Genomic DNA, 72,089 nt, shown 5'->3' with positions numbered 1-72,089 from the left:
GTAGAATTGAAGAAAACCGGATTGATAGCAATATCAATACGCTCAGCCGAGTGAGAACATCAAAAGATCCTGAAGATCACACAGACTTCAGTCTTTCTCGCATCTCACTGATAATGTCAAATGTGAGAAGTTTCTCATCTTATTGGAGAAACACATACGTTGAATTGCAGGCAATGATCAGTCAGCTCGGAAACCCATGGTGGTTCTTAACTCTGAACTGCAACGACATGAACTGGCCTGAAGTCATGAACCCCTTGATCAGTATGGAATATGAGGAAGACTGTGACAGAGATGTCACAGATTTGACGATAGAAGAAAAAATGCACCTCGCTTAAAAATACCCTGTGCCAATTGTCAGGTATTTCAACGACAAAGTTTGTAAGCTCATGTACATTGTACTCATGAAGACTGATGTCCTTGGAGGAATTTCAGAGTACTTTATAAGATATGAATTCCAGAAAAGAGGAAGTATCCACGCACATATCTTGTTGTGGATTAATGATCCTCCAGTCATTAATTTCATAGAAGGCATCGATTTGATCGAGAGAGTCGTTTCCTGTTCCATTCCGGAAGAAGAGCCGATGCGCTCGAGAGTCCTCGCTCTTCAAACTCATCGATGTAAGCCGAAATGTTTCGTGAAAGGGAACAAGAAATCGACCGAATGCAGATACAAATTCCCTCAACCAGTAACAGGAACAACATCTGTGCTGACAGACGATCAGCTTTTGAGAAGAAGGAACACACGGTTTCTCACATTGAAAAGACAAAAAGGTGAAGAACGGATCAATTACTATAATCCGACAATTCCTGAAATCTTTGACAGCAACATGGACATTCAACCTCTTAGAGGAAGTTCAGCTGCTGTTGCAATTTACTGCGCAAAGTACATCTCGAAAAAAGAAGACGACACTGTAGGGAAACATATTCGAGATGCGATAAAATCTGCTAAATCAAATCCTAAACTGAACAGCCGCAAAGAGTTGCGCCGACTGTGTCAAACAATTGTAAAACACAGAGAAATGTGGCCACAAGAAGCTGCAGTGAATATTTGTCGCCTCCCACTGAAACTGCGAAGTCGAGGTATCGTCTCGATCAATACGTGCTTCCCTGAAGAAAGACTTCGACTCTTTAGGAAACTTGACATTCTTTCTGGGGATGAAGACGACAAACATCATTGATAAATACCAAATGAAACCTGATTCTGTCGCAGAACTTTGCCTTGCAGAGTTTGCTGCTTATTACCGTCTTCTTTCAAATGCTAAGTCTTTGACAGATCGTGATTCAGGAGATGAAGACGATGATGCTGGACCATATGTTGAGAACATCGATAATGTTGACCGGATCGTTCTCCCGAATCGTCAGGTCATGGTGAAGAGGCAGAAACCTGCAATCATCAAAACTTCAATTGGAGAAGAATCCGATGGGGTACTATTACGCCCTCCTCCTTTTATATTGCCCTTTTCGGCAGGAATCTGAGCTCCTGGATGGCTATGGTAGAGAGAAAGTCGATGCTTTCTTGAATAAGCAATCGTCATTCCGAAAACTCGGAAGTGAAGGAGGGACTGAGATTCTTAATCGTTACAAAGAACTTCAGAATGCATTGACCAGATTGAATATTCTGAGAAGTGAAGATCAAAATCTTGCTGTTGAACTTGAAGAGAATCCCGAAGGTGACCCTTGAGAAGTCGAAGTTGAAGAACAGTACGAACGAACCGACAGCTGCGCTTGATGAGGTCTCGATTGAAGTAGATTCTCGAATATATCTTGAGAAAGTCAAAAACATGTCAGCTGAACAGAAAGAGCTGTACAGAATGATCAAACAGCAGATTCTGCAACCGCCTGAATGCCCACTTCGTATATTCATTACTGGTAGAGCTGGTACTGGCAAATCTTATCTGCTCAAATGTTTGGCAGAGCTGATTGTCTTGACATCTAATAACAGGCAGACTCTAAAGCTTTGTGCACCAACAGGAGTTGCTGCCTTGAATATTGGTGGAGTAACAATCCATCGTTTATTCCATTTCAGGTGTGATCAGAAAAATGATCTTTGGGCACCTCCACTTCAGGGCAATATTCTTGTCGACTATGCCGACCTTTGGAGAGATATTCAATGGCTCATCATCGATGAATGCTCCATGATTTCCTATGACATGCTTTCAAAAATAGACAGTCGACTAAAGGAATTCAAAAGGAGTAAAGATTTCTTCGGAGGTATCAACTTGATATTGATGGGGGATCTTTACCAGTTACCTCCGGTCAAACCAAGAGGCTCTGCTGTTTCCAGAATGCCAAAAGGTCTTCCTGGAGACAATTTGTGGCACTTGCTGAATTTCTTCGAGCTGAAAACCAATAAACGACAAGGTGACAATAACCCGTTTGTTGGTCTTCTGAACAGACTCAGAATCGGAGAATGTACATCCGATAATGTCACCGAACTTCTCAGTAGGACTATAAAAAAACCACCGCAAGACAAATTCCATGATTCTCTCCACATTTTCCCGACGACAAAACAAGTCGAAAAATTCAACACGAAAATGATGGAAAAACTGATCCGTGAAACTGGAGCGAGAAAATATCTCCTGCGAGCAGTTGACAGATACAACGAGAATGAGACAAGCGAAGAATGTGGTGAAATTGCAAAAGAAAAACACATTTACAAAGTGACCGACAAAACAGCTAGTCTTCTCTATGTATTAGAGATCGCTGTCGGTGTACGTGTCATGTTAAGACGCACCCTCAACGTCAATGAAGGATTGGTCAACGGCGCTATGGGAACAGTGATTTCCATCGATTGGCCTTTCCTGTATCGTGATCAACTAAAACCTGGTGATCTTCCTGAGGCTGTGACATTCAAATTCGATGGCCAAATCAAGAATCACTTTGATAATACCGTCAGAATTCTCCCGATGACTGCTTTCTATAATGGAAAATTCAAGACCAAAATCGATAGGACTCAGATTCCGCTCATGCTTGTGTGGACTGCAACAGTTCACAAGGTTCAAGGACTCACAATTCCTCGTGGAGTTGTGTGCTTGAGTTACAAAAACTTCGCAAAAGGTCAAGCCGATTCCGTTCTTTTGATTGCTTCAAAATAACCGATGACTTTTGCGAAGACCGAATCTGCTGCTGTCCGCATGATCAAAGAGTGACGAAGGAGTATCAAAGATTGAGAAATCTTGGATTAGCTCAATCATTTGAACCCATCAGAACAACAACAGTTGAAGTTGTGTACGATGAGGAATATGAAGACGAGGAACCTGTCATCCCTCCTCCGCCTCCTACTACAAGCCAACAAGATGAACGATTTGTCATAAGAGGATCAACTCATCAAGCAGATGCAGTTGTTTATCCTGATTTGAACTCTTGCGGCAGGCAGTGCTGTGCAGTGGCTGCTGTTGCATTGTCAGCGGCATTCGTTAACTTCCCATCGAATTGGAACCAAAGGGTTCTTGATAGAATAATGATGTTGGGATATCAATTCCATCAGCACTTGATGAAGAATAATTCTCGAAGAAATCCATTGCTCCTTGCAGAGGACGTGAGCAACACAATTCACAACGTTTTTAATCGAAAAATTGAGATTTTTGTTGCGAAAGCTGGAATCTGGCAGCAGAATTTTGTCGCGATTCCAGATCCAACAGGCGCCAGTCTACAAATTGCACTGAGAACGTGAAATGAAGAGAAAGAATTCGCAACAGAGCAACAGATTAGAAGAGAAAATTTCACTGATTTCCTCATTTGTCATTCAGGGAGGTTATGCGATTGCAATTGTGAAAGAATCAAGAAACAAATTCTTCGGTATAGACAGTCGTGCACGAGATCGACTCGGTTTCAAACCGATGCGAAATTCGAATGACAGTGACTTGAAAGCAATCTGCACTGAAGTTAATTTTGATCAATTGGTTAATCTGCTCCTTGTAAATGCTGTGCCTCGTGAATATTATCAATTCACGCCGATGAAAATTCGGTATATTCAATAAAGAACCAATTCATCGGAGACATCATGGCTATCGAGTCTTGTGACCATAGCAACTCAAGATACCGATTTCGGTCGATGTCGGATCAGTGGCCTGAGAGATGGTCACTTCAGGTCGGTGCTTGAGAGTGGTGGGTGGGACTAGCACGACATCATGTATATCGGGTCTGGTTGCCATAGCGACTCTTCGGAGGAGATCACTGTGAACTTTTGAATCAAGAGAAGAGCGTTTTCTTCCTATCAGAAATGTAACTGGTCTATGTTGTTGGTCCTGAAATTCATTAATATACCAATACTCTGATTCACTGGAGGTAGCGTTTTCTTTGAGTTGTTTTTTATTTGTTTGACGTGGACTGCTACTTGTCTCAAGTCGTCTTTTAGAGTACTGACGTGTAATTTTTCCTTTTCCTATTTCTCTCTCGGAATCAGATGAGGTATCTCGTTGGTGTGTAGGATACTGATGTGTGGTTTTTCTCCTTGGATTACTTCTTTAAGATTCAGAGGAAGTATCGGGTAGTATTCGAAAAGGGGAACGATACTCAATTCGATGTATATGTATGTTTTTTTTATTTTTTTTTTTATGTATGTTCACCGATTACGCCGAGACGGATGGACCAATCGGAACGAAACCTTTTGCATCATGTAGAGTATCTCTCCCACTTGGTCCCGACAGAAAGGCATTTTGCATTTTTTCATTGCTAACGATTTTTTTACAAAGAACGTAATGCTTGATATACATTTTTCCAATCGGATCGAAAATTTTGTATCTTGTAGAGTATATCTCCCGATTGGTCCCGCAAAACAATTTTTATGTTTTTTCATTCCTAACGACTTTTATCGCAAAAAACGTAATACTTCATTTATATCTTCCGATGAAACATTTTACATTTAGTAGGAGGTATATCCGCGATGATCCCAGTTGCAAAAATGTATGGAATTTGTTAATAACTACTGTCATAGCGAAAAATGTATTCTGATGTTACTCTGCAAGGAATGTATCGTTCGCGATGAAACCGTTCATATTTAGTAGGATATACAGGGTGACACGTGACTACCTCGACACCCAAAGAGGGATGATTGCTAAGGTCATTCTAAACAACTTTTTCCTTTGCCAAAATGTTTGTTCGTTTTCGAGTTAATAACAAAAAACACCGACCAATCCGAGCGCGTATAGCGCGCAGTCCCAGGGACTGCACTGACTGGTACGAAAACCGGACCTGACATAGGTCGTGAACGAACGGCTTGGCACCCCGTTGGCATAGCACAATAAAAAAACTTAACTGGTAGAACACCTTTAGTCGTTTAAAATGAATACGGAACCTAATCTCTTGTCGCCTGTCATAATGTAAATGTGGAAATTCTAAGGATTCTAAACAACAAATAAAAATGTTTGAAGTGGAATAATTAATAAACGTTTGAATTAGAGGCTATGCTAATGATGCAAAATTTGAAAACAATTTAAATGAAACTTATCCATTCGTTTCTAAATTAACTTGCTACGCTGCAAGCAAAAACATTATGATAGGCGACAAGAGATTAGATTCCGTATTCATTTTAAACAACGACTACAAATGTTCTACCAGTTCAGTTTCTATATTGTACTATGCCAACGGGGTGCCGAGCCGTTCGTTCGCGACCTACGTCAGGCCCGGTTTTAGCAGCCGACATTGCAGTCCCTGAGCCTGCGCGCTGTACGCGCTCGGATTGGTCGGTGTTTTTTGTTAATATCTCGAAAACGAACCAACATTTTGGCAAAGGAAAAAGTTGTTTAGAATCACCTTAGCAATCATCCCTCTTCGGCTGTCGGGATAGTGACGTGACACCCTGTATATCCGCGATGATCCCACTTACAAAAATTTATGAAATTCGTTGTTTATTAACCATCTAAATTTGGTCAATTTTTGTTCGGTTTATGGTCATTAGCTCAGCAACAGAAACCCAAAATCACCTTACATTATCCTACAAATACTACTTGTTCTCGGCGACGCGACGTGGGCGTCGAGGAGAAGAAGAACGACACAGCTGCGTGGTCACTAATTGTGTATTAATTGTATTGTGTACACAATGAGTCGGAATTAAACACTACGCGAATTACAATTGTGTTTTAATTAAGAATTGCGATTCACTGAATTCGCGGTGCAAAGCACTGAATTTAAATTGAAAATATTCGAAACTCGAAAAAAGGAAGTGTTCGGACGCGGTTTAGAACCTTAGTCGATCGGGGGAGGTTTATGATCTCAATAGGCCCAGCGCGTTCGTCGCCGGGAATAGCCCTTTAATTCGAAGGACGAGTCAAGGCAGGGCCTTTGTCTATCGGTTTTCGCTCGCTTCGGTCCCACGAAAACACGTGCAAGTCATAAATGACCTAACGGTTTCGCTGTCCCTTGTGCGTCATCGATAGAAGGAAGAAAGAAAGAAAGGACATTTTCAAATGCCACCCCTCTTATGCTAGAGTTTTCAGGCGATTTCCGGGTATTTTTTGCTTGCCTTTTTAGTCCACTAGAAGACTTCGTACAGTTCGGATCGCGGTCGTGACATGGTTAGTTCGCGAGTGCAAGAGCCGAATCTCTTTCGAATAATCGAATGTCGTTCGGATGTCGACTACTGCAGTCGCACCGACGACCCGTAGGGTTGGTTACATCACGTAACCACCCTGAATACACATTACTCGGATGTCGTTCGGATGTCGACTACTGCAGTCGCACCGACGACCCGTAGGGTTGGTTACATCACGTAACCACCCTGAATACACATTACTCGGATGTCGTTCGGATGTCGACTATTGCAGTCGCACCGACGACCCGTAGAGTTGGTTACATCACGTAACCACCCTGAATACACATATTATAATCACATACAAGACACCCGCGGTCGTGACGACGACCCGGTAGAGTGGTTACTCCATGTAATCATTCTGACTCGATATTATTGTTCAACACGGAACGACCCGGTAGGGTTGGTTACTCCACGTAACCACCCTAATTACACAATATAAGATACACGCAATCGTACTTATGAGCCGGAAAGCAATGGCTTCACATGTGACTATTCTGATATAAATACGACATAAGGTAATATTACATGCGATCGCTCGCACCTCGCTTCAATTCGTTTTTTTCTTAAATACATTTTAAGAATCAGGGCTTTTTATGCCGTATGGCTTTTCCCCTTCGTTTTTTGAGAGCCAATAAAATCAAACATTTCTGGCTCAATTATTATTAAATTTATTTATTAACCTACCTCATTCCTCATCTTAATCTGAAATACGGGGCTTCTCCATGTTGGAGAGGTTTCGACGCTACAGAAAGCCTTGGTCGTTGGTTGCTGCTGTCGTTTGATAATCGTTCATTGTGAATTGCTTTCGCATTAATACCGTAACGGTTCAAATTCGGAGTTTTAATACTCACGGCGCTCGGATCGGTGATTAGACAGCGCAACAGCGATTACATTTACTCATTAGGTTACGACGGGATTGTCAACCCGGGTTATCGACCGAGATCTATTCGGCTGAGTTTGAAGTGCAAAGCTCGTACACTACTGGTTCCACTAAAAAGTGTAAAATAATTTCTATTTCATTTATACCAATATTCCATAGCTATTAATAATATCTACTTAATCGTTAAATAGGATACCAAATACATTTCAAAGTTTTCGGAGGCGGCGCACAATTACAAACTTTTCTTCTACTAGTAAGTTCCTAGTTCAGGCGTCGGCAACCTATGACAAATGACCCATTTGATAATTTCAAGTAAATAATATTCAACGGGAATCAACATACCCGTTGCGGATGAACTATACTGCAGCTCACGAGAGACCATATTTATCTCGCGAAGCTCACTAGGTCTAGGAACATTTTTAATAACGTGTATGATTCTCCCCTACAGCTTGCTTCTTACTGTACGATCATATAATTTTTTCTTTGAAATGTAATAGGAATTTCATTGTATCGTGAAACTTTATCATATTATCATCAGTTATCAGTTATTCTACGTCATATATTTCTGTCCACCATTTATATGATCGCAAAGTAAGAAGTGAGCTGTAGACCTAGACCTGAAAATGTCCCTAGACCTAGTGAGCTGCGCGAGTTAAGTGTGGTCTCTCGTGAATTGCAGTATACATGTACATCAGAAGTGCTACCAACTTCTGATACAATCGTTACAAATACGAATGTTTTCTGCCGTATCTATAACGTTTCGAATTTTTTTCTTACGACTTATTAATTACCAGGTTTGCCATACCGCAGTCAAATCGTTATTGGCAGCATCGTATATTCGGGTATTTTTAATTTCGCGCCGCCTCCGAAAACTTTGAAATGTATTTGGTATCCTATTTAACGATTAAGTAGATATTATTAATAGCTATGGAATATTGGTATAAATGAAATAGAAATTATTTTATCTTGTATTCAAGAGATCAATGCCCCTGTTAATTTGCTGGACGTTCCTTCATCTTCAACAAGTTACACAAATGGTATTGATGCCATCCATAGTGTAGATGTTGATGACAATTCTTCTTCCTCTTCTTCTTACTCTCCTTCTTCCTCTTCTTCTATAGTGTTGTTTAGTTCTGAAGCATTTCCTTAAACTTCATTTCAGGAAAGTATGGCTTCATATTATGTTAATAACAACATTAATCATGTTCAGGGTAACAATTGGAACCCATAGCTGCTTTAGCCATCTACCCTAGGATATTAGGACTCTTGTAGGTACTCCACGAACTCGTGTTCCAACATATGTTGTAGAACCGGAGGAGTATGTTCATTTAACTATTGAAGCTAAAATTGTGAAGTATATTAGCAATGCTTGTTTTTCACCACATAGGAAATTAGAATTAGATTTCAGCACAGATGGATGTGCTTTAGATAGAGCAGTAGCAATCCATCTGTGGCCGATTCACTGTCTAATTAGGCACATACCTGATGCAAGGCCAATAGTTGTCGGTATTTATAGGGGATTGCAGAAGCCGAGTGATCCTAATAGGTTTTTCAATATGTTCACCATGAACAGAACCCATATTCTTTCCGACGGGGATGTAGATCTTCATGGTACTAAGGTACCAATAAAATTGAGACGTTTTATTGCTGATGCACCAGCAAGAGCTTTCATCATAAACCACCGTGGCCATACATCCAGCCGGCCTTGTTCTAAGTGCAAAGTCTCTGGTACATACAGCGATGGTAGGTATGTCTTCAATGGCATAAATCATCCCCTTAGAACTGACGACCAATATTCTCAATGTGTGGATGAGGACCATCATAAAGAAGATAGCAGTCCCTTATCATCACTACCTTTTGGAATGGTTTCTCAAGTTCCATTTGAATACATGCATTTGGTATTTAAATGTACTTTGCGCCGGACCGTCGAGAGGAGCGTGCCACTGGACGTTTCTCCGACGGTTTCCGTCATTGGACGCGATCGTGTCGTCAACAAAAAAACACACAAATACGTTGGCGACGCCCGAATTCGCTCTCCTGCACGCGCCGCATGGGAGAGTGATGTGGGTATCGAATGATGTGTATTAATAAAGAAAGTAACACCTAAAGATCTAAAGAGTTAGAAATACAACATTTTACGATTACCCTGAACGGTGGATCGCTTGGCTCGTGGGTCGATGAAGAACGCAGCTAATTGCGTGTCACCACGAACCTATCTGGTTATCCAGGATAGGCGGAAAGGGGAATGCTCGCCATACACTTTTCGGAGTGCATGGAGGGTAGGAGTGAAATAGCTCCCGCGGACCAAACACCAAGGGAAGGAAAACCCATTAAAACCTCCCCTGTGACTGTGGGATAGAATACAGACACGGTAACCCCTGCCTGTCGTACAAGGCGACTAAAAGGGGAGCGTGAAGATACAAGACAAGCGAAGAGGACAGACGTGGCTGGGACGACTTCAGAAGTGAAGAGGACGCACTGAAGGGGTAAACCAGAATACCAGTATTCATTTATTTATTTATATATTTAATTATTTATTTTCAAGAATTTTCCTATAGCATGAAATTCAAGCGATACGCGAGACTGTCGCGTCAAGATCACTGGAGAGGGGTACCGCGCGACTCAACGTTTAATGCATTAACGTATTGGGAAATTTGACGGCTTTTTTCTAGGGGAAAGGTTGATTTCCGGCACATGGTTCCTTTCAGACTTTTTATCCCCTCGATGAGCACTATACGATATGCCGATAAAAAAATTTCACCTTGAAATTAGGGGTCAAGGTCAATTTTGCGGTCGCTTTCTTTGACAGATCTCCACCGATCCAGAGGTGTAGAATCACCCCACATGGTTCGTGACATTTAATTTTTTTACACCCTGTACAGGCAGAAAATGTCCTACCGCTTGATCGGAGGTGTAACGGCGTGGATCCTCAATCTATCATGCTTGCATAGCGCATGTCAGATTGAGGGGAGACGAAAGCGCAAATGAAAGCTAGAGAGCTGAAGCGCCGTTGCGGCTATCGTCGGTATTCTTGGGATATCCCAAAGGATGAAAGGGTACCGGCGGCCCACATGAAGGAGAGGTTTTAATGGGTAGTATATCCAGCCACTGGACTGTCCCTTCTGGACTACTCGTTCGAGGTCGCCCCTTCAGGGCGGATATGAGTCTCACACTGCCCGGGCCCCTCTAGCCGAATAGTGCGACAAGGGATAATCCTCTTCTGTTAAACAAAAAAAAAGAAGCTAATTGCCTGTCAACGTGTGAACTGCAGGGCATATGAACATCGACATTTCGAACGGACATTGCGGTCCACGGATACAATTCCTGGACCACGCCTGGCTGAGGGTCGTTTTCTTAACAAAAGACTGCTTGCGTTTGCTTCTTGAAAAAAGATAGTAATTCATTTCTTTTTAAACATCCCGCCGTCGTTCAACGAGAGTTAGAACATTTCGGACCAGGATTATCGAACGAAATTGAAAGAATGAATGATAAACAAAAAAGGGTCGCAACGTACGAGCGATAGTTGGGCAGCTCGTCGGCATTTGTCGTGGAAACGATGTGACGAAAACCCTAAATGCAGGCCGTTAAAGGAGAGAAACAAACTCCGGAATATCTCTTCAAACTAGCGCAAGTGCGTCACGGTGCGCGAGTCATTCGTTAGAATTTATAAACGACCGCCCGTGATCCTGCTGGGGTTATCGGATCTACGCGGTTGTTCACTTGTAGAAGTAATTAATATCGATCCACGCTCCCGACGTTGCCAGAAACGATATTTACGAAAAGTGTGTCAAAATAAACGAAAGAAGTTCTCCTATAAATTTAGGAAAAGCAAACGAGTGAAATGTTTGAGATGATAATTTGCTGAAATCCAAGCTCGAATAGCCCCAGGATTTCGAATGATTCCCCGCGCTTTATATATCTCTCTGTTTCTTTGATGCTGTTCCTTTTTTTGTCTGTCTGTGCGTTTAGCTTCGAAACATGTTAAATGGTTAAAAAGTGTTGAAAAAGCGAATACACACGCGACAATACAAATCTAACGAATAAAGGAACGCTCCGCTCCAAGATAAAAATAGTTGTTTACAATCAATGCAGCGTTTCGGTATACCCCTGATCGTATTCTGAAACTGTGTAACAAAAGAGAGGAACGCGAATGGTGAAGGAACTTCAAACCCTCCGTGGCGTGATTAGACTTGTGATAAAAGTGTGTTTGTAGCAATTATGCATGCTCCCGTTAAAACAGCATTTCAATGTCTCGCGTGGCTTAAAGCTCTAGGAGGTTTCAACATTTATTCTAAATGTATTCTACATACGGACTACTTCGTTTGTTAAAGATAAGCGAAGACCGCGCGACCAGCGCTCGGTCGTCCAGCCCTCGAAAGTTATGTTGCGTTCCAAAGAAGAGATAAAATAATTTTTAACAAAAATAACATCCGACTTCGGAATGCACTAAAAAGTATAAAATAATTTCTATTTCATTTATACTAATATTCCATAGCTATTAATAATATCTACTTAATCGTTAAATAGGATACCAAATACATTTCAAAGTTTTCGGAGGCGGCGCAGAATTAAAAATACCCGAACAAACGATGCTGCCAATAACGATTTGATTGCGGTATAGTAAACTTGGTAATTAATAAATCATAAGAGAAAAAGCGGAACGTTATAGGTCCGGCTGAAAACATTTGTAATTGTAACGATTATATCAGAAACTGGCAGCACTCCTGATGTACATGCACTATATATCAGTTCACGAGAGACCATACTTAACTCGCGCAGCGCACTAGGTCTAGAGAGATTTTTAATAACGTGTGTTATTCCCCTCTACAGCTTGCTTCTTATTATACAATACTTTGCGATCATATAAATGGTGGGCAGAAATATATGACGTGCGATAACTGATAACCGGTGATGATTTTGTAAAGTTTCACGATACAATGAAATTTCTATTATTCGAAAAAAAAATGATGTGATCGCAAAGTAAGAAGTAAGCTGTAAAGGGGAATCACACACGCTATTAAAAATCGTCCTAGACCTAGTGAGCTACGCGAGTTAAGTGCGGTCACTCGTGAACTGCAGTATAGTTAATTCGTAATGGGTATGTTGATTCCCGTTGAACAATGTTTACTTGAAATTATCAAATGGGTCATTTATCATAGGTTGCCGACGCCCGAATTAGGATCTTCATAGTAGAGGAAAAGTTTTTAATTTTGCGCCGCCTCCGAAAACTTTGAAATGTATTTGGTATCCTATTTAACGATTAAGGGGGCAACCTCATGTAAAATGAAATTTTTTCGCATTTTTTTTTTCGCTTAAATCGATAGGAAATTTCCTCGGGAATGCGATAAAGAAAGTTAGAAAGTGGTCAGAGATGTTCTTGTGTGTTATTTTCAAAATAAAGTGAACGGTTGTATTGGGCAACGTAACTCAAAAACTAATTACTCGATCTTTATGAAACTTGGCATATATATTCTATAAACAATTGGCCTTAGCATGACAAGCTCCGATTTTTTTTTTTAAATTTAAAATACTGTCATTGTTACGTTCCGAACAGAAATTTTTACACGTTCACCTCGTGTTTCCCCCCATCGTCGAATTATCCCCTGTACATGCGGGATACAGGTGTCTTTCCGCTTCCTCGTAAATGGTCTCCCTCATTTTGAGACTGCGCTTTGAGGCAGCAATTGTCTAGGCAAAAGCCATGTTGTCTCCCCCCCTTTTTCTGTCATCTTTTTGATGGGCCTGCTCCCATCATCTTGATCCGTCGTACCCTCGACCTTGGTTGCAGGTGCGAACGGAAACCATGAACATCGATAGCTTGTCTTGCATTCCGGACCTCCTCGGATTGAACGCAAAAACGATCCTTGAAATTTCGAGATAGTCTATCTCTTCCAGACATAATTTCGATTGTTAGCGTAACAAGTTCCTTCTTCGAAATCAGCGTGGTCCCACGGCTCAAAATCACGTGTCGTTCTTGGTACTGCATATCGCCGGATGTAAACCCGAAGCATCGTTCGTGTGGTCCGATAATCCTGACCACTCTAGAACGTTCCTTATCGGTTCCGCGAGGATGATCAAAATTCCCTATACATACATTATAATAATCCGAATTTTCTGCTAAATTCACTAAACACTATAATATTGTAATTCCGCCACGCCAGTTAGTCCAAGTTGCGAATTTAAATTTTCATTTAACATTCGTTCAAATTCAGTAATCTGTAATGGTTTCGGAAAACATGTTTCCTTTCTGTAACGTTAAGATCAAAGCAATTTTGTAAAATTTATTATATTTTAATGAATAACGAGGTCTTTAGTATAACAGGAAGAGTAAAGGAATATACGTGAATTAGAAAGAGAAAGATTAAAACATAGAGAGGAGCGCACATATCCCTGCTGCACCACCGATAAGCGAATCCCGCCTCCTTACGCATCGACACCGCCGCGTAATTCGTTAGGCACACAACAACGCAATGTAAACAATTTCGGACGAGGCCCGCTCTGGTCTTCTCCGAGAGGTGCAGATTGCGACACTCTTCGACGTACAATCGCGAGCAGCGTGTCGGCGGGTCCGCGAAGTGGTTCAGAGACGAGTTTTGTTCCAAGTTGTTCGAAAATAGCAAATAGGGCAAAAGACTCTATCTTCGTGTATCCATTTTACTTTCTTTTGTTTTGATTAATATTTTTATTCATTATTTTTATTCTTCAGTTTAATTTTATTTCTTTATAAATACATACATTTTCGTAGTTTTAGTTTAATAGACTGCGTAATAGTTCGCGCGTTATAATTGTGTATCGGTGCAACAGTTCGGGGTGTGTGTTCCACTCTCCTTCCTCCAATAACCAGACAACAGGAAAATAGCAGCAACAGAATTTGGACCATTATACGGAATTTTTCCACATAATCCGGTGAGTCGTTTCCATTACTCTTCCGGTCGTTTCATAAATATATTGCCAAGGAATTTCCAGTAGACTACGTCAATTTTGATTGTAAGAGTCTTCTTCAACTGGAGATTCCTAATTCCAAATCGTATTTGATCGCATGTATTTGTCTATTTCCGGCCAATAATTGTGTGTCTCAAGTTTAAATTGTACGCGTGCTAAATCTGCGTTTTCTTATATTTAATCGCATTGTTATATTTCATTATATTTTATATTTTTATTTTACATCTACCATTATTATATTTCGATACTTTATATATTTCATAATATTTCGACATTTTATATATATTTTATATTATTTCAATATTTTATACATTTTTCATATTTCAATATTTTATATATTTTATACCTTTCACTATTATATGTATCCCATTATATTTTAAACGTTTATACTTTATAATATACCATTTGATTCATTTTAATCAAATCTAATTTTCTTTGACATAACCTTTATTAGCCTCCTTCATAAATCCTATTATATTAGCGATCTGATGGAAGGGCCCGTATGGGACTAGCGTATCTCCGAACCCACAAATATTTAATAAATTTTCTGGCTTTACCATTGCACCATCGTTATTAGGAATTACAATTTATAAAAAATATTTCCGTATACATTATAACGTTAATAAATCACACTTCAAATTTTAAATCAATCTGGGCATTACATTTTCCAAGAAAAATTCTTCAAAAACAGACCATTTACATGAGGTTGCCCCCTTAAGTAGATATTATTAATAGCTATGGAATATTGGTATAAATGAAATAGAAATTATTTGACACTATTTAGTGCATTTCGAAGTCGGATGTTTTTTTTGTTAAAAATTATTTTATTTCACACTTTTTAGCGGAATTAGAGAAACGAACAATATTTGTAGGATGCCGTAAGGTGGTATTTCGTTCTTAATGGTTAAGTAAGGATCAAATACAGGTGATTAATAATAATAAAAAAACAGAACACCGAATATCATTTTTTTTTAAATGACTTTACCTTTTTTATTATTAAACAATAAAAAAATATTAATAAAAACTAAGCTGAACAATATTACCCCTACCCCCCTACCCCTTCTCCCTATTTCCCTACCCCACCTTCCCCTTCCCCCCCGGTATCCCCTCAGGCGCCACGACTGGCCAGCCGCTACCCCTCTCTCTGTAATGTAAAATTGAAATTATTAGATATGTATTTTTATTAAAATATTATTATTATAAATATTTGCCCTTATATTGAACAACAGAGATGTTCTGATAAGGGCAATATTATATTCCTCTGTACGAGGCAAGAATTCATAGTATAATAAAGAATAATTAGTAATACATACTTTGCGGTGGCCTTGCCTCCCCCTCCGTCACCTTCTTCTCCTGCTCCTGAGGGAGGGGCTCCTCCCTCGATTGGTCTCCCTGTCCATGCTGAGGGAGGAGCTCCTCCCTCAGTTGTAGTAATTGTTGTTCCTGTTGTTGCTGCAGCTGTTGCTGCAGCAGCTGCATTTGGCGCTGATGCTGTTCATTTTGCTGCTGCAGCAACAGCTGCACGTCGCGCACCAATTTTTGATCTGAAAGAGAAAAAAAAGAAATATATATATATATATATATTACAGGCATGTTTCTGAATCATGCAATATATGCATTTTCCAGAGTTTATTTTAATTTTTCTTGAACTCTTTTACCATTATTAAAGTTGAAATAACACTTACAATCGTTTTCCGAAGACTCCATTTTTTTTTGTTTATTTTTTAAAAATTATTTTTACGTGTGTGTTCTAAAACAAAGATATATAGATGTAATAGTTGCAACAAAAGATATAAGTAATAACAAGTAATTTATATACAAGGATTTAATAATATAAAAAATTATATTAATAAATAGTAATTTATAAATTTATTATAAATATATATTTATTTATAAATTAATATTTAATTTTTGTAATATATATACATTTATTAATTTTATATAATTATTTATTTAACTTTATTTTAAATAATAAATATACATTTATTTAATTACATTAATATTAATTAATGACTAGTGGTGGAATATTATCGATTACAGTGACATAGTGTTCATGTTGTATAGAACGAAAGTCACTCGAACGGCGACAAGACCGTATATATCGAAACACATCTATACTTTTTAAAGCGTATTAGGATAACTAACATTTAATATGTACTTCTTATATGAATGAGTGAAGTTTATTACGATCCCTTCCGGGTTTCGTGGCGCTTTTGATCGGAGCGGACCCGAACCTTTAACAATTTATTTTACAGCCAAATGTTCATCCTTCCCTCCGTTTCCCTCTTCTCACAATTTTAATATACGTATAAAAATAATAAAAAATAATAAAAATAAAAATAGGAATATATAAAATTAAATAAAATAAAAATGAAGCTAAAGATACAAATAATATACATAAAATAACCTAGACATAATATAAATGCAAATATCATTGGAAATAAAATGAACATCAAAATCAAATAATAATACCAATCAGGTGAAACAACTAAGCTGTAAATAAACTATATCCTTTTGTAACCTTAATCTAACTTATCAACTACTATCAAAACAGAAGAAATAAACTTATAAATCTTGAACTTTAACACTAAACCCTCTATACTGTTCATCTCCCGTAAACCATAGTTCTGACTGGTAATCAAAACTACCATCAAATAAATAACTGTGTCCACTATGCTATAAACTATTAGGAACTTTGACGCGCTTTGTACTGCCAACAAACAAAACCACTTTTGCGCCTATCCTCGCTATATCACTTATTTCCAGCTCTTGTCCTGGTTACTGCCATTTAATTGACTTTCCACCTCCTTTGCGCTCCTCTTCTTCTTCTCTTTTTTCGCCCCTCTTCTTCCCTATAGCGCTTCTCCTTTCCTGTCTGTGCTCCTTGCTTCTGCTCCTTCGTCCTGGCCCACCTTCATGGCTCTCTCGATTCTGTTCTTTAGGTTTTCCCTCTTCCAGACTCTTTCCTCCTCGCTCCATACCAGCTCCTGTCCCTCCACCCATATCCTTCTGTTGTTGTGCACCACCCACCTTCCCTTTATCCTTTCCACCTTCGCTTTTTCTTTTATTAACCACTTCATCCTTCTTTCTTCTTTTGACAAATCTTCATCGACTTCCACCCTCCATCTGTCCCAGATCCCGTTCTTCATCCACACCATCTCTTTTTTCCTTTTCTCCTCCTCCAACTCTGTTATCACTATTTTTCTCCCACCATCCCCTTCTCTTTCTGTGGATCTTACTATATTTACCTTCCTCCCCAGCTCCTTTTCCATTATCTTTTTGATGAAGGTTATATTTTCTTCCATGTTCCCCCCTTCTATCCCCTTCCAAATTAAATTTCTCCTCCTCCTTTCTCTTCTCATCTTTTCCAGCGCTATTTTCTCTTCATCTTCTGTCCCATTATTTTCCTTTTCTTCATCCTTCCTCTTCTGAATTCGCTGGCCCTTTTCTTCTGCGTCTTGCTTTTCTCCCTTCTCTCCACGTGCTCCACGTGTTTCTAACCTCCACCCATATACTTCTTCTCTTAGTTTCTTGATTTCCTCCCTCAGCCTCCTTACTTCCCTCACCAGCTCTCCCAGAGCGTCCATTTCCTTCTACTTATGTAAATTTTCCTTTATCTCGATCTTGACTTTCCTGTCTTTTCGTTTTACCTTTCCTCTTGCTCGCTTTGCTTTCTTATGGTTCTTTGCTTTACCACGTGATTCTAGCTTGCCTGCACCTTTCCCTGTTGCATGCAATTTAGTTGCCTCAGTGTAGCCAACCTCTTTTGTTCTGCCGTTGGCCCCACTCCTCACTGCTTTCATCTTCTTTGTTACCTTTCTTCGTCGGTACTATCACTGCCTCTTTTCCCGGCAGACGTCTCCTCCTTCTTTTCTTCTCTCTTTTTCCACCTCTTTCATCCAGGCTTCGCCTTCCCCACTTTCTCCCTTTTACTTTTTTACTTTTTCTTGCCATCCCTCTTTTCTTTCCTTGTTTAACCCACATCCTTCCAATACGTGCTCCCACGATTCTTGCTCCCACTTACAGATTCTGCAGATCCTTTTCTCTTCGTTTTCCCAGTATCTGGCTTCCTTTACTTCATTTCCCAGTCTGAACCTTGCAATTCTTCTCCATCTTTCTTCCTTCCATCCTTTTTCCAGATACTTTGGTATTCCTCCGCTTTTTATTACTTTGTACCATTTGTTGTATCTCGATGCCCTTTTTCTCGATCAGTTTTCGATGTTGTATCTCGATCAGTTTTCCTCCTCCTGCATCCGCAAATCTGCCTCTTCTATTTCCTTGAAGTTCATTTCTCCTTCTCTCCTTTTTAATTCCAGTTGCTCCGGATCTATTCCCCTTTCCGCGAAGTATTTTTCTCTTTCCTTCTCCCACTTGTTTTTCACTGTGTTTCTTTGCTCCCCCCTTATCATTTCCTCCCAGCATCTTCTTGCCAGCTCCCCACCCTTCCCCTCCCACATCCTCGCTTCGAAGCCCCATGCTAGCTTCCCGGCTTTAACCCTCAGTTTCGCTCTTTGTAGCTCCTCTCTCAGCATGTAACCAGGAGTGCACCAGTCTACACCTAATATCCATCACAGGGACCTCTCCTGCAATTCTTCTATTTCCCTCCACTCTCTCCACCCCCATATTTCTGCGCTGTACGCTATTATTGTCCACACTAGTTTATCCCAGAGCCACACCCTCCTCTTCCAGTCTTTTCCAAATCTTCTTTTCCCAATCCCCCACACTTGTCTCATTATCACACCGGCTCTGCTCACCCTGTCTTTTATGTGTAGTTCGTTTCCCCCATTTCGTTTAAATGTATATCCTAGATACTTTAACGTATCCACCTCTTCCATCTTCTTTCCCTTCCATAGCCAGTCTCTCTTCTTCCATCTTCCTCCCCCCTTTCTAAATCTTATCACCTTTGACTTTTCCCTGTTCAATTCCAGCCTCTTCTTGTCCAGGTACCTTTCTAACTTCTTTAATAATACTGTCATATCTTCTTCCCTCTCCGCCATTAACACCACGTCGTCTGCATAGGCCAGGGTGCATATTTTTTTCTCCCCGATCTTGATCCCTCCTATCCCCCCTTTCCTTATTTCCTCTTCCAGGTCTGCCGTCAGCAGATTATATAAAATTGGGCTCAAGGGGCATCCTTGTCTTAGGCCTCTTGCCGTCCAGAACGGTTCTGTCAACCCTTCGCTCGTCCTTACCCTATTTTTAGTCTCTCTCAATACTTCCCTTACCCTTTCTCTTAGCCCTTTCCTAACCCCTCTTTCCCTTAGCGCTTCCATCAGCACTCCTCTGTCCACTGAATCGAAGGCGGCTTTTAGGTCGACAAAGCACGCCACCACCTTCCCCTTTTCTTTCTTTATCTGCCTATTTACCACATAATTCATTGCATATATATTGTCCATAGTTCCCATTCCCTGCCTAAAGCCCGTCTGGTTGTCTGGTATCATTCCCTTGTCTTCAGCCTCTTTCCTTATTCTCTCCGTTAACACCGCCGCGTAGATCTTGTACAGTGTTGGCATCAGAGTCACTCCCCTGTAGTCACTGGTTTGCTTTCCTTTTCCCTTTTTTCTAATTGGTGCTATTATACCCTCCTTCCATCCCTCTGGCCACCCTTCTCCCCTCCATACTCTGTTGCAGATTTCCCAAGTCCATTTCGATACTTCCTCCCCTCCATACTTTCATACCTCATTTGGGATTCCATCTCCACCCACTGCTTTCCCATCCTTCAGCTTTGCTACCACTCTTCTAATTTCCTCTCTGCTTATTTCTTCTTCTTGCGTCCCCTCTTCTTCCTCCTCCGGCTTCCTCTTCCCACCCATCATCACTTTTTCTTCCGTTCCACCTAGCAGGTTCATAAAGTGGGTTTTCCACTCTTCCTCCTTTATACTTGCGTGAATCTGTTCTCTTTTCTTCCTTTCTCTGTTCACTATTCTCCATACCTCCCTATCTGTTCTGGCTCCCTCCACTTCTTTTACGAACCTCTCGTTTTCCTCTCTCTTTTTATCTTTGCATAAATTGTTGTACTCCCTCTTTGTCTTCCTGTAGCTTTCTCCCTCCGCCCGCTCCTTCCTCCACTCTCTTAATACTCCCCTGAGTTCCTTTTTCCTTTTCTTGCACTCCTCATCCCACCATCCTTTTTTCTTGGACATTTGTCCCTTTTCTCTGCATTTTTCTAACCCTCTTTTAAATTGCTCTATCATTTCTTCCATATCCTCTTCAACTTTGCCACCCCTGCTTTTCGTCCAATTTAGTTCTTCCGTGAACTTTCTCCTCCCCTGCTCCGTCCAGTTTCCTCTCGCTATTGCTCTCCTTTCCTTTTCCACTTTCGTCCTCTGCTTCCCTCCCGCCCTCAGCTTCACTATCACCGGGTGGTGGTCTGAGTCCACATTGTCCCCTACTTCCATGCTTATAATTTTTTCCCTCCCCTCTGCTTCCGCTATCACATAATCAATCACCGTGCCTCCTCTTACCTCTGTGTAGGTGAATTCTCCCTCTTCATCCCCTTCTATGTTTCCATTCACAATTGACCATCCCGTCTCCCTTAAGGTTTCGAGCAATCTTTTTCCCTCCCCGTTGATCTTCTTGTCCTTGGATCTTCTTCTCTCTTCCCCCTCCTCCTCCTCTTCTTTTTCTTGAGCTCCTCCTTCCTCTCCTGTTCTCGCGTTGAAGTCACCACCAATTATCGTCCTTCCTTCCCCCCCAACTTCCTCGAGCCATGGTTTCGATATAAAGATCAAAGCTCTCTTTTGCTTGCGTGTTCTTTCCAAGCTTTCTTCGGCCCCTATATCCCCTTCTCCTCTTCCCCCTTCCTTTGTCCTTCTCCTTGTGAGGCCTTCCACTCCCTCCCCTCCCAGTCTACCAACGCTCCCTTTTCTTCATCCCATCTCCACCATTTCCCCTCTATTCTTATTTTCCCGTGGTCTACCCACACGTATTTTCCTTTCTCTCTTTCTTCTCTTCCGATTTTTCTTAATGTCCATTGCATCTTCCTCTCCGCCCATGTTAGGTTAGGTCCTCTATCCTTTCATCCCGTCCTTTTAGCATCTTTTTGTTTTCCATTATTCTCCTTTTTAGCTCGCTCGACTTTATTTTTACAAGTACCATGCTACCGTCTTTTCCTTTTTCACTTTCTCCCCTCCTACTGCTTTTGCTTCTTCTATTGCATCCTCCACTCCGATTATCTTTAGTATCTCCTCCGCCTTCTCCTTCGCCTCTTCTCTTTTCACTTTCGTACCTCTTATTATTATATTTTTCTTCCTCTCCTCTCTCTCTTTCTTCTCCCATTTCTTTTCCAACTCACTGATCTTTTCACTGACGTTCTCACCTCCTAACTCTTCTTTTCTTTTCTCTATAGACTCCTGCACCGTTTTGTGCACTTTCTGTTCTATTTCATTCCATCTTGTCCCCTCTTTTCCTTTCTTTTCTAATTCCCCAATCTTCTTTATCAACATTTCTATCTTCCCTTCCATTTCTCTCTTTTGTTCCGCCCACATGGCCTCTCTTCTCTTCGTATCTTCTTTTAGCTTCTCCATTTCTTCTCTTACTTCATTTCCCAGGGCCCTCATATTTTCCTCCACCCTTCCCATCCTCCCTCCCAGATCTTTTCCTAAATCTTTTATTAGCTCCTTTATTTCCCCCACTCCTCCTTCACCTTCTCTTCTTTCTTTTTTCTTCTCTGGTGACCTTCCCGTTAGGCTACTCTCTCTAAACATCCATCCGCTTGTTTGCCTCCTCTCCTCCTCCGCTTTCCCTTTCTGGGGTCCTTCTTCGTTTCCTTCCTCTCTTTTTCTTTTCCACATTTCCTCTAAGTTTGACATACTTCCCAAACTCAGCGTTCTTTCCCTTCTCAGGACTTCTATATTTGAGGGCCTGCCTCTTTTTCCCCCTTTATCCGGTTTCCCGACTTCCTCCTTCGCCTCCCCTTCTTTCTTCTCCCTCGCCTCATCTTCCATTCTCTGTGTTCCCGTCCTCTTCTCTAATCCTTCCTCTTCTTTACCGGCCATTCCTCTGTTCCTATAACCGCCTCTCTCTCTCCCCAGATGTCGCTCCTTTCCTCCTCTCTTCTCTGCTTGCCGCTCTTTTCTATCTCTTCTGTATTCTAACCTCACCAACACTGCACTTACTTAGCGACGATTTTCCTCCTCTTCCCGCAAAAAATGCTTTTCCCCACACCCTCTCTCTATCCTTCCCGTTCTCGCTCACCCCTCCTGCTACCTTTGCACTTTGAATCTTCGCTTTTATAGCTTACTCACTCTTTATTCGCTCCACTTATCTGGGCCCACGTTCTCACACGACCGTCGCCCCCTATGTACTTCTTATATATTTTTATATTATATTCATTGAATACGAATCTGGAAACTATTTTTCACTAGTGGCTAAAATTTTTGATTATTTTAATTGCGAAATATATAAAATATTATCAACTATGTATGTTTAGACATCGATAAAAGTGATAAAAATGACATTCGAAATGTAGTAGTACTCAAATATTTTTTTTTTTAAATTCAAGTTGTAGAAGAAATTCTAATTATATGTATGTGCGATTTCATACCAAGTTTATTGTTGTTACCGGCGAACGACGCGCGCGTAATGGTTGCCAACCGTCTAGTGGATTTCCCACCGATTTGTAGCTAAGATCGCTCGATTGTAATAGCTCTACTTCCGGAACGCATGGCGGACACGTCGGAACGTATCATTGTACGAGTAATCACATTTCATCATATATTTTATATAATAAATACTTTTGCACTTTTAACCGTGTCGTGTTCCACTGCCGCTCCCACTCCTGCCATCAAGTTATGGGCCCAGGAGGAATATCGCTATCGACAATCGAAGTGTGTTGGCGAAATTCCCCATGTCTACTCGGAACGACAAAGTTGGCAACGAAAATACTTCGTTGCTGCGCCGTTACCGATAGCGGCAGCACCTCTCGAGCCCACTTTGTCCACGCGGTCCCCTCTCCACGCGGAACCGGTACGATCGACGCCATGATCGATTCTTGTTCTTCTTGTACGATCGCTCAACGTGTCAACACGTGTCACGCTGTCCTCGCAGATCAGTACAAGTGTTCGGTGTTTCAGTCCACGCGGCGCTGAACTTTCAGCCCGCGCATTTCGCAGCTGTTTAGTCTACGCGTGTTAATTCGGTGTTAAAATTAGTTAAGTAGCACATAAGTGTAAATAGTTGTACAGTTTCAGAACTCGCGTGACTTTGTAAATACTATATTTTCTTCTTTGTAAATAAACATTTGTGATCGTTACGCGGGCGTGTTATTTCTGACCACGCTGACCACGCAAAATACGCAACAAAGTGAAACGCGGAATCTGAACACGTGTTCGTCGAGGTTAAGTGCGCAGTACGAAGAGACTAACCGAGAATGATGACAACGAGTGTCGCCCGAATAGAAACGCTAACGCGTGATAATTATGACACGTGGAAAATGCAGATGCGAGCATTGTTAATAAAAAACGACGCGTGGACATATGTTAGTGGTGAAAGTGAAATGCCTGAACGGAAGAAAAACAACGAAGCATCGGAGGCAGCGTACAAGGCCTGGAAAAGAAACGATGAAAAAGCTAAATCGGACATTATATTATCAATAAGTGCTTCAGAACTAAAGCAAGTGAAATCGTGTGAGACGTCGCACGAAATGTGGAGGAGACTGGGAGAAATATATCAATCCAGAGGACCTGCCAAGAAGGCAACTTTGCTGAAAAGACTATTACTTCATAAAATGAAGGAAGAAGAAGACATCCATACGCATTTAGGTAGGTTCTTCGACGCTGTGGATAAGTTACAGGAAATTAACGTGAACATCAATCCGGATGTGCAAGCGATCATGTTACTGTATAGCCTACCAAATACGTTCGAGAATTTTCGGTGTGCGATAGAATCGCGAGACGCGTTGCCGGATCCGGAAACATTGCGCGTAAAAGTCATTGAAGAATACGACGCGCGGAAAAATCAAACGGTCGACAGCGTACCTAACGCGATGGTTGCAGGTAAACTTCGCGGAAAGCCAAAATTCTCAAACCGGAATGAAGACAGTAAATCTGAAAAGGAAACGTTTAAGTACAGATGTCATCGGTGTAGACGAGTAGGACATAAAGCTTCGGATTGCGATAAAAAGATCGGTAACGCGCGACAGTGTACGCGGAACGACGACGTGACGAGCTTGTACGCGTCAGCCATTATTGAAAAAGCGTCGAATACAAGTGCGAATAGCGATGAGTGGTGCCTCGATAGCGGCTGCACCTCGCACTTATGCAAAAACGAAAACGATTTTGTGGATGTAGAAAGATCGGAATGTAAAGAACTGAATCTCGCGAATAATATGTCGACAAGCGTTTACGCGAAAGGAACAGTTCCGTTAATGGCATGTCAGGAAGGAAAGAAAAAACATTTCAAATTAAATGATGTTTTGCACGTTCCCGATCTCCGTGCGAATTTATTATCCGTGTGTAAGTTGGCCTATTATTGCGATCGTCCTCACAACATAAACATAGCGAGAGCTCATAGACAGATCGCGTACTCAGTTGAAACGAATACCTGGCAACGTTACATCTTCAATTGATTGCTACTTGATTGAATCATTTGAAAATTGCTCGAAGGTAGTCGTTTTTAACTAATATTATTGAATTTTCTAAAATCCAAAACCGGCCACGTCTGCTTGGAGCGACTGGCAATTGTTTCTAAAATCCAAAACTGACCACGTCTGCTTGGAGCGACAAATAATTGTTTGTAAAAATCCAAAACCGGCCACGTCTGCTTGGAGCGACTGGCAATTGTTTGTAATAAAAAATAAACCGACCACGTCTGCTTGGAGCGACGAATAATTGTTTGTAAAAACAAACCAACCGCGTCTGCTTGGAGCGACCAATAATTGTTTGTAATAAAAAACAAACAAACCACGTCTGCTTGAAGCGACGAATAATTCTTTCTAATAAATAAAAAACAAACCACGTCTGCTTGGAGCGACGAATAATTGTTTGTAAAAAAAGACAAACCGGCCACATCTGCTTGGAGCGACCAATTGTTTCTAAAATAAATAAAAAACAAACCAACCACGTTTGCTTAAGCGATGGGTAGACCTACAAAACATGCATCCCGTATGAGGAAGTATCGTGCGAATGAATCAAACGACGCCACGCAATTACGTCTGTACAAAAATTGCAAAAGAAAAACAGAATCACGATGTCATGAAACTATTAACGAACGCCATTTGAGATTATCTGCGATGCGAAAATATATGCGTTCAAAATTATTGCGTGAAGCGATAGAGGAGAAGAAACGTCGCCTAACAATAATTTATAATCGTTTAAAGAACGAATCTGTCGAAGAATTAACTGGCTTAGATTAATCAGTAGGCGCCTAGCAAACGAATCTGCTGAGGAACGGTCACGTAGATTGAGATTAATCCACAGACGCTTAGTGAACGAATCTGCTGATGAACGATCACGTAGATTGAAATTAATCCACAGACGCTTAGCGAACGAATCTGCTGAGGAACGATCACGTAGATTGAGATTAATCCATGGACTCTTAGCGAACGAATCTGCTGAGGAACGATCACGTAGATTGAGATTAATCCACAGACGTTTAGCGAACGAATCTGCTCAGGAACGATCAGGTAGACTGAGGTTAATCCACAGACGTTTGTCCAATCAATGTATTGAAGAACGTTCACATCGTCTAATGCTCATGAAAAATCGTAATCGTAAAGTATTTTTAAGGGAAAGTACCGAATCAAAAACCACACATTTAACCCTCGGAGTACGGTCCGGTAACGGGGTCTCTCGTGACTCACACCGAGACGTGTCTCCGGAGACCCCGTTCCCGTACTGCGAGGGTTAAGAGATATGCGCGAACTAGCTAAAAACCAAAGGAAAGAACGTTTCCTCCAAGAAGATTACTTTGAATCGGCTATTAATATTTTTGCTGATGTACCGTGTGCAGTGTGTTGCAAGACTTTATATCCGCAGCAACGTTACGCTTTACACACGCAGCCTTTGTCTGGTCTAATTCCTGCAAATCTAATGGAATCAGAGAAGATAACAACATGTTCTCGTTGTCTAAATCATTTTAAAAAGCACAAAGTTCCATCACAGGCATTTTGGAATAAAATGGAACTAATGTCTGTACCTCAGGAGATAGCAGATTTATCGGAAATCGAGAAACAAATGTTGTGTAGAATAGTGCCGTTCCTTAAAATCATGAAAATTCAAAATCGCTTCAATCAGGATTGGTGCAAAGGTCAGGTAGTCCTATTTGCCTGCGATGTGTTCGAAGTAGGCGAGCAACTTCCAGTCCAATTAAACCAAACCGGTATAATGATTGTAGTGGAAAGTTACGAAAATTTGGAGCGACAGCGACAATTTAAAATAGATGTCGGAAAGCTTCGGGTAGCCTTACAATGGCTATTATAAAATAATGCTTTGTACAATGACATACAACTATGTTTTTTAAACATTACCAGTAATATTTTCGAAATAGCTCATGTCATTGAACAGCCGGCTATTGTAACAAAGGAAATTCAAATTGCACAAAGAAATACTGAACCAAACAGTAGATTTGTAGACGTTGGTCAGAATGTAGCTATTTTACAGGGCACGTTTCATCAAGCTAGCCATCGCTTCAGTATCGAATCTCGTGGTAAGCAGTGTACTGGCATAGCTGCAGTTGCATGTGTTGCGTTTCATTCCCTTGATCCTAGTACGTGGTGTACTAGTGATGTCGATTATGTGGTTATAGTAGGAGATAAATATTATCGTGATTGCATTGAAGCGCGAAGTATTTCTAACCCCAACGAAATCAATGTAGACTATTTAGCCGCAACTGAATTATTGCCACATGTAACATTTAATAATAGGCGAGTCAGTATTAACGTTGATTTCCAAATTTAAAAAATGGTTTGATTACATTTTTTCAACGGTATATGTACGGAATTCTTACTGCGAATCTTACATCAATAGCCGTATCATGCAGCAACCAGTCGGAGACCACCTGTTATTGGTTGTTTGATTCCCATGCAAGAGGTCTAAAAGGATATAAAGCACCGTTACAGAGCACCTCATGCTGTATGAAATTTACTACTATTGATGTTTTACACGCCACCTTGCGTCGTAATTTGTATGCGAAAGATGGCAACAGTAATGTATTAAATATCTACTCATTAACACCTGTAACAATTGCATCACTGGTAGAAAGAATGCAACATCTACCTGTTAGAAGATCACGATCGATCAGAGGTTCTCGGGTAATTGCCGTGTCTTTTGACACAGTCCTCTTGCCAGAGGGTCCCCGGACCCTCCCCACTCCGTGGCGAGATCCTTTATTTCAAACTCTTATCTTTCTGCACGCGCCATGCAGCACCATGACTTTGGATCATCAGCCACACGTGCGTTTGTCCTAGAAACCGACCGCGGTGTGTAACGCCGTGTGCACCGAACCGACCGCCCCGTTACAAGATCTCTGGTTTGCTTGCATCAAATGAAGCCATGAGATTTTATTATTGAATCAGAGTGCCAAGTGGGCCAACATTGGTAAGCAGAATTAGCGCTGTGGGATGAACCAAACGCAGAGTTAAGGCCCCTAACTCGAGGCTTATGGGATACCATGAAAGGCGTTGGTTGCTTAAAATAGCAGGACGGTGGCCATGGAAATCGGAATCCGCTAAGGAGTGTGTAATAACTCACCTGCCGAAGTAACTAGCCCTGAAAATGGATGGCGCTGAAGGGTCGCGCCTATGCTCCGCCGTCAGTGCCAAGTGGGGCTGGACAAAATTTGGTCCTCCATGAAGCCCTGACGAGTAGGAGGGTCGCGGCGGTGTGCGCAGAAGGGTCTGGGCGTGAGCCTGCCTGGAGCAGCCATCGGTGCAGATCTTGGTGATAGTAGCAAATATTCCAGCGAGGCCGCGGAGGACTGACGTGGAGAAGGGTTCGTGTGAACAGCCGTTGCACACGAATCAGTCGATGCTAAGCCCTAAGAGAAATCCTATGTAAATGAGGTGTCCTAAAGCTCTCAGATAAAAAGCAACAACAAAACTGTTAAATATGGCTAAATCGAATTAGTAGTTGCCGAGATGCACTCCCATTGGGCGAAAGGGTATCCGGTTCCTATTCCGGAACCCGGCAGCGGAACCGCATACCATTCGGGCCCTCGTAAGAGTGTTCGTCGGGGTAACCCAAAATGACCTGGAGACGCCGTCGGGAAATCTGGGAAGAGTTTTCTTTTCTGTATAAGCGTTCAAGTTCCCTGGAAACCTCTAGCAGGGAGATAAGGTTTGGAACGCGAAGAGCACCGCAGTTGCGGCGGTGTCTGGATCTTCCTCTCGGACCTTGAAAATCCAGGAGACAGCCACGTGGAGGTGTTGCGCCGGTTCGTACCCATATCCGCAGCAGGTCTCCAAGATGAAGAGCCTCTAGTCGATAGATTAATGTAGGTAAGGGAAGTCGGCAAATTGGTTCCGTAACTTCGGAATAAGGATTGGGTCTGAGGAGCGGGGCGTGTCGGGCTTGATCGGGAAGCGGGTCTGGCTGACTTGCCGGGCCTGGGCGAGGTGAACGGTTGGCGACTTCGGTCGCGTTTCGGGATCCAAGCTCGGTCCCGTGCCTTGGCCTCCCGCGGATCTTCCTTGAGGTTAGTCCGTACATATCTTCCAGGCTTCCGTGGCGGTTACGGTGTCGCGGTCACTTCTTCGGCCGCCATTCAACGCTTAGCTCAGAACTGGCACGGACTAGGGGAATCCGACTGTCTAATTAAAACAAAGCATTACGATGATCCTCACGGGTGATGACGCAATGTGATTTCTGTCCAGTGTTCAGAATGTCAACGTGGAGAAATTCAGAAAAGCGCGGGTAAACGGCGGGAGTAACTCTATGACTCTAGAGTAACTACACTTATACCGAAAAAGGACGGTGTTGAAAAACCAGAAGACTACAGGCCCATAACAGTCTAATCAGTCACCACCAGGACCTTCCACAAAATACTGGCAAGGCGCCTTACTAATATGGTTGCACTCGATAAAAGGCAGAAGGTTTTTCTATCGACGGGTGGATGCGCCGAACACACTTTCGATCTAGACCTAGTTCTTCGGTATCACCGACAAATCTTCAAGCCGTTATATATGGCGTTCATGGATATCGCCAAAGCTTTTGATTCCGTCTCACACAAAACCATTAGAGACACCTTGTCTATCATGGGATTACCCAGCCCAATGATAGACTACATTATGGATACATATAACAGATGCCACACTAGTTTGACATCTGATAACTGGGAATCAGAGGCTATAAGACCCACATGCGGAGTCAAACAGGGCGAACCCCCGTCGCCTATTATATTTAATATGATTATGGACCGACTCCTCAAACGACTACCACCCGAGGTGGGCGTTGACATTGGGAATGTTCGCTATAATGCGCTCATTTTCGCCGATGACATAATCTTCCTGGCCGCAACACCAAATGGCCTGCAACTAACAATCGACATAGCTTCTGAATTCTTAGCGCAATGTGGGCTATTTATAAACGCCACCAAATCTTTCGCCGTTGCATTATGGAATGTACCGCATGTCAAAAAGTCTGTGGTGGATAAAGAAACCCAGTTTAAATGTCGCGGACATAAGCTCCCGTCTCTCAGAAGGGAAGATGAATGGAAATACTTGGGAGTCCCATTTACGCCTGGGGGACGCTCTATAACTCAGTCCGAAATTAAACTGAAAGAGGCAATAGACAAGCTCACCAAAGCACCCTTAAAACCTCAGCAAAGACTATTTACCTTACGGGTAATTATTTTACCAGGACTATACCACCTACTGACCCTGGGTAACACCACGCTGAGTAGACTGAAGAAGGTAGACAAAATGGTGCGCGCTGCGGTGAGGAAATGGCTCCGCCTCCCGCATGACACTGTTAATGCCTACTTTCATGCAGGTGCCAAAAACGGAGGTCTGTCAATCCCATCCATGAGATGGCTGATGCCTCTCCACAGAACGGTGAGGCTTCAAAAGCTCACAAGGGAAGGTCTACCAACCAACTTATACCTCACCCAAGAAATTCAACGCACTACACGCAGATTGACAGAAAAACGTATTGACATAAGCACTTCGGAGTAATTAGAAAAGAGATGGCCCACAATTCTCCATTCATCCATTAATGGGAAAGGCCTCAGAGAATCAAGAAAGGTACACCAGCAACACCAATGGATAACCGATGGGAACCGCTTCTTAAGCGGCAGAGATTTTATAAATGCAGTTAAACTGCGCATCAATGCACTTCCGACTAGGTCTAGGACATCGCGCGGTAGACGCGCAGACAGTATCTGCAGAGGTGGCTGCAACGTAGCTGAAACGCTCAACCATGTGCTTCAACAATGCCACCGAACACACAGAGCTAGAATAGAGAGGCATAACGCTGTAACAGCTTACGTTAAAAGAGCTCTGGAGCAAAAATACGAGAAGGTCGAGGCTGAGCCTCACTTCAGAACAGCCGAAGGACTTAGAAAGCCCGACCTCGTAGCTAAGCAAGGAACCACGGCAATTATGGTTGATACACAAATTAGTGAGCACATGGATTTAGATACATCGCACAAGATCAAAATCGAGAAGTATGAACACCTACATCACGCCATAAAGGAAAGATACGGCGTCCGCGACGTATCCTTTACAACTGTCACGCTGTCATATCACGGTGTATGGAGCGAAAGATCAGCCAATGAAATAATAAGAAGAGGTATCCTTAAAAAGAACGAGTTAAAAATTGTGGAAGGACTAAACAGCTTTTGGAGGTTCAATAAAACAACATCTACCAGGATAAACACTATCCCGCCAACAGGTGTAGGATGAGCAAAGAAACGCTGAATCGGACCACTTTGGTGTTGCCTGCCATCTCAGGCATAATACGATGGATTTTTAGTGGGTATGCCCTGTGAAAATGGATGAGTCCCACACAACCGGTTGACATCCGACCGGTATGCGTAATACATTTCTCCATCTAAAAAAAAAAAAAAAAAAAAAAAAAAAAAATATACTAGCAACACGACCTGTATTAAAGCAAATGATACCCGCGTAGAAACTTAGATTAAAAGAGGCGTCAAGCAAGGCGACCCTCTATCCATTACCATTCAATCTTTGCATTGAGCAACTTTTAGAGGATTTGCAAGATAAAACCTCAGGCTTGAGCACTAGCCTGGATCATAATAATACGGTGTCAGTTCTGGCATTCCCCGATGATATTGTTGTACTAGGCATAAATAAATAAGAAGCACAATTCCAGCTAGAAATAATATATAAATATCTAAATAACTTAGGGATGTCATTATCCACTTCCAAATGTCTGACATTTGAAATTAAAACGCATCGTGACACATGGTACGTCGTGGATCCCAACTTAAATATAAGCGGGAATAAAATACCCGAAGCAGATTCAAGCACTGCTTTTAGATACTTGGGCGCAAAGATTGGCCCTTGGAAGGGATTGGAGAGTGGCATAGTAATGCCTGATATTATTAATATAATAAAAAGGATAAGGAAAATGCCACTTAAGCCATACCAAAAGATAGACCTTTTTACCTCGTATATTATACCGCATTTTATCTATGGTCTACTTATTTACCCACCAGGAGATTCCACTTTGAAACTACTAGACTCCGAAATCAGGCAACAGATAAAGGAAATACTCCATTTAACTCCGTCCACAGCAACGGGCTTTTTCTACACAAAAAAAATCAATGGCGGCCTAGGTATCCCAAGACTAGAAATAATTATAAGATTAGGAGTGCTAAGAAGTGCCATAAAAATGAAAAGCTCGATAGATCCGGCGGTAAAAAATATAATAAGCTTAACTACGGCGGATAAATAATTTTTAAAAATCACGAACTCTCTGCGCATAAACTGACCTGCGACATTAGATGACATTGAGGCTGCACGTCGAAGATTAAGAGCCCAACCGAGTAAAGAATGGAGTGTACTACGTATCCAAGGACAAGGTACAAATGAATTTTATAAAGATCCAGTTGGTAATAAATGGTTGAGCCAGCCAACCCAGCTCAAGGGATCGAGATTTATTGACGCAATACGCTTGAGGACGAATACTATGGGTACAAGGGTTGTTTTAAATAAGACCAATAAAAACATAAATCCAATATGCAGGCGGTGTCACCTGCAACCTGAAACTCTGGGGCATATATTAGGACAGTGCTATCACACCTAAGGTTTTCGAATTAAACGGCATAATGAAATAAGAGATCTTTTAGCAGTAAACTTGGCAAGTAAGAATCAGTTTACTGTAGAACCAACCTTAACCGTACGGGATGAACTCCGAAAGCCTGATCTCATAGTTAAAAATGAGAAGCAGGAGTTCATAGTCGATGTTACTATTCGCTATGAACATAAGGAGTATCTCAATATCGCGACTGTTACGTCCCACCTTATGGGTGGTTATTTTATTGTTAATACGTTCTACGGGTTCTGCCGATTAAAACGCTCAGGCGTACCTTGACCTTTCAAGGATACATCATTGCTGTCGGCATCATAAGCCTTAAGATATATGGAAGCCAAACGCTCTTTTACGTCGTCGACACCCCGGATTTCCCTGACGTAATAATAGGACTCTTAGGTAGCCCGTACCTCCTGCAAGAGGAGAGCAAAATTTCTTTTCATCATAGAACCCTAGTAACGAGCAAACGGCAGATTCATCCCATCGGATTCTCGAATTCACGGGAGATAAAAGAAACGCTGACCTCTTGCCAACGCAACCAGGAAGCCCCGCCAGCGCTGCTCGGTAAACAAGAAGGTATAAAACTTGCATCAGCCGATTGCACAGACGATAACGACGAGGACGCGAACCGCGCCGTCGAACGGCTGACCCAGTAAAATCCTCCGGAATCGGGTGACGATAAAATAATTTTTAACAAAGAAAAAAAACCGACTTCGAAATTCACTAAAAAGTGTAAAATAATTACTATTTCATTTATACCAGTATTCCACAGCTATTAATAAAATCTACTTAATCGTTAAATAGGATACTAAATACATTTCAACCTTTTCGGAGGTGGCGCAAAATTAAAAACTTTTCTTCTACTAGGAAGTTCAGGCGTCGGCAACCTGTGATAAATGACCCATTTGATAATTTCAAGTAAACAATATTCAACGGGAATCAACATACCAATTGCGGATTAACTATACTGCAGTTCACGGGAGACCATACTTAACTCGCGCAGCTTACTAGGTCTAAGGACATTTTTAATAACGTGTGTGATTATAACGTTTTTAATAACGTTCTTACTTTACGATCATATAATTTTTTCTTTGAAAAATAATTGAAACTTCATTGTATCGTGTATCTATACCATGTCATCATCGCTTATCAATTATCGTACGTCATATATTTCTGTCCACCATTTATATGATCGCAAAATAAAAAGCAAGCTGTAGAGGGGAATCACACACGTTATTAAAAGTCTCCATAGATCTAGTGAGCTGCGCGAATTAAGTATGGTCTCTCGTGAAATGCAGTATACACGTACATCAGAAGTGCTACCACCTTCTGATACAATCGTTACAATTACAAACGTTTTCTGCCGTATCTATAACGTTTCGAATTGAACGTTTTCTTACGACTTATTAATTACCAAGTTTGCCATTCCGCAATCAAATCGTTATTGGCTGGATCGTATATTCAGGTATTTTTAATTTCGCACCGCCTCCGAAAAAGTTGAAATGTATTTAGTACCCTATTTAACGATTAGGTAGATTTTATTAATAGCTGTGGAATACTGGTATAAATGAAATAGTAATTATTTTACACTTTTTAGTGAATTTCGAAGTCGGATTTTTTTTGTTATAAATTATTTTATTTCACACTTTTTAGTGAAACATGCAGTATTTGTAGGATGCCGTAAGGTGGTTTACCGTTCTTATTGGATAATTACAACAACAATAGTCATTAACAATAACGAATATCATAAATGTTTGCAAGTGGGATCATCGTAGAAATATCTCCTATTAGATGTGAAAGGTGTTACGGGCGAGTGATGCCCACTTGGACGTCGACCGATTGGACGCGTCCCTATTGGACGGTCCCGATTGGCCGCGTTTCTTTTGGACGCCGTGCCGATTGGATGCGTTCCTTTTGGGCGCCGAACCGATTGGACGCGTTCCTTTTGGACGTCGTGCCATTTGGATTCGTGCCATTTGGACGCCATATGTTTTAAAATCATTGCTTTTGGAAATCGGCAGATGGTGGTATTGTTCGTCGATTTAAATTCCTATGCTATTTGAATGCGTATACATGCTGAAGTATATGATTACATATATCTAAGGTCAAATAATTATGTGTAACGTTTGACAGGTATAGGTTCATTGATGGAGATTAATTGATTGATTGATGATATAGTGTGTCGGTTGCAGAAGAAAAGAAAAGAGAATATAAAGCTTAAACTAATAATATATTTGTTTTGTTTAGTCTAATAACAGCACCATCAATAATAAGAGAAGCTAAATAAAAGTACAGAGAGGCGGAGAGGCGAGTAAGGTGGAACAGGAGAATAAGGCGGAGGAAAGGGGTTATGGTGAGGCGCCTCCATTAACCCACTATGACGAAGATGAAGCATTGAGAAGAAGAGAAAATGAAAAAGGTAATGAATCTAATAAAAGAATAGTAAAACATGATATGATCAAATTGTAGGAAAGTAGCCCTGGGAAAATAATCAAAAGAAAATACAAGGAAGAATCCTCGAAAGAAGAAGAAGCGGGAAACAGCACAGATAGTGCTAAGGTTGGTAATATGGCGGAGCCAATGACAGACAAGAACGCGCGAGGACTAGACCAATGGAAGAGAGGAAGAGAGGATAAAGAGGTGAGTAACGCAACAGTTGGTAGCAAGAGTAACGTAAAGGATTTGAAAACTAAGACAAAGGGAGAAAATAACGGTAAAGATGTGAAGAAAGATACAAAGGCTAATAAAGTAAGAATAATTGAGAGCACAGAAATAAAGCAAAAATACAAAATAATTGACGACATTGGCAAAAACAAGGAAACCGAGAACAAGGAACACGGACTAGGAAAATCCACGGATAAAGAGGAAATAAGCGAAAATAAGGTAAGAGAACACGCATACTATAAGACAAAGGAAGAAAGCGAAGCGTTATACGTAGCAGAATTGGAAAGTGGCGAATACACAATATGCGTAAGCTTAAATAAAGAAAAATTATCAAATAAAAGGAAATATAACCTGGTAAAGATATATAACATAATTAATATTCTAGGTGCAAAAATAAGAGAAATAAGGATGATGGCTTTTTCAAGAACGGAAATTACACTGGGTACAAGAAGAGAAGCCAACAGAATAATAGAATATGGGAGAAAAAAGGAGGCGGGATACGAAGCATATATCCCAAGGAGGAAACGTACCAGAAGAGGGGTTACGAAAGAGTGGGAAGACACATTGGAAGAGCTCAAAAATTGCGTAATGACTGGACAAGGAGACTTTGAAGCCCAAAGATTGAAAAGGAGAAGACTGAGAGGTGGAAAAGCTGTCTGGGAAGACAGCGACGCGGTATTACTAACATTCAAGGGGGATTCCCTCCCGACGAGGCTCTACATCGGGCAGGGCCATGTGTGGCTAAAGATAGAACCATTCATAGAAAGTGTAAAACAATGCTTCCGGTGCTTCCGATACGGCCACCTGCAGGCAGTATGCAAATCAAGGTTCCGCAGATATAAGATGTGCAGTGAAGAGTTCCATGGGGACTGCAAAAAAGAACAAAAATGTGTCAATTGCGGTGAGGCGCATAGGTCAAACGCAAGAGAGTGTCTCATCTTTCAAAGGGAAAGTGAAATAAAGAAGACTATGGCGTATAAAAATGTTTCATACTCCCAAGCCAGAGAAATCCTGAGAGATAAGTATACAGGAAGAAGGTTTGATTTAGATATTGAAAGTGAGAAGGATTTCCCAAAACTAAGAACGGAGCAAAGGGGTAAAAGTGACAAATGGGAGAGACTAAATGTCCCAGAAAGAAACAGAGGACAAAATGTGTGGAACAGAGATACGGGCTACCGTAGGAACCAAGAAAGGGTTTCAAGTGACGAAAGCGAAGGATGAAGGAAGTATGGTGGAGAGGACACGAGAGGCACCTTCAGATATAGAGACCTAAATGAAGAAAGAGAAATTAGAAAAGCCCAAAGAGAGGGAAGAGTGGGAATAATGAATCGAGTACCACACGATAGAGTGAGACCTTGGGTGAACATAGCCCCAAAAATAAACATATATGAAGGATACAACCATGAGGAGGAGATGAAAAAGAAGCGGATTACTAATAGAATAAGAGGAGAAAATTATAAGTTGCTGGACGTAATTAGAGACAAGCCAGATGAGGAAATAATGGAACAAATTATAACCCTTATCAGAGAAAGGAACCTGGTAAAAAATCTTGAAGAAAAAATACGTAAGGAAAAGTACCGGAAGGAAAATGAAATCCCAGTCGACCCCGAAGAAGACTGGTGGGGTAACGGACCTCATTACGAAACCATTATCCCAGAGAAACAGGCGAAACGATTCGCTATACAAAAAAAACGAAGTGAAGAAATAAAAAGACTGAACGAAGAAAAAGAAAGAGAGAAACATGAAGTAGGAAAGGGTGTGGAAATGGAAGAGGACGACAGGCCAAAAACTCCTCCACCACCGGCTTTGGAAAAGGAAGTCGAGACGGTGGAAATAGAAGTTAAGGATGTCGAACCAACCATGGATAAGGAAGTTGGACAGGAAGAAAAAGAGATCAACAAGAATTAGATTCCAACAGATCTACATCTGTGACTGGAAATAAATACATAAATTATAATAACTGTACAGTTAGTAGTAAGGTATCAATTAATATCTATCCTTAGTCCATAATTATATTACCCAGTTTCAAAAAAAAAAAAAAAAAAAAAAACAAATATAAAATCAAAAATACCAAAAAGAAGAATTGTTTGCTAGATATAAGGTATAATCTATATAAATACATACATACTCAGTAGAACTAACAAAGGTAGCCTTAAGAGATAAAAATAAAAAAAATAAAAATAAAAACTGCATACTATCTGACACTAATACAAATGTTAGTAGGTATCTGGGATGCAAGGAGTATGAGAGGCAAAACCGCCGAAATAAAAGCAATGATTGATGAATACGATATCCTCGCAATAATGGAAACATGGTTGTATCCGGAATTTGACCTGCACTTTAAAGGATATAAAGTGATAAGAAGAGACGCTTTGGATAGCAATAACAGAGGTAATAGAAGAGGAGCTACGGAAGGAGGACTCTGCTTCATTATCAGGGAACAAATAAAGACGAAAGAAAAGACATTGATAGAAAATACACATATGGAAACTTTGGCGATTACTGTTGGGAGTGATGCGCAAAGTGTCGACCTGATATTGGTATATAGAAATCCAGCGACAAATACGTCGCGCACACAGTGGAAGAACCTGATGGAAAATGTGGAAGGAAACTCCAAAACAATAATCATGGGCGACATGAATGCGAAAAACACGGGATGGAACTGTGTGGAGAATGACACGCAAGGGACAAGACTGGAAAACGTCCTTGATGAAAAAGATCTATTCGTGGCGAATCGAGACACCCTGTCACGCCCCGCTTCGGGCTCTCGCAGGGCCTCAAATATCGACTTAATAATCACAAACTTTGAAATGTTACAGATAATAAACACTGAAAACTCAGGATTAACGCTGGGGTCTGACCACCAAATCATAAAGGGTATAGCAGGATAAGATGGTCAAAAGTGCCCTTGAGCCGAATTTGCTTCGCAATGCACCATTCGATAGCATATCCCAAAAAACCATGGTACACCAAGTTTCAACCCTGTACCTCAACCGGGAGGGTAGTTACAGGGTAAGAAAGAAAAAGTAGTTTTTGCCATATTTTCCCTATTTAATGGCATTCAAAAAATCTGAAAAAATTCTAGAATATTCTAGCCATGTTTCTTTATGATTGTGAATTTTCTCAGATTTTTCGGTTGCAAATGCTAGGCGTGAAAAATCAAAAACGCAAAAAAAAGTCGAAAAATAGAGATTTCGAGTAGAAGCTTTCGAGACACTAGATTTTTACTTTTACAGTAGTTAGATATTAGCATGACTGGTGTCCTCAATTTTTTTCAGATTTTTCATTCTGGTGCGTCAAACCGAAAAAAATCAAAAACCGATATTTTCGACATATTTCCTGCGATAACGTGAGAAATACTTTCAATTTCTACATTTCCTTTACACACTTAGTGCATTATGTGATTTCGAACATTTTTGCACTGGATGCAGTAAAATCTGAATGGAGAGAGTGAAGTTATTATAAATAATTGAAAATTACGCACCTTATCCTCTAAAATATTAGAAAGTTTTTCAACGTCGCCGATGGGTAAGTTGGTAAGGTGTCCGACTATGGAACCGCTGGAAACTTTTTTGTCACGAGTTCGCGCCCCATGAATGTACAATTCTATTTTTTGTCATAAAACAATTTTTTTTTAAATTATTAATCACATAAGAATACACAATAATCATTTAATAACGTATGAAAATAATTTTGAAATATTTTATTATTAAGTATACATAAAAATCAGTGGTACACAACCGACTCTTTGGCTATATGTACAATTAAGGTAAAATATACATATCTGTATTGCTTTCAATATCCATCATAAACCAACAACAACACAGCTTTTCAATTAACAAAATATTGGGAGCTATCCGTAATTAGAACAGTACGAAATCAGAAAATCGGTAGTGCACCACTTATTTTTATGTATACTTAATAATAAAATATTTCAAAATTATTTTCATACGTTATTAAATGATTATTGTGTATTCTTATGTGATTAATAATTTAAAAAAAAATTGTTTTATGACAAAAAATAGAATTGTACATTCATGGGGCGCGAACTCGTGACAAAAAAGTTTCCAGCGGTTCCATAGTCGGACACCTTACCGACTTATCCATCAGCGACGTTGAAAAACTTTCTAATATTTTAGAGGATAAGGTGCGTAATTTTCAATTATTTATAATAACTTCACTCTCTCCATTCAGATTTTACTGCATCCAGTGCAAAAATGTTCGAAATCACATAATGCACTAAGTGTGTAAAGGAAATGTAGAAATTGAATGTATTTCTCATGTTATCGCACTAAATATGTCGAAAATATCGGTTTTTGATTTTTTTCGGTTTGACGCACCAGAATGAAAAATCTGAAAAAAATTGAGGACACCAGTCATGCTAATATCTAACTACTGTAAAAGTAAAAATCTAGTGTCTCGAAAGCTTCTACCCGAAATCTCTATTTTTCGACTTTTTTTTGCGTTTTTGATTTTTCACGCCTAGGATTTGCAACCGAAAAATCTGAGAAAATTCACAATCATAAAGAAACATGGCTAGAATATTCTAGAATTTTTTCAGATTTTTTGAATGCCATTAAATAGGGAAAATATGGCAAAAACTACTTTTTCTTTCTTACCCTGTAACTACCCTCCCGGTTGAGGTACAGGGTTGAAACTTGGTGTACCATGGTTTTTTGGGATATGCTATCGAATGGTGCAGTGCGAAGCAAATTCGGCTCAAGGGCACTTTTGACCATCTTATCCTGCTATACCCTTTGAGACTTGAAATGAGCGTGCCACCTGGCATAGAGGGCAGAAAATTCTCGACCAGAAGATACGAATACAAAAAAATCAACTGGAACATGTTCAGAGTGAAGATGGATGCTTAGGCCAGCGAGATGCTGAGTGAGGAGCATGAGGTGGGAAATGAAATAGAGGAAGAACTAAAACTAAGAGAGGCAATATACAGAGGCCTAGAAGCGGCGGGAGCCACGAAAATCAAGCAAACTCGCAACAATCAAGGTAGGGCCACTGAAAGCAGAAAAAAAAGAAATAGACAAAGGTGGTAGGACGACAAATGCGATGGAGTAAGGGAAGAGAAAAGGAGAGCCCTTATCGCCTTTAACAGAAGACCAAACGAAGATACATGGAACAACTATATGTGACAGGAGAATGAAAGCTATGGTCAAAAAGAGGAAAAAAGAATCCTGGGAAAAGTTCGCGGAAAGCATCAATCACAGCTCGGACTGTAAATCCCTATGGGAAAATATAAAAGGGTTACAAAAGGGGAGAAAACACCAACAGAATCTCATGACCAACGGGGAAAGAAGTGAGCTGGAACAAGCGAAAGCGGATAAAATATTTGACGATGATATACTAACATCATCAACGGGCGCCGAGATTACTACGGAAGAACAAAGGATAATGTATGCAAGTGAACCAGCCGAAGCATATGGGCGCCGAGATTACTACGGAAGAACAAAGGATAATGTATGCAAGTGAACCAGCCGAAGCATATGAGCGACCACTGAGCACGAAGGAGATCTCGAGTGCCGTAGAAAGAATGAATAAAAAGTCAGCCCCGGGAAAAGATGGAATCGACAATAAAACGATAGGTATGTTGCCCTTCAGTTTCCTATAGATAATGCTAAGATTGTTCAACAGGATATGGGAAATGGGGGTGATACCACCGAGCTGGAAAACGGCTGCGGTGATCCTCCTAGACAAACCCGGGAAAAAGGCGCTAAGACCGATAGCTCTGACCAACTGTATGGGTAAACTAATGGAAAGAATAGTGAATAGCAAAACGGATTCAGAAGGGGAAGATCGACGATCGATAACCTGATCAGAATAAGAACAGACGTACAGAGTGGCTTTCACAATGGCAGAGCCACACTAGCGGCGTTTCTCGACGTTAAATTGGCATACGACAGGGTCGATCATGGTATGCTCTTGTCAATCCTAATGAAAAAAAAGGTGCCCAACAAAAATATTCAAATATATTAAGAGCTGGCTAGAAGACAGAACTGTCACGGTAATCAGAAGATTCGAGGAAGATGTGGAGGGAACAATAAAAAGAGGACTCCCCCAGGGATCGGTACTGAGCCCTATCCTGTACAATATCTACACAAGCGACATGATGGGGGGAATTGACGATGAAGAGATAGTAAAACTACAATTCGCGGACGACATAGGCATATACGTTTCGACGGAAGATCAAAGAATAGGTAACGGTAGAAAAATGGAAAATGCCCTTGACAAGATCATAGAGAACCTGAACAAAATAGGGCTAGGCCTGTCCATAGAAAAAACGGTGATAGTAAATTTCTCAAGATGGCGAAGAACGAGGAGCTCAGACCACAGAGCCAACCAACCTGTAGAAGTAAGGGTGGGAAATACTAGAATAACAGAATCAAACGAGGCAAAGTTCTTGGGGGTTATGTTTGATAATAAATGCTACTTTAAAGAGCACACTAGAAACGTTGAAAGAACAGCTAGTACAGGTTGAACATGCTGAGGTACATCGCGCATATCGCGAGGGGAGTCGATCAAAGAATCATGCTGGTACTGTACAAGGCGCTCGTGAGGTCGGTGGTCGAGTACGGGGCTATGATATATACCGATGGCAGTGTTAACAATGTAGATAGAATGAATAAGATACAGAATGCAGGGATGAGGGTAGCGATGGGATATAGAATATCGACTCCAGCCAATGTCATGCACGTGGAAACGGGTATAATGGCGTTTAGAAATAGAATAGAGTTGCTAACGGGTAAATACCTCCTTAAAAAAATAGGAAACGGTAGTGGCGCGTTCGTCGAATGGCTGTACGAAGCTTGGGAAGGATTCAGTAATAGGTTGGAAAACAAATGGACTTATGTGATAAAAATTTTCAGAAAAAACATAGATCTGATGGAATCAGCGAGGGCTGGCGCGGAGCGTCCAGTGGTGGAATTGGCGGCCTGCCCTGAACCCTGGATAGAATGGAGAGCGGGTGAGATGATGGTATTACCAGAAGCGGCCCTGATGAAACCAGACAGCGGTACGGCTCGATAGACGAGGAATTTGCCGAGATGTACACCGATGGGTCGAAACGAGAGAGAGCCCAGGCGGTGGGTGCAGCTGTGGTGACGAAACAGCAAAATAACTGGGAGTAGAATACGTTCAGCATGAACCCTGGAGCCACAATCTTCACTACGGAAGCAGTGGCGGTGGCGGAGGCACTCAGGTTGTACAGTCAGTCCGGTGATGGTAGAAGACTGCTCGTTTATAGTAATTCCGCGAGTGTGTTGAAGGTACTAGAAGCTGCAAAAAACAAAGATATTAAAGACATTGTTAAGATGAAAAGAGGAGAAATTGTGGCGAAAATTATGAAAGAATTATGTGAAATATACTTAATGAAAAACTTACCGTTGAATGAGACTGTGAACCGGAAAAAAACGCCAGTGGTATTTGTGTGGGTGCCTGCGCATAGAGGAATCGCGGGTAATGAGAGAGCGGACGCGGCGGCCAAAAGGGACATGCTAGTGAATCTGGTAGGGAATGCGTGGAAAGAGTTCGCGACGGAAATCAGAAACGAAGCGCGATACAAAGGTGTTAAATACTTTAGCGAAATAGATACGAACAAACAGCGCCGAAAATCGTGGTTTGAAAAATTCGTTACCCAAGACAGAAGGACAATATCGGTGCTCAGCAGAATAAGAGCCAACCACTACAACCTGAGCGAGTCACTGGCGAGGAAACACCTGGTGGAGGACCATGGATGCGACTGTAGAGAGCACGTGGAGGACCTAGCTCACGTCCTCTGGGAATGCGAGAAGTACGATCACATCAGGGACGAATTCGTGGCGAAGATGCGAGAAAAGGGGTTCAGCGGCTGACCACAATACCAAGACCTTGTGAGAAAAGAAAGACCGGCTGTATGCGTGGCGGTTGCGAGATTTCTAATAAAAACGGGAAGAATAATTTAATACGCGTGCGTGGCATGATCGAGTCGCTATTTTCGGTAAAACCGGCTCTAGCGGGTGTGAGTATGAGAGAGAGAAAGTGTGAAGCGAGAAAGAGGATGAGGGATGGAGGCGGCGCCGACTGGGGGCGCCTGCCGCATGGCGGGTAAAAATTAAATGACAAAGTGGAGGGTTTATAATCTTTATTAGAAAAATAGAGAAGCGAAAGTAAAATGGTAGAAATAATAAAAGACCCTGGCCCAAAATAGCCGACCACCGCGTGCGGGGGCCCTGGAGCCGGGTGTCCGTTCCTGGGATGAGTGGAAGGATGAACGACCTGTAAAAGAAAGAAAAGAAAAGACAAAATCATACCCCTTTTGGGAATGCGGTAATGGCGAACTAAACATGTCGAGCATGTAAACGGAATCAGACCTTCGAGGCAACAGAATAGAGTCAGCAAGGAATTAAATGATATTGACAAAGTAGAGTAAACTAGAAATTCAAAGAAATAGTAGACTTGAAGGATGGTTACCGATAGCTCGGCTGATAAGGAATAAGGAAGGATAACTGCAAGTATGATGGTGTGAATGGAGTGTGAGGGAGTGAAAATGTGAAATACTCAAAGTAAGGAAAGTATGTAAATAAATTTCTAGCAATAGTAATAGAATAATCAAATGTAAACTAGGATAGGCATTAGGTTGTAAGATTGCAAAGAAAAGATATCTGTAATTCAAATAAGAAGCGCTGATACACTTCGATCTAAAATACGATAGAAAACGACTATAGAAACGAGGGAATAAGAAGATAATAAAAGTATGGCGCATCGAGAAATAACGGGGGCGCTAAAGGGTAGAATTATAAGTATGGAGGAGAATATATGGATACAAAAGTATGGAACGAGTGAAAATGTAAAAGTATGGATTAAAAAGAAAGCGAAAACATGTAAAAATAAGATAAAGCACAAAGAGGAAAATTAGCTTTTCAAAATGCGCGGGAGTTTGGGGTTGGCAGCGTTCTGCCAACCCATCTCCCTAGGCGCGGGCACGAGAGCGTTCGTTGGGCAACACGGGGACGGAAAAGTCCCCAAAAATGCCAACCCCTTGCCTTCGGGGGTGCTAAAGCACCCCCGAAAAGCAAATCGGGGTGAAAGTTTTGATTGATTGATACCCCCTGTGGTTCGGGGAGCTTAGAATACGGCCACGGTATCCCCTGCCTGTCGTAAGAGGCGACTAAAAGGGGTCCCACAGACACATATGCACACGTACACATGCACGCACACATATACACCGATTCGGACAAAAGATGAGCAGACTCTAAAAGTATGGACAGAGTAAGATTTAAAAGTATGGACAGGTATGAGTGACGAAATTTAAAAATGCGCGGGGTTTGGTGTTGGCGGGGCTGCCAGCACATCCCCGAAGGCGAGTGGCCGATAGGGTTGCAAACCTCGCCTGTATGTATGTGTGCAATATCGAGTGAATTTAGCTGCAAGCTTGTAATCACAAGCATTGAATGAAATGTAATATGGCGACGATGCCATAAGAGTATGGTTGCAGCATGTCTGCATTATGTTATATCAATGCTCATAAATTAGGAGCCAAAATTCAAAGGAATAAACAAATAAAAGATAGGACACTGTAAACCTTTCAGCGCGGGTGATCGTGCTGAGAGAGAGTTGGAAATCCGGAGAAATAAGACTGTCACACTTGAAGTTTTTAAGAAACTAATTTATTGCGGGCCGTATCTAATTCGTTACTCTTAACGAAAATCATGTTGGTTCTTGAAACTGTCGAAGTCTCTTCGACATCCCGCTTGTTTACAGAGGGTCGTAAATTCTCTTAAGGGTTGCCTTGGCTCGCTAGCGCGAGACCTTTTTATCTTTCTTTCTCTCTGGATCCCACGCTTTCTCTTAGCACGTGTGCATGGAATCGTTCTCGAGTCTTGGCGGGGCACACCATCTTCCACTCGCCCAAGGGTGGACCGAAGCCAGGGAGAGGGACCGCCTCCGGACAGGGATGGGCTCCTCCACCATTGGGCCAGGGATGATCCTGAGGATTCAGGATCCAGCGAGGAGGGGATGGCAGCCTGCATACATTTTTGTCAAAGTTATAGTCACGAAATAAAGTCGTATAAATTTTTATTTCCTACGCAAAAGTATTTTGATTTATTAAAAGCCGCGCCGCGAGCAGAGCGCTTCAGCACTCCACGGGCACCTTACCCACGTTCGGCAAATCCTAAATATCTCTAGAACACTAAATCCACACGCAACAGGGGACAGATAAGTCCCCAAAAGCGCCGGCGCTTAGGGGCGAAATTAGTGAGTTGAGTTGATTGATTGATTGATTGATTGACAGGTATAGGTTATAGTGAATAACATGTGGAAATTGAATGCAGTTACTTTCTTACAGGATATATCTGGAAGTATGTTTAAGGTAAAAGAAATACTAAACCTTACTTTCTTCAATACATTCTTTATTCCAAATTAATATTGTAGAGTATAATGTAGCAATATATAATAATATGATTTCTTTTTCTATATTTTCAGCATTTATTCTGTTAGTTTATCTGGAAATAATCAGGTAACAAAAACAAGTCCAGTGTCAAAGGATACGGACAGAGTCATGGTTTATACAACGGTCTTTAGGTTGGGGACCGATGGGTGTATAGAGTTTTCCAGGAATGGCCTGAGCAATAAAACTCCGGGCATTTCTATATTTAGTTTTCTAAGTGGATCCAATAGGGGTTTCTCCGCTGACAACTCACTTCATCTTTAGTTTTCAAACTGTGCAGACGTCTTCTGAGTGTTCATTTGAGAAATAAATTCATTTTGTGTTTTAGAAACTGTATCATTATTTTTAGTTTAATACCCATTTCCAATATATTCAGACATTCATGAAAAAATTACAAGCATAAAATTATGGAGCAGAAAAGTTGAATAGATACATTACAGATATTTCCAGCATGGAATGAAATACTAGGACATATAACAAAAACATAAGTACTATGCAAACAGATGCAATTACTTTCTTGCAAGATATATGTGGAAATATGTTTAAGGTAAAAGAAATATTAAATCTTATTTTCTTCAATGCATTCTTTATTCCAAATTAATGTTTTTGAGTACAATGTATCAGTATTTAATAATATGATATCTTTTTCTTTATTTTCAAAATTTATTCAGACATTGATGAGGGAATTGCAACCAAAAAATTATGAAGTAGAAAAGTTGAATAGATCCATTAAATTTGTTGCAGTATGTTAATAAAAACATACTTCGGATAGTTCAAATTCTTTATGCATATTTCAAAAGTGAAAATAAAGATATAACACTAAATACAAATAATGTTTAAATCAGTTGGATATTATACCTAACCTATACTATATTTATTAATTAGTTCATTCTGATATTATAAATTAATAATAAATTACACCACATTTTTAAGCTTGAGGTGATGTGCCCAGTTTATAAGTAATGCGGTTAATGTGCATATTTGTTAGCACGAACGTTCATTTGAATCTGTGTTTTCTTATTACAGAGGTGCCCAGTTAGGCGTCCGCATTTTTGCCCACATAAGAGTCCGTCGCTATCCCCACCAGTTCTTGGAAACAGAAGTTCCACACATATCGAAGTTTTCACGTATGTGGAATCACGACCTTACAATCATGGATTCGGAATGACAAATGACGTTCGAATTGACCACCGCATTCGCATGTATAGAATATACGTATCCTACTCGCACTCATTTCCTCTCCTTCCTTCAGTTGAATTCGCAGAAGTCACCTCCCCATTTAAGCGTCCGTATTCGGTCCCGATTGTGGACGCTTAAGTGGGCACCTCTGTAGTACATACTATTAAAAAATGAAATGTGAAATAAGTGCTACCCTTAATAAAAAGAAAGTATTATTTCGATTGCTTGTGATTATCTCACAGTGATAGCAAAAGGAATAGAAAATTTATACCAGTACTATTCAATTCATGAGATTCTAGAAACACTATCAACTGCAGTTGATAGCAATTTGTATGCAGATTGGCAGCAGATTGGCAGCAGACTCTGGTAAAATCTGTCTACAAATCCATAGCCATCTGTTTCCGCATTTGGCTGCGCTTCTGCAAACAGGACCTGCCTACAGAATCATATAGCAGATTGGCGTCAGAAACCGAGCAGGTCCTGCTAACATAACTTGTTGCCAAATTGGCGACAGAAACAAAACAGAGTCTGCGCGCAGACTGTAACGTCAGATTTGCGGCAGATTGGCAGCAGATCCTGCAACTTCAGCCATTTGAATTTTAAATGGACGCGCATATACTGGCATTTAAATGAGCTCTTTAAATTCTTATTATTACTTATTTTTTAAGGGAAAAAAAGAAATCTGACAATATTTTTATTTTATTATTAATATACATATGTGCTAGTTATTATGAATGTGGTATAAGTCAAAATTTATCAGTTATATTGAACGGCATAATACATAAGAACTGACAAGTTCAATGTTTTTTACATTTCTATTTACACCACTTTCATAATAACCGACATATATATATGTATTTATTAATTTAAAATACATATTTATAATTTCGGTGTTCATTTTTATATTAACAATTTCTGTGAAGTATACTGTCAGTCAAAAATTTGAAATCAGGATTGTAAGTACTGCAAACAAAGAGAAGAAATGTGAAATTATATTACTTGTAATCGAATTCCAAAATTGTGACTGCTAGTATTTTATTTATTTCTTCTTTGTTGTGGTGATTCCTCTTCTCCACTGCATTTGGGCTGAAGCGAGCGTGCTCGTGTATGCACCGCGTATCCAGTTGCTTTTTCTTGAAACGTCTCCGTTACCGTACACGAAAAAGGAAAGTACAATTCATTAGTATTAATCCAATGAAGAAGTTACTATGAACAATGAAATTTTTTAAAACGACAAAGGTACATATGTTAGTAAATTCATTTGTAGAACTTCTCAAAGAATCTTGTCGTTTGGTCCAATTTTAAATGAGGTGTTTCCAAACTTTTTGACGAGGGTTGGTTAGGTTGAGGTTAGGTTAGGGTTAGATTAGGATAAAATATTTTGACGAGGATTAGTTCCTAGGGGTTCTTTTTTTTGCGAGGAGGGAGAAAATGCTTTATGCACACCGGGCAGGGGCTGCAAGCCCGGTAGTGTGGGACTCCGTATACCCACTAAAAACCCTGCTCCTCGTACTTACCTATACAGTAAAAGCTGGATATATGCAACAAAAGTTTGGCTGGATATACGCAACATCGCTATCCCCTCCACTTGGGGGGATCCCCCTAAGCCAAACCGAGCCGCTCGGCGAGGAAACCCTGTAATATGATCCGACCGTAATATCGGTGTGACTAATACTAACTGAACGATAAAACTTTTTTATCTTTAACTTTTTCTTAATGAAACTTTTACTAACGCATTTGTGAGATTTTTCTGATTAAAATAGTACCAAACACGATATGATTTGAATTATATTTATTTATTAAAATAATAATAAAACTGTACATATATATAAGGCAGGCCGTACACCAAAGATTCATCAAACATGCAACATGCAACATGCAACACGTCGCATGTTGTGTACGAACGTAGAAAAGGTATCGCGGCACGGTACAAACGATTTGTACGGACGCAGAATCGACACCAAGACTGGATATATGCAACGTTTAAATGCCCAGAATCGACACCTCGGCAGGATATATGCAACGTTTGAAACTCGAGCCGACACCGCAGCCGGTTTTCATTTCCAATCCTCCTTTGCTTTTCGCCAACTTTTAACATCAATTTTATTAAGTAATTATAATTGAAACTATATCGTGTTTGGTACCACTTTAATCACAAAAATCTGACCAATGCGCTAGTACAAGTTTCATTAAAAAAAAGTCAAAAATAAAAAAGTTTTTTGATTCAATTAGTATTAGTCACACCGATACGTTTCGGCTCTTTCCTTTGATCATCGGACCTCTCTCTTTCTGCCACTGTCTGTCCTTTTCTACGTTCACGCTTGGCTGCTCGTCGCGTGTAACCCGAGATTCGACACCTCGACTGGATATATGCAACGCCTGGGTCCCAATGTTTGTTGCATATATCCAGCTTTTACTGTATATACACCGGAACCGCCTGTTTCAGCATTGCTTTACCCTCATTCGTAGGGTAGGTTGTAGCTTCTGAAAATCGGTCAGAAAAAGTAGTTAATTTTCAAACCTGTCATATAGGATAATGGTAAGAATAATACTATAATAACAAAAGCATTTAGTGGGTCATACCTTAAAATTAAAGCCGCTTCATCCTAGATATATTTCTTATTTAAACGCCATATCCTTCCCGCGTCTTTAGTGTAGCCTGTAAAACCAATAGCAATATTGAAAGAGATGCAGAGAGATGAATACATGTTGCATTTATTTATGTATTTAATGATTTCAAATAAATACTGTACGTGTTTGAAAAGTTGGCAGTACGGCCGAAAATGCGTATGAGCCTAGATGGGGCACAACCAATCAAGCCTGCATTCCTTCCCACTGCCAACACTCAAAACGCTAACAGTAGGAAAATACGTATATGTACATATCGATCTTACATGTTGTCGGAATGTAGCATCACAACCACGGCGTATTCTCTTCTTTCTTGTTCGTCCTCTTCATTGTCGTCCATGTTGTCTCCAGGAAACGGCATTCGGAAACACTTTGAACAAACATCGTATGGACTAATATTAAATTCGGGGCTCAAATATCGACATTTATACAGACCTACAGCAGAGGATTTTATTCCGATATCAAAAATATCACCGACCTCTGTGAATTTCTGGACACCTAAGCGGAATGTATTTCTGTCCTCGGCAATGGAGGACAGAATACATATGGCACCGTCGCACAAGATGCAGCAATTATCGCGTATATCAAGACTGAAGAACATGCCATTAAACTGTATCCTACGATACTGGAGGATATCAGTTCCGCATCCAAGAGGCATAGTTACTGCAATATCAGAAGACGCAACGACCCTCGCCCTATTTGCTCCATGAGCCTGAATCTCCGCCATTCTATTCACGAATTGCTGAACAGGTAGGCCCGGTTTTTACAGTACTTCCTAAAAATGCGCATGTTGCTTTCATAAGGGAAAGCAGAGAAAGAATCTACAGGACCAAGACGTCTTACATCATTGGTCAAATGCAGAAGACCATGTACATTATAGGAACAGAAATTTGGGCCATACAACTCTTCACTACGCAGAACAAATTTTTGCAGACCAAGCTCTGCAAAATTCAGAAACTGACTCGACGGAGATTGTGACGCTAAAATTCTAATAGCGGTGTGAAGGAAAAGGAAATGAGTATATAAATTATCATTGAGGAGCCCATATGCCACAACCGGACCTGTATACAACAGAAATTGCCTAAACTCTGTTGCTTTATACTTGGCATAATACACCAGAGTTCTTGAGGGTCTTCCAAACTCAGAGGGTCAAAATTCTCTGAGTCTGTCCAGTCTTGCAGACATACCAGCAAGATGGCTACCTGACAATTTGGACAAACGTGAATATTTTCCACTTATCCATGCAGATAATATTTTTTTCGTGACGCCCAAGCATACCAAATGCATATATTCAAATGAAACTTGAGAAACCATTCCAAAAGGTAGTGATGCTAAGGGACTGCAACCTTCTTTATGATGGTCCTCATCTACACATTGAGAGTATTGGTTGTCAGTTCTAAGCACATGCTTTATGCCATTGAAGACATATCTACCTTCGCTATGCGTACCAGACACTTTACATTTGGAACAGGGCCGGCTGGATGTATGGCCACGGTGGTTGAGGATAAAAGTTCTTGCTGGTGCATCAGCAATAAAGCATCTTAATTTTATTGGTACCTTAGTACCATCAAGATCTACACCACCGTTGGAAAGCATATGAGTTATGTTCATGATGAACATATTGAAAAGCCTATTAGGATCACTAGGCTTTTGCAATCCTCTATAAATGCCGACAACTATTGGCCTTGCATCAGGTATGTTCCTAGTCATACACTGAATCGGCCACAGATGGATTGTTCACGCTCTATCTAAAGCACATCCATCTGTGCTGAAATCTAATTCTAATTCCCTATCTGGTGAAAAAGAAGCATTCCTGATATACTTAACAATTTCAGCTTCGACATCAAAATGAACATACTCCCCCGGTTCTACAACATATGTAGAAACACGAGTCCGTGGAGTACCCAGGACAGTCCTAATATCCTTCGGGAGGTTCGTAAAGCTGGTATGGGTCCGAAGAAGGGTAAGTAAATTGTTCCCCTGAACATGATTGATATTGTTGTCAACAGAATAGGAAGCCAAACTTTCCTGAAATGAAGTTTCAGGAACCGCTTCAGAACTACACAATACTGAAGAAGACAAAGAAGAAGAAGAGGAAGAAGAACTGTCATCCACATCTGCACCATGGATGGCATCAATACCATCTGCGTAATCTGTGGAGGATGAAGGAACATCCGCCAGATTAACAGGGGCATTGATCTCTTGAATACAAGAAGAAGAAGGAGAAGCCAACGAAGAGACAACACTATTGGACCCTACCTCATTCCTTATGTTGCGTCTCTGTCTGGTCGATGATATTTTAAATATCGGTTTCCTCGATACTGATAACTTAAAATTAAAGGAACTCATAATTAAAAGTACTAATTAAATGAAATGTATGTTAGGAATATAAATGTAAATATATGTATATGAAAAAATAAATGTAAGTAAAATTAATTTGTGGTTAATATATGAAAAAAATGAATATAATTTAAAAGTGGAAAAAAATGGTTAGTAGATAATAGAAAAATGGTAGTTAGTAGTTATAATAGTAAATAAAATATATGAATAATTTATATTAATTAATATGCGATTAGAATAAGACTGCGATTAGGTTGCACTGCACTCCCGTTCGTTCAGCGACACGAAGCGAATGAAACAAAACGGTTGAACGCTGTCTCTGGTATGTATCAGTTATTGCGGGAAACGCGTTCATTGGATGCGCATTTTCGTCATGTTGATTTCTCCAACCAATGTGAGTACCTCCCGCTCAAATTGATGGATCGTCTTTTGTTTTATAACGGAACGACCGCACAGATGATCGTTATCTGTTTTGAGGCTCGTCAGAGACGGTAGAGACGGCGAAATTCGAAAACATTTTACTGCGATTTTTTTTCCAATTTCTTTATAGGGACTACAGGAGAGAAGTGCAATTGCCAAGAATGAATTCAAATGTAAGTATGACTTTTATTCATTGCAATTACATGTATCGCGGATATGAATGTATACATATTTTAAATTTTCTTCAAATATTCTTTTATTACAGATGGAAATGGAACGTCGTCCGAAGAGGATGGACAACAAGCCGGCCCGGTATCAAACCACGTCCTCCGACGAAGAACCGCAAAAGCGTTTAAAGGTGGCCCCCGGAAGTATCGTCGAGGACATAACAGACCTGAGGGCTACCTTGGAGAGCGTGGACGATGAAGTTCTATCTAATAATTATAGACAACACGAACACACGAACACATACACACCACTAGACACATACTCGCCATACACAAGCACATACACACCACCAAACGTAAACATATACTCGCCACACACACCATCAAACACATACAGGCCACCTCCAACAGTATATGCACCACCAACGCAAAGTTTTCATATTCCAGATGCAGTGGAGAGCAGGTCTGAACCAGGGATGCAGCAAGGTACGGAACCTACAAATTTACAAATAAGGTAAGTTGCATATTCATTCTTCTTCTATACAATATTGGGAATAAGAATATATTCCTCAATTTATTACATGTTTAAGGACATTTTCTTACAAATATTAATGTTTACAGGGATCTATATACAAAAATTGGCAACCTGGAGTTCATGGTGACGTAAGTATTGATTGCATGTTATTAAAGTATATATAATTATCATTTATCTTTATAGGAAAACCCATTCATTATTGGAGATGGTGGCGAAGCAGCAGCAGCACCTGCTGCACCAGCATCATGGAATTCCATCAAAGCCAGCGTTTCTACCAATTTCATCACTGGCTGGAATGACGGAATTCCAAAATATTGATGAAGACAGCTACAGGGAAGTTGTAAGTGAAACAGAAGTCTCATTTTATTTATCTGTATGTATCAAATGTTTGTGTCAGTTGTTACTTACTTTATTTAGGTAAACTATTTGGAGTACGTGGGCGGCTTCAACCTGAAGGAAGCAGTCACTCTCTCTTTTAAAGAAACAGTGAGTGACTGCTTGCTAACATCTTATTCCTGGTTGGGCCGCGAAGATAATAATCTCGCACTTTGCGAGACAAGAATTGTTCATGCTATACACGGTAAGAATCACTGTTTATATAATTGTGATACTATTACTTCATATGGTATTCAGTATTCATATTATATGCTTACATTTGATTTTTAGATGTCGTACTCCAGAATAGGCACTTCCCAAGGCCGTCCCGCAAGGATGTAGCGGAACACTTAAAAGCGGCGCTTCGCACTGCTAAGGAAAGAGTGCGAAGCAAAAGAAGAGGTCCCCGAAATCCTCAGCATAAAACAGTGGATAACTTTTGGACTGCTGAGGAAAAATCACGTTGAAACAGGAAGTGGTTAGTTTTGTATTGTATTACATATATAATCATAACCTTGAAACACATGTACTTACGTATGTACTTGCAAGTACCTTCATGCCTTTTTTCATTTACTGCCATAAACTCACTTGGATAAATAACTCTAATACAAACACATCTTTTCCAATCTTTCTCTTCTCTTTCGCTTTTTCATTGCGAGCAATCCATCTATGGCCGATTCAGTGTATGATTAGGAACATACCTCATTCAAGGCCAATAGTTATACGTATTTATATGGGATGGCAGAGACCGTGTCAACTGTAAACTGCTCGAAACCGTACTCCAAATCTTTTTTCTTTCTCTACGGCACACGGCAGCTCTAGCAGTGCCCTCTAGCGAGAATGTACATATGTACATAAACATTTATACATATGCATAATATTTATAATTTGCAGCAGGCTGGGGTCAAGCCGTGAAGAGGAACTGAAGAAGAACTGAAGAGGATCTGAAGAGAAACTGAAGAGGACCTGAAGATATAATTATTTTATACATTGCTTTTTATTTTTATGTATTTATATATTACTTATATCAACATTGATATGTTGATTTGTTATGTATATTGTTGACATTGCAAATGTACATTTTTTTGTTGTGAATACTGATAAGGTTTTGGCAGTTTTCCTTATCCTAGCAACAAATGTTGGTATTCTTGAATTTATTCTGCCAAATAAAATATTTTATTCTTTATTATATATTTTGTTTACAGTTCTTTTAGTATACGTCCCTTTCCTATGATCATGACAATTTTTCAGAAGATTATATATAAATGTACATATACTGTATACATGACAAATGTTTAATGGTATCTTTCATTTTCTTTATTGAATAAAGTAAACGCATTATCAATTAATTGCAATTTATTAATTATCAATAATTTTATTTTATAATTCATAATTTTCTTTTTATTTCGCTCGTAGTATTACAATTCACGTTATTGAAAAAAAATACACTGCGCTCCTATCAAATTTATATAGTTCTTATTCCTGAACACTCGTAGTTCGGAAAAAGACTTTAAATACCACTTATTGTTAGATGTATAGTCACTGTTCCGTTTAAAATTTAAATGGATGAAGTTGCAGCATCTGCTGCCAATCTGCCGCAAATCTGCCATTACAGTCTGCGCGCAGACTCTGATCTCTTTCTGCCTCCAATTTGGCAACAGGTTATGGTAGCAGAATCTGTTCGGTTTCTTACGCCAATCTGCTTTAGCAGGGTTTGTTACATTTATGCCGCCAATCTGCTGCAATAACTGTATTTAACAGATCCTGCATCAAATCTGTAGCCATACTGCTTACAAAACCTTGTAACAGAAATCCGACAGAATCTGCTATGCGCAGGTTTGGCTTATGTATACATATCTGGTGTAGATATAGTAACAATTATATTGTTATTAAAAGTATAATGCATTATATCTCATGTGGATATAGTAATAATTACATTATTAGTCAATGTATATTACATATCTAATGTAGATATGCCAATAATGATATTCTTATTAAATGTATATAACATTATATCTCATATAGATATAGGAACAATGACATTGTTACTCAATGTATATTACATATCTGATGTAGATATAGTAACAGTTATATTGTTATTAAATGTATATTACATATCTAATGTAGATATGCCAATAGTGATATTCTTATTAAATGTGTGTTACATTATATCTCATGTACATATAGTAATGATATTGTTATTAAATATATATTAGTAGTTGTTCTATGCGGATTCTAAATCACTGGCGTCAGCATTTTTTGTAATTTGACACCACACCGTCAGCAGAAATATGATACCCCCCTCCCCGCCCCCTCTCCCCATCCCATGACCTTGAACTGAAATCTGACACCACCGTCAGCAGAAATATGATACGTCCTCGACAACCCCCACCCCATAACCACCCCTCCCCCCCCGCACCCACCCCATAACCGCCCCCTCAGACCCACCCCTCCACCCCACCCCATGACCTTGAACTAAAATTAGACGCCACCGTCAGTAGAAATATGATACGTCCTGACCTTGAACTGAAATTTGACACCCCACCCCATGACCTTGAACTGAAATTTGACACCACCGTCGGCAGAAATATAACACCCTCCCTCCATGACCTTGAACTGTTTGTTCTTATCGGAAGACCACTTTTTTCTACGTCTTGGAAATGATTTTTTCTACGTCTTGGAAATGAGTTTTTTTGTTGACGCAGCAAATCTGACACTGCAATTCGTGACTATAGAAGGTAGGGGGTTTGCTAAAGTTTCAAGCATACGCAAAACCAAATTGACCATCACCGCAAGTGCATCGTTCGCGAGATTGTATTGTGAAAAGTGAAATATGTATTCTCAAAGTTTCAAAGAGTTTTTTTGCCAAAGGAAGCGCCCCGCAAGTTCTACTCAAGAAGAAGAGGCACGCAAAAAAATGACAAAACATCAGAATGACGTGAAGTAAGTGTTCGAAACACATTTCATTTAACGCTGTCGGTATTTGTTCTAATAACATACTTAAACGGTATTTATTTGTTCTAGAATCGCACCACAATTATCATGTCGAATTTTGGGCCGAAAATATCCATTGACGGATTCCTGTACAAAGCATTTGGAAATCGGCATAAATATACTTGGCGACAGTTTCTACCCGCAACTCGTATTATCAGACAGCCGAAACAACCGCCTGGAGCTGAGCATAGTCACATGATCGCTGATTGTAGCCGAAGCAGACAACGTATGCAGCTTCTTTGACGATTCAAAAGATACACGCGACAATATCAATTTTAATGATATAAGTGTTGAATTTGGAGTGCTATATGGCGAAAAAGTAATTAAATTGATTAGCAATGATATATGCATGTGCATGATGAAAAAAACATTTGAGAAAATGGTAATTTTAAATGATTGTATAGTTGAAATGCATAATGCATTATATGATAAACTGTATTCGGCGGAACAAAAATTTAAAGAGTTTGTTGCATTAGTTCGAGGATACGGAGATGTAAAAGTGCTTGCAGAGGTTGTGCAGCATATCAAAGAAACTGATATTTATGATCCAAATTCAATTATTGATTGCGAATTAGTAGCTTTAGGTATTCAGGCAATAATAACAGCTGCATCAGCGGCATCTTAACAGAGAAAAAGGATTATGTTACAAATTATGTTAGAAATTATACTTTAATAAATCATAATGTATTGCATCATTTACAACTTCTCTCTCTACCTATATAAACCCAAACATCCCAGGAAAAAATTTCACTTCCTATACGATAGTCGTACGATGTGCATATGCACATTTGATCTTCGAATTAGCACAAAAAGAATTCGCACCAGATTGGAAAATACTTTTGTCTGCGCGCGTTGCTGAAATATTGTTAGCCAAAGAGTTAGCCAAAGAAGAAAGTAATGGCAGCGCGGAAAAGTAACAAGAAGAAGACAAAGTCGCGCAAACTTCCAGTTGCAAAACGTGGGGGATTTCTTCCAGCACTTGTACCTATTTTTGCAGGCCATTCAGCTTTGGGTACGGTGGCTGACGGTGCAGCAAGTATCGCCAGGGCAGTCAACGATGCATCTGCAGCACGGAAAACACTGGAGGAAGTGAAACGGCACAATCGTGTTATGGAAGGACATGGACTTTACCTTGCACCATATAAACGGGGAAAAGGAATTAAAGAAAAAAAAAAAAAAAGAAGCGCTTCGGCAAATTGTAACGCTTCCACAGGGCGCAATGACAAATGTACCGTTATATAACTTTGCACGAAAGTTGAACTTTCCATATTTTCGAGGTGTTTTCATGCGTACAAATTTGCCCTCTAAATCGTTCTTAAACGAATGCGGTATCGTGAATTTAGATAAATCGGAAGGTCCTGGTACACACTGGGTAGCTTATGTAAAGCGAGGTAATTGTGTTAAATATTTCGATTCTTTCGGAAATCTGAGGCCACCGACAGAGTTCATAAACTACTTCGGAAACCATGTAACGATTTTATACAATCACGCGCAGTATCAAAAATTCAATACGAGTGTATGCGGACAACTCTGCTTGCAGTTTTTAGCTGGAAATGTATAAAATAGTTTCGATGCACATAGTCTTCACAGTTGCAAAGATGTTGTTGACGTTTACGTTTAGCGGAAAAAATTCTGTGCTTAGCACTGATTACTTTCCACCTATAGACTTGGAGGATGATAATTACGAACTTGGACTCGTTGATTTTCAAGCTTTCAACACAATACCGAACGTTGACTTTACAAACAATAAATTTTACTTCGATGCCGATGGTGAGATCACGATACCGGATGGTTCGTACGAACTCGAAGCGCTAAATAAATACACGCAAGAGAAAATAATGGACAAGACAAAAATCATTTTATTTCGTACAAATAACAGCACTTTGAAAAGTGAAATATATAGTGATTATACAATCGATTTTACCAAACCAAATAATATAGGATCGCTTCTCGGCTTTTCTACATATCGCATATTACCGCCGGGGCAATGGCACGAGTCGGATATACCCGTAAATATTATGAAAGTAAATGTGCTGAGGATCGAATGTAATATTACAACTGGTGCGTATAGCAACCAGTCAATGTGTTCATACCATTCATGAGTTTTCACCGCGCGTGCCGCCAGGATATAAAATTTCGGAAAGTCCTTCGAACGTCATTTATCTTCCACTTATCGTGAGAGCCATTGATCACCTTAGTATACGCATTACCGATCAAAACGATAATCTGATAAATTTCCGTGGAGAAGAAGTGACAGTGAGGCTTCATATTAGGCGGTGTAAAAAATAACATGAATATAAACATAATCGATGGCCTGTTGAACGGCTCGAACGGCTCGAACGGCTCGGACGGCTCGAACGGCATGCTGAACATTTTACGACAGCTGCAGTAAGGATAATGATGTAAAAACGATAACAATTATACAATCATTCAGTAGAGGAAATATATCCAAATCGGACACATCGCAAGAGCACATCGTGGAACGCTCCGACGACGCGACGGTTTAATATACGTTAAATATCCGTTCATTTAATAGCCTTTCAAGAGAACAAGCAGCACTTATGCCAAACATTACTAGAAATAATGCTGTTGTACACAGATGCTAAAACTCAACCGATCAACAATCCGCCGAATACATTATTGGGCGCCCCGTTGAACGAGTTGCTAAAAGGATCGTTAGAAAATGGATGGAACCAGAACTTCAATCACAAACGCACAAATTGTACTTGCAGCAGCAATTACCACGGTTGCAGGAATGATAATCATGTATTAAACGGTGATGACTCTTTACAATCATTTAGTAAGGACAATATCTCCAAACTGAACACATCGCAAGATTTGAGCGATAAAAACGCGCAATTTCTGCAATCGTTGGGTTTTGTGATTAAGAAACGAAAATGATGGATCCATTGAACATTGCCAGTTTACCGATTTCTGATGATCGAATTACATAGTTACAGCCCATACGCCAACACAACGTTCGGAAACAATGATGAAATACGAATTCCCATTCAACAACAAGATTTGTACACGTTTCCTAGTGAGAGTTACCTTTACGTCGAAGGAAAACTCATTCTCAACGATGACAATGTTGCAGGAACTTCAGTTGGACTAGAAATGAATTGCGCAGCAGTTATGTTTGATGAAATTCGATATGAATTAAACGGCGCGGAGAATGATCGTTGTAAAAACGTTGGAATAACAACTATGATAAAAAATGGAGTATCGTTGACAACGACAACATCAAAAATGCTTGAAAACGCTGGTTGGATAGACATACCCAATGCAGGAGGCTACTTTGATTTTTGTGTTCCTCTAAATATGCTGCTCGGTTTTTGCGAAGATTACAAACGAATAGTGATTAATGCGCATCATGAATTGATTCTGATTCGGTCGCGAGACGACAAAAACGCTGTTTTTGGAACAGATGGTGCAAAATACACGCTGCAACTATACAAAGTACAGTGGAGGATGCCACATGTCACGCTCGAAGAAAGGCACAAACTTTCATTGTTGCGCATCCTTGAAAACGGTCAAACGATAATTATGAGTTACCGTTCCTGGGACTTATACGAGTATCCAAGGTTACAAGCAACCACTAAACATACATGGAGCATTAAAGCAGCTACGCAATTAGAAAAACCGCGATATGTAATATTTGCATTACAAACGGATAAAAAAAATAGGCTCAATAGACATATCACCAAATTTGATGATTGCAAACTCACCAATTTTCGATTGTATTTAAATTCGGATTCATATCCGTATGACAATTTGAATCTTGACTTTAATAAAAATAGATACTCTGTCCTTTACGACATGTATGCAAAATTCAGAAAGTCATATTACGGAGCAATGTGCAGTAATGGTGATGACAGAGCTCTATACGATAAGATACTCTTTTTTGGCTTCGGCCCATTCGTTGTCATTGATTGCTCGCATCAGAACGAATCGATAAAAAGCGCTACAATCGATGTAAGAATCGATTTTGAGTGTAGTGAAAACGTTCCTGAAAATACTAGCGCTTACTGTTTGATCATTCACGATTGTATCGTGCAGTACAATCCACTGATCAATGTAGTGCGCAAACTCTCTTAAGTGGAAGAGGGTTTATATGAGATCATTCCACAGCAAAACCAGTCATTTTTCGCCACAAATTCAACTAATCAATATGAACGTACCAACATTCGTGGACATTCAAGGCTTCAAAGTGTGCCGCTTCGTGTTTGAAAGATAGTATTCATGGATCTGTATACGTCAAGGGCATTGAGAAAGAAAAATAGCTGAAGAAACTTTATCCTTCAGTCAGTCCAATCAATATAGAGGTTTTGAACAAAGATGACGATCTACCGAATTTGCCAACCAAGAGCCGGCATATTCAGGATGGATGGATGGATAAACATATGGCATGCATCGCACACAACGGAGCATGTGCTATGAGAAACGTATCGATATTAAACGAATGGTGGTTAAAAAAAAGGAAGGAGGAGGATGAAGGGCTGTGCATGGAACATTATAACCGGCCGGGGGATGACACGCACATAGATGGACCTCCACCGAAAAAGAAAAATTGTAACATTTGTCTTAAAACACGAAACATTTAATATCATTTATTATTTTTGTTCATTACTGTAAAATAATAAAATCTATTTAGTAAAAATATACTTTATGCGTCTTAATGTTGTTTTACCTAGAACGATTGTATGTGTAACGTTTGTGTTTCATATTCCAATGTAGGAGATACAAAGGAATGTTCTTCTATTTCAAAGACACGAGGGAGTAGGGCGAAATCCATGTTTACATGCAGACACGTGTCGATGTGCAATCTGGTACAGATAGAGAGAGCATCGTCGAGACAGACTTTCGGTCACGTTGTTGCTTGGATGCGTATTTGATGGCTCGGTCACGAATTGCATTCCGCGTGCCCGCCACCACCGCGTGCCCGCCGCCGCCGCGGAGAAAAAGGGTTAATCGCGGTTAAAGCGCGTTATCGCCGCGGAGAAAAAGGGTTAATCGCGGTTAAAGCGCGTTATCGCCGCGGAGAAAAAGGGTTAATCGCGATTAAAGCTTGTCTATGGCCGCAGTTAAAGCGCGTTCATGACGCGGACAAGCAGCTTTTCCGCAACCTATAAAGAGGCTGAATCATTAAATATATGGATATTATATAGACGATATGCGTTTCGCAAAGCAGCCCCTGTCCATCCTTATTCTCGATGTAGACGAGAGGACAACACGCATGGACGATCGTCGGTGACGACACGGACCCCTCTTGCCGAATACGATACGTGGTATAATTTGCGGTCCATCGAACTGCGGTAAAACGAACGTCGTAATCAGTCTGATCGAGAGCCCGAACGGTGTAAGATTCAATAACGTATATGTATACTCAAAATCATTGCAACAACCAAAGTACAAATATCTCGAACGAATTTTGACAGACGTTCCTGAAATCGGATACTTTTCATTTTCAAATAATACCGAAGTCGTGCCACCGAACGAGGCGCTGCCCGATTCGGTGTTTATATTCGATGATGTTGCATGCGACAAGCAAGACGTGAAAGAGAATATTTCGCTATGGGCAGGCACTCGCGCGTGGACTGTTTTTGTCTCTGTCAGACTTACGCGAGAATACCGAAACACCTAATTCGCGACAATGCCAACCTTTTGATCGTGTTCAAACAAGATGGCACGAATCTACGCCACATTTATAATGATCATGTAAATACAGATATGTCGTACGAAAATTTTTGTAAATTGTGCGCACAGTGTTGGGAACAGAAATATGGTTTCGTAATAATCGACAAGGACAGCTCGATGGAACGTGGTCGTTACAGAAAAGGATTTAACGAATTTGCCGTTTTCTGAAACATTTAGTCCTTCGACAGAACGCTTAACGAGTAGACGTCTTCTCTTTGCAATGGATAATAGTAATATTAAAGAATCGAGTAAAGTTGCGAATGCTATAGCTAAAACAAGCGATGCTATATGCAAAAAACGCAGAGCTCTCAAATCGGAGAGCATCGACGAAGAGAGAGTCATCGAAAAACGATTGAGACCCGTGGTAGAACCGCTGGAACGAATTATCGAGAATATGTCCGCGGAATCGCCACATTCAGACACGATTGGTATAAAATCCGAGTCGACATTCCCAACTTTGAATATTAAAGAACCGCAAAAATTGACGTCAACTCCTTTTCTTAACCCTCAAAGCATACAAACCGCAAGAGCACGCATTTATTCCGAACCTGGTACATCTTCGAGTGAATGGCCGGTGGATGTGACGAAAGATCGCCTCGATTTTCATCGTGAAGAATCGATACATGCCGTTGAAACGTACGGCGACAGTGACGAGAATCTTAATGTTTCTATGCAGCGAATTTTGGACAAGCCTAGCGAAAACATACGTAGCCATTTCACGGAAAATTTGGGGCCGTTGGCAGCTAAATACATTCAATTACTCTTTACCGATCGTGAGAAGAAGATAGATGACGTGTATGGAGTATACGTACAACGCAACAAATTAATGCTTGGAAGTTCAGTTTTTGACGTAAACAAAAACGACGATGTGATTATTAATGGAGTGAGGTACAGAGGAACAACTGGTTTGTACGAATTACTATTTATGAGAATGCCTGATGACACCTTGTTCAACGATGCTGATTTACACAAATACGCGGAAATATTAAAGTCGTCGAACGCTCATAGACGCAGCCATATCTCGTCGGGGCTTGTGAAAAGTAACAAGGGTTACAAGTATAAACATATCATTGCAAAATTGCTTAAGAGCGAGCGGCGTGGAGGTAATCTGATACCGTTCGATATGGTGGCTAATGATAACGCGGTGGACTACGTGCACTGGAATGACCCAAACGAGCTCGTCGATAGATTACGTCTTCTCGTATCCTCGAAATCCGCAGGACATACGGGGCATGACAACGAGATCGTTTTTATAATCGTAGAACTTCGAGAAGCCGGGTTGATTATAAATTGACACGTTCGTAAAGCATGATGTTAGTGTACAAACATGAAGAAGGTGAAGAGCAATCATATTACGGACGAGAAGATACAGCTGGTCAACGAGTTGCATGCGCCAGCGAGACATAACTTTAGACGTAGACGAGTCATTGTACGGGGTTACGATGATCTCTGACAAGCGGATCTTGTAGAGATGCGACAGTATGCGCGAATCAACAATGGCCACAATTACATACTCACCATCATCGATGTCTTATCTAAATACGCTTGGGCTGTAGCAGTGAAAACGAAAAATGGAAAAAACGTTACGGATGCATTTTTAAACGTTTTGAATGATGGAAGAAAACCGAAAAATCTTCAAACGGATAAGGGAAAGGAATTTTATAATACAGAATCCCAAAATCTTATGAAAGAATACGATATAAATCATTACTCTACGCACAGTGTAATGAAAGCATCGATAATAGAACGTTGGAATAGGACGTTGAAAAACGAAATGTGGAAAAAGTTCACGCTTAATGGAAACTACGCGTGGACAACCGTCTTACCGACGCTGGTCTCAGATTATAATAATAGAAGGCATCGTACGATTAGAATGCGTCCCGTCGACGTAACACCGGAACATGCGGAGAAACTCTTATCGTCCGTATATTCTAACATAAAGATTGCAGCTCCGGGCAAGTACAAGGTCGGTGATCACGTGCGAGTTAGTAGATACAAAACCTTATTCGCAAAGGGTTATACCCCGAATTGGACAACTAAAATTTTCACAATTATTAAAATTCAACGAACAAATCCTGTAACGTATCTCTTGCAAGATATGCAAAAACAACCGTTGGTTGGCGGGTTCTACGAATATGAGCTACAAAAAGTAAAAAATCACGATGTATACTTAGTGGAGAAGGTTCTACAACGAAAGGGAAATAAAGTTTTCGTCAAATGGTTGGGGTTTGATTCTACGCACAATTCATGGATAGGAGCGAACAATATTTTGTAATCTATATTTAAAAATGTTTGTAATTATACAGATTATGTGAATAAATAATTTTTCGGCTTTATTCTGTGTTTACTTTTATTACAGGGGAATGTTATTTTATAAATGAATGGAGGTTGGTCTAATGTAAGAATAAATTATATTGATAATTTTGAATACTTTTTAATACAGTAATACATAATACAATAATACATAATACAATAATACATAATACAATAATACATAATACAATAATACAATAATACAATAATACAATAATACAATAATACAATAATACAATAATACAATAATACAATAATACAATAATACAATAATACAATAATACAATAATACAATAATACAATAATACAATAATACAATAATACAATAATACAATAATACAATAATACAATAATACAATAATACAATAATACAATAATACAATAATACAATAATACATAATACAATAATACATAATACAATAATACATAATACAATAATACATAATACAATAATACATAATACAATAATACATAATACAATAATACATAATACAATAATACATAATACAATAATACATAATACAATAATACATAATACAATAATACATAATACAATAATACATAATACAATAATACATAATACATAATACAATACAATAATACATTATATACAATTCGCTGGGAGGTGGAGGCTATAACAGACAAAATAAAACTCGCATTAGATAAAATCTAATAAATTAAAGACATAAACGGACGGGCAACTCACATCAGCATCTCCTCCAACCGGCATCGGATTGCATTTATTGACCACTTAAATTTTCCGCGCATGGTAGACATGGTGATACACATCAATATCTCCCCAAATAGGGCCCTCATCTATTTCCTCATCAAACAGAGCCCTCAAATCGAATAAGCCTTCATGATTCGGATTCCAACCTTCGGCCCACATTAACATCTGGCTGAACCGATGGTCTGCTCGCTTCCGGCGCACTTCGATGAATCTTTTTATTGGCACTAATCCTAACCTTTCAGCTTTTAACAAACAACTAGTTAAAAATAAAATTAACACACCAAGACAAGTAATCGTTAAAGACTACTTACAATACTGCTCAATAAGTGCCTTAAAGGCAAGTAGTTCAAGTCGCGGAATGGTGGCCATCGTAAACTGAATAACGCGAAACGAGCAGCGGATAACGAAATGAATAGTGGATAATGAAAACTCATCGGTTTATAAAGCACCGAGAAAATATCCCCTCCAATCCTAATACATCCAAACACTAGACTTTCAGCATCTCACGAAATTGCAAATTTGCAAGAACTCCGAGTCGGGCGCCTCTCTCTCTCTCATGAAATTGCAAGGTTCGCAAGAACTTGAACATTGCAAAGAATAACGATTGAATAATTTTATTTTCATATTACATTAATGAAGTAGGGGAAGGGTGAGGTAAAGAATAAATTACAGTAATAACGATTATATAACTTTGCCATATTATTTATTTTATTATATTGTTACAAGTACGGGGAAGGGTGTGGCAAAATAAATTACATTGATAATGGTTATATACTTTTATTCTATCTTTATAACTTTACTATATTATTAAAATAAGTATGGGGAAGGGTGTGACAAAAAAATTCTTTTATTTTATCTGTACTATATATTTATTTTCTCTCCGATATTTTATAACGTATTAAAGGAAGTATGGGAAAGGGTGTGGCAAAACTAAATTACATCGATAGCGGTTATATAATTTATTATATTTTTATATTACTTATATTATCTTATATTATTATCTTTATTATATTCTTATATTATCTTATATTATTATCTGCGGGGTTGATGGTCACCCGCCCTTGGGTATAACAGATAAAATAAAATATCGATTAATACATAGTAAAAATCTAATAAAACAAAAAACGGACAAGTAACTCACATCCAACTACTCCCGGAACAACTGCTGTAAATAAAAATCGGCTTCCGCCTATATTTTTTCGGAATTGCGCCGCCTCTCTACCCGCTCCCGGCGAATATTTGGAAAATTTCTTGCGTGGACATAGCCCATTGATCGCAGGGCAGCGGCTGTTAACAAAAAAAACGAATTAAAAACAAATAAAATCTATGCACTAAAAGTAATTATTGAAAAAAACTACTTACACTGAGAGGCGATGAACGCCTCTAATGAAAGAATTTGCAAATTAGTTAATTTCTCCATGGCAAATAATTTTAATGGTATAAACGCCGCGTTGATGCGTTTATAAAGCAAAGAGGAATCATCTCCCTCCATTTTTAACAATGAAAACAGCTGACACATTCTGAGAATAATCTGCCAGATATCTTACATGTTTGTAACACCTCGGAATCGACATGAAATTAAAAGGTTTGCAAGAACTCGAAACCCTGCATGCGTATAAAGATACTTGGATCAGCGAACACGTGCGAGTTAGTGAATACAAAGCCTTCGTGTATTCGCAGCTTCGCCCGCTCTCATAAATAAAAAACTTCGAGAATTTGAATCCCGATTTGCGCCATGTTTCTAGGTTCGTGGGTTTGGGCTGGGCGTTGACGGGTCAGTCAGGACATGTCTTTATAGATTATATTATTGGGAAGGGTCAGACAAAATAAATTACATTAATCACGATTATATAATTTTATTTTCATAGATTATATTATTGGGAAGGGTGAGGCAAAATAAATTACATTAATAACGGTTATATAATTTTTATTTTCATATTATATTACATTAATGAAGTATGGGGAAGGGTGAGGTAAAGAATCAATTACACTAATAACGGTTATATATATAATTGTATATGTGTTATAAACTAGGAATATACGTGTTATAAACTAAGAGTATAAACTAAGAATATATGTATGTTATAAACTAAGAGTATAAACTAGTGTTATAAACTAAGAGTATCAACTAGGAATATATGTTATAAACTAAAAGTATAAATTAAAAGTATAAACTACGATGGTGGCGGGGGGAATATCTACCACCAGTCCGGCTATAACAGATAAAATACACATTAATACACAGTAAAATCTAATAAATCAAAAATAAAAACGGATTGGCAACTTACATCGATTTCCTCCCCAAACAAATATCGGAGGTCGAATAAATCGACCTCCGTCCATGTTGCCGCCCACCGCGATTCAAATTCGCGGCGCCGCTCCTGCCGCTCCTTGCACTTTGTGTGCAGCGCCGCGACCTTCTCCCACCGCATTATTTTAAATTGTGGCATCATTTTTGCTGTTAAGATGAAAAACAACTAGTTAAAAATAAATAAAATTTACACACTAAGGGTAATTGTTGAAGACTACTTACGATTATATTTCATGATGGCCATAAACGCCAGATTCTCTAATCGCGGTACGTCCATTGTTATCAGCAAATAATGAATAGTAAAACGAACGCGCGTCGGTTTATAACGCACTGAGAAAACATCCCCTCCAAACTCTAAGACCTGAGATGAGTAAGAACTCCGGTCTCTCTCATGAAATTGCAAGGTTTGCATAAACTCGAAACCCTACAGGCTTATAAAGATACTTGGAAATTAGTAATATTTTACTCGTGGAGCAAAGAATAAATTATGTTTTTTTCGAATAATTATTTATTTTATAATGTCCCCAAGGCAATGTTCTTGTGGATTGTGGAATTATGAATCGTTTATCATCGTAGGGACTAAGCACCTTCTTTTCTTCACATATAGAATATACATTGTGCAATTTTGAACGAATACATCTCTGTTCACGATGCACTTCTAAACGATCATACAAGCAACGTATATAATCATCGAAGGAAATAGTTTTCCTAACTACGTTACTTTTGACGCCCTTCACTTTTTTCGTGTCCCGCTTGCCCTCTACGCGCAAAGCATACATTTTCGACCGAAGTCCGACAAACTCAGTCATTATACACCCATTATTTTCATCCTTCATTAATCCTGGTACTTTTTTATTTACTCGTGGCATGCTGTAAACATTGTCCTCGGTATAGTCGCTCGTGTCAAACCGATGTATATCGCGTTTCATTACATTGTATATGTCATCACATTCCAGTTCGTATATAAGACTGTCTGTGTCTGTGTATAATATTTTACAAAGATGTTTAAATTTCGGCCAAACATAATCATGATGGAATTCGTACAAACGTGTTTTTGATATATCCAGAATACACATACCAACATAAATGGGTTTTCTAAATTTAATTTCCAACTTTCGCATCTCTATTGCAATCAAATGTTCCGAAAATATTGATCTGCTATGAAAATTTGGTATTGCTATCAGGGCCTCAGCCCCGTATCTGCCTTCCCATTTTGTAACTAATTTAACGTCTACATGATTTCTAACGTTCTCCATAGTTTTACCCAAGACTGCATTATTCATTAATTTAAATAAGTTCTTTTCAAAATCATTTTTAACTACAGTTCTAAGTTGCGTGTTTAAATTAATGTATTCGCGAAGCCATGGAGATTGTTCAAATTCTAAAACGCGATGAATTACAGAAACTTTTAAGCCATGATTTATGCATTCTTGAAGATTGCCGTAATGGATGATGTAACGTTGCTTATCCTGAACTGTAGCGAGTAGTTTCTCATGTTTGGCATTAGGAGGCTTCTCGCGTATTGGACAAAAAGGTAAATCTGCGTGCTTATCGTGTAATTCTAGCGGGTATTTCAAATCGACTTCCAAAATATATCCAATGTTCGAATTTTCGGATATTGCATGAATGTTAAAAGTTTTAATTTCATTATCGTCTAACCACTTAAACTCGCCGTAAGGTAGATACTGCGACATTGCCCATCCATACAAATTATTAACTTCGAAATATACTAAATATCGCGATGGTTCTTCGGAATTGTACGAATCCATGTATTTATTATTGGCCTTTGCGTATCGATTAGAACATTGACTTAAACCGCCGCGTACGCCGCGCTCTGAGAAAAGTAGCATATCGATATCTGTCAATAATTCTAATTCGATACGCGTGTGCTTCAGCATTGCATCCCACGTAAAACCAGGTAAAGTATAGTAATATGCAGGATCCAATTTGTAACTTTTCAAACAGCTGCTACGAAAATTTTCAAAAATGTCGGCCAATAATAAAACGTCTGTTTTTAGATATAAATCGCTATATTCGCCAAGTGTTTTTATATTAAAACTGCACCAGACTTTTATCGCGTGGTCATAATCCTGCTGTGAAACGGCACAGTCGCTTAGTTGATTATAAAATTTGTCACATGTCGGTAATGTCGTCTCGTTCAGTTTCATGTAGTCGGTAACATAATCGTATGGAAAGATGCCTTTTCGTGTAGGCAAATCGAATCTTATCTCGTTCAAAAAATTAAATTGTGACCGTAAAATCGTCATATCGTCTTTCCCTAAATACGAACTCAATTTATCTAAACTTGAATTTAAAAATTTGAATGAATCTATAAATCGAAGCGAAATTTTGTAACGTTTTAAATTCATTGTAAATGAAATATATTTTTCTTTTGTAATTGGCAAGACTGATGTCGAGCCTTCGATAATCGTTACCAATTCTTTTATTACAAAATGGGCATCGTATCCTGTTTTAGCGCGAATCCGCGATGTAATTCCCGAACCGCTTAATGGTGACGCAGGTTACTACACCACGACGTGTCGCACTTCCTTATTACCTTTTAGAGTGATAAGGATATTAACTACACTTTGATCTATTACTATTGATGCGTTTACTGCGTTATGGATTGTACAATTGTTTTGACGTGTAAATGTTTGAACGTGGTTGAATAAGGCTGACGTAGCGAGGTCGGAGTGAAACTAATAAGTAAGCGAAATCTGACCGATTGCTCAGGAGAGCTGTCTAAGACCGTGCTTGTTCAAGCTCTGTGAACGATTAATGAAATCAGTCCCCTCCAAGTCCCAAGACGCTTTTCCAGAAGCCGCAGAGAGAGCCCAGCGAGAGAGGCGTTTACCAATATTGACCAATTAGTAAACGTCTGGGGTTTAACTAATGGCAATAGGTCGAAGTGTTCAGCAAATCAGCATGCTGGACAAGTCCCATGTAGGCCCCACAAAACGCCCAACAGCTGCGATGCACGTGGGAGTCTTAAGGTGCGTGTTTGCACAGAACCGGCGGTAACTCCAAGGCAAGGGCGACTGTGGGCCCAGAAACCTCTGTGTGGGTTTGATATATGGTCTTGGTGACCTGTGGTGCCTTGGAGCAGAGTGCAGTGACGGTTCATGACCGTTGTTGGGTCAGTATGACTCGCAGTGACACGTGCACAGCAGAAGGGGCTGTTTGGAACTCGGAGGCGAAGACATGAAAGAAAGCTAAGCCGAGCCATCAGAAAGGTTTGGGCCTTTGTTTGAATTGGCTACGACTCATGCACAAAAAACGTAGGAAGAGCCAGTAAAGGATAGTAAACTGCTCGTCGTAAGCGTTTGTAGACAATGCGTATGCCAAATAAATGTTCTGACTTTACTGGCCTTGTACTGTAGAAGGTCTGTATACTGTTGGACCTTTTGGATTTTCATGGTGATTGATTCGGTACGTGACAAAATACTACTCCGACCAGCTTAGAAAGGTTTCTAGCAATTAGACAATGTGCTATTGAACACGACTGACCGTGCTTCTAAATTGATGTAGTAAATTCATCGGTTCATGAATTTACCGTTGTTACCATTTTTACCAGGTATATAGAAGGCAAAACGGACGATGTCTTACGGTGAGTTTATTGCTCTCGATAATTAAACCCGTAAGATTGTTAAACTATAAGACTGCTATTATGGATCCGCGAGCGGCATCCTATGCCGCGTAACATATCCCGATAAGTTATGAAACACTATTGGTATAAAACGTTTATTTTTATAATTTAAATTACATCCCTGATGAGCAGGTCCTCGCTAACGACCAGTGAAATGGGAATGATCTCGAACTTTTATTTCGTCGATGTCGAACGGTTTTTCGCAAATATAACAATGCGTCGCATTCATATAATTTTCTCTTTCATCACCCGTCAAATTTGTCATGGGCACAATCGTATTAAATAATGGTGCAATTTTTCTTACAAGGTTCTCAAGTTCATTCACGAACCATTCAGCACAGTTAGGACCCCGATACGCGCGATACTCACACACCGATGCGTTGTACGAACAGTGAAAATAATATCCCACACTGTATGCTTCGTGCTGCTGGTATGCATTGCAGTGTCCTTGATTGATGTTACTGTTAATCTTCTTAAGCATGCATTCGAAATCGGCGTACACGATGAATGGATGACGTTCTCGGTGGCAAAAATTATCAAACTTTATTATTTTATCCTTACTCGATGGTAGAATGATTGCGCAATCGTTCATCTTCATGCAGTCCTTCGTATGTTTCAATAACTTTTCTTCCGCATGAAAGTAGTGAAGGCATCTGCATATAAACAAAGTAACTGCATTAGTACAAAAAGAACAAACGCATACACTAAAATAGATGGTAATGGCGTGATACAAACCTGTCACAAATATAAGTTTTACTCTTATGTGCACTGAGCTGGTTTGAAACAAGCCGGGAAAGATTTTTAATCCATGCAAAGTGGCGCACATTACGGTTGGGCATTTCAAGCATCAGCAGGTTAACGTGACGAAATCTTTTGTTAGTGGTGAGTTGGAGCGGAGCACACCTTTTCACATTCATGTCCCAGAAATAAACGTTTATCGAAACATCGTTTTGGCGCTCAAATTTTGGTATTTGATTAAGCGTTATTGGAAATGCGATGCCCTCCAAATTTAAAACGGTGTCATAGTTGGGATACGATGATGGTCGATTTGCATTCACATGGGCGGGATATAATGCTGCAACTATCGAT

At 39.9% G+C, this 72,089-nt stretch overlaps 4 protein-coding genes across 6 annotated transcripts; 3 read left to right on the top strand and 1 right to left on the bottom strand.

Annotated features, from left to right (window-relative positions):
* Positions 1–23,347: 23,347 nt before the first annotated feature.
* Positions 23,348–36,453, top strand: LOC117610911 (uncharacterized). Of its 2 annotated transcripts, XM_034338763.2 has the most exons (4): positions 23,349–24,115; positions 34,811–34,916; positions 35,033–35,446; positions 35,613–35,748. In XM_034338763.2, the coding sequence occupies exons 2-4, from the start codon at positions 34,914–34,916 to the stop codon at positions 35,622–35,624; spliced, it is 429 nt and encodes a 142-aa protein (XP_034194654.1). In that variant the 5' UTR covers positions 23,349–24,115; positions 34,811–34,913; the 3' UTR covers positions 35,625–35,748. The 2 variants fall into 2 exon arrangements, with proteins under 2 accessions (XP_034194651.2, XP_034194654.1); XM_034338760.2 differs by having other exon boundaries at positions 23,348–24,115; positions 35,033–36,453.
* A 97-nt stretch (positions 36,454–36,550) lies between these two features.
* LOC143305723 (uncharacterized) lies at positions 36,551–45,277 on the top strand. 2 transcript variants are annotated; one of them, XR_013062862.1, is made up of 2 exons: positions 36,551–38,755; positions 40,378–41,436. XR_013062862.1 is itself a non-coding variant. In XM_076690424.1 (2 exons), the coding sequence occupies exon 2, from the start codon at positions 42,379–42,381 to the stop codon at positions 43,087–43,089; it is 711 nt and encodes a 236-aa protein (XP_076546539.1). In that variant the 5' UTR covers positions 38,604–38,755; positions 40,378–42,378; the 3' UTR covers positions 43,090–45,277. The 2 variants fall into 2 exon arrangements, 1 of the variants encoding a protein (XP_076546539.1); XM_076690424.1 differs by having other exon boundaries at positions 38,604–38,755; positions 40,378–45,277.
* A 4,094-nt stretch (positions 45,278–49,371) lies between these two features.
* LOC117610928 (uncharacterized) lies at positions 49,372–51,821 on the bottom strand. Its single transcript, XM_034338781.2, is given in 3 exon segments — positions 49,372–49,503; positions 49,739–50,237; positions 50,240–51,821. Coding segments are annotated over 3 exon segments (2,091 nt in total). The 3' UTR covers positions 49,372–49,493.
* A 1,227-nt stretch (positions 51,822–53,048) lies between these two features.
* Positions 53,049–53,593, top strand: LOC117610927 (uncharacterized). The gene is made up of 3 exons (XM_076690563.1): positions 53,049–53,274; positions 53,352–53,514; positions 53,568–53,593. The coding sequence occupies exons 1-3, from the start codon at positions 53,140–53,142 to the stop codon at positions 53,591–53,593; spliced, it is 324 nt and encodes a 107-aa protein (XP_076546678.1). The 5' UTR covers positions 53,049–53,139.
* Positions 53,594–72,089: the final 18,496 nt, after the last annotated feature.

Source organism: Osmia lignaria, chromosome 10, assembly GCF_051020975.1.
Source record: "Osmia lignaria lignaria isolate PbOS001 chromosome 10, iyOsmLign1, whole genome shotgun sequence".
In the NCBI taxonomy this organism is placed as follows: Eukaryota; Metazoa; Arthropoda; class Insecta; order Hymenoptera; family Megachilidae; genus Osmia; species Osmia lignaria.
This window is presented reverse-complemented; position numbering and strand designations above follow the sequence as displayed.

Excerpts from the sequence above, each read along its gene's own strand:
- LOC117610927 (XM_076690563.1), top strand. The coding sequence starts at position 53,140 with ATGGTGGCGAAGCAGCAGCAGCACCTGCTGCACCAGCATCATGGAATT. Across the intron at positions 53,275-53,351 it reads AAGACAGCTACAGGGAAGTT|GTAAACTATTTGGAGTACGT; the intron begins GTAAGTGAAACA and ends TACTTTATTTAG. Across the intron at positions 53,515-53,567 it reads AATTGTTCATGCTATACACG|TATTCATATTATATGCTTAC; the intron begins GTAAGAATCACT and ends TATGGTATTCAG.
- LOC143305723 (XM_076690424.1), top strand. The coding sequence starts at position 42,379 with ATGAACCCTGGAGCCACAATCTTCACTACGGAAGCAGTGGCGGTGGCG.